Source organism: Oryctolagus cuniculus, chromosome 18 (genome assembly GCF_964237555.1).
Source record: "Oryctolagus cuniculus chromosome 18, mOryCun1.1, whole genome shotgun sequence".
Taxonomy (NCBI): domain Eukaryota; kingdom Metazoa; phylum Chordata; class Mammalia; order Lagomorpha; family Leporidae; genus Oryctolagus; species Oryctolagus cuniculus.
The window spans coordinates 49,979,066-50,047,576 of NC_091449.1; the positions used below are offsets into that span (position 1 = coordinate 49,979,066).

Here is a 68,511-nt window from a genome sequence, read left to right on the forward strand (position 1 = left end):
CAAGGCGGGACCCGGGCACAGGGCTCAGGGCTGGGGCGTCCCCACTGCTGCTACAATGTGGCCCCTCATGACCTATGTTGTGCCACGAATCAGATTTGAAAAGGTCGAGATGTTCTATGGTGAGGACTCAGCACCACATGCTGGTCTTCCCTAAACAAGAAAAAACAGCAGCGGAACCCTAAGAGCTGAACCTGATGGAGCCTCTAGGTACAATTCCTGTGTACACAGGGTGAGGGGACAGAAGAAGTGCCAGAAGGCACCACAGGGACGGTGCCTCCCCCTCCAGAGAGAGCCAGGGGTACACCGGTTTCTCAACACAGGAATCAGGAGGAAGAGCACAGCGAGGCAGAGGGGGAGCTGAAGCGTGAGGGAGACTCAGCACACAGGGCAACCACACAGGGGTGCAGAGCGCGGGCGCGGGGGTGGGGAGGGGACCTCTGTGCATCGCTGGGGTAGGGAAACGGGACACCTGCTCTGGGAACCTGACGGGCAGTCCTGCAACACTTAACCTGGAGCTCCACCGCCCTGCAGGTCCCACCCTCGGTAGAAGCCCAAGGGAAGTGCCAACTGTTGGGCAGACACTTGGAGCAGCAGTAGCAAGGCCGCTGGGATGCTCCCCTCCTAACACAGCGGGCGTCTGAGGGAGACCGTGGAGGGGAGAGCTCTTCCTCACTCTGTCTCTCCCTCTTTCCCTGTGTCTCTGCCTTCAAACCAGCAGAAATCAATCATCCCCAGCCCATGGAAGCTGACTCCTCCTCGGGAGGAACCTCCCATGTCACAGTAGGCGATGCCCGGCCACAAGGGTGCTCTGGGCCCCTGGGTCAGGGAGAGGAGAGCCTGGCCCCGGAGCGGGTGAGTAAATAGCGCCTCTGTCCTGAGCTGGTCCCGACCTTGTCCTTGTCGTTCCCCCCAACCATGGAGGACAGTGCTGCCTGCAGCGGCAGTTCCGGCTGTGAGGCTGACAGTGAGCTGAGCTCAGCAGAGTCCACGGAGGACAGGGGCGGCTTCCGTGCAGACGCTGCCGCGGTTCCTGCCCCGGACACGCACAGCGACTCCCAGGGTCCTTGGGGAACAACTGCTCCCTCTCTGAGTGGGGACCCAGCCCCAGATATTACTTTATTAGGAACCACAGTGATGTGGGGGAGACGATCTGCCTGGAAGGTCCTGGTCGCCGGGAGAGTCTGTGCATTGCAGGGCAGGCGGGGAGCCCGTGGGTGAGCATGGAGGAGGAGGAGTGGGGCCTGTGCTGGGGATTAGATAGGGAGAGGGTGGGGTTAGAGACCTGGCTTTTTGAATGAGGAGACAAAGGATCAAGCACTCACGCCCTGAGTAATACCCACACGGGCTGATTCACGATAAAACAAATGCCAGGTTCTAGGGTGGAGTCACCTTCCCCCTGGCACCTTAGCATGCAAACATCTGCCAGGTGCACGGGGTCAGAGGAGACCCTGGGTTACAGATGGGCTTCTGGATTGGCATCAGGGGCTTTGAATTTTCAGGTCCAGTTACCTCGACTGTGGCCACCTGGTTGGGCAGGGAGCTGCTCTGCCAAGGGTCTACAGCCCTGGAGACAAATGGTGCCAGGGCAGGTTGCTCACTGTCGTGGTCACTTGCTCCAGCAGCCTGGAGCCCAGGGAACCTCCCCAGCTCCCACACCGCCCCCTGCCTCCCGGCCTCCGAATAAGAGCTGTGCTGCTCAGAGCCCTTATGTTGGGCTCAGTCCTCTGTGTTTGTATCCTCGTGCAGCCCCGACCCTCCCCAGCCTCAGGTGCCAGCCCTGTCACTTCCACTGGCTTCAACCACCCAGGTGTTGTTTTCCTGCAGCCACAGGCTCTAATTGCGGGATTGGGCAGATCCGACCCTGGTTCCTGTTACTGCCCGCGGGATCCTCACTGGGTACCGGGATGAGGAGGAGCAGCAGGAGCCTGCAGGTCACGGCGCCCTAAGCCTGTCGCTGTGTCCACATGGTCTGAAGCAGGTCCACAGGTGGGGCTCTGTGCCCAGAGGCTGCCTGGATTGCTCCAGGGGCGGATCCTGGCCCAGCCCAGGACAGGCAGGAAACAGGCGGGGCGCCCCGGGGGCGGGGCTTGGGGGCCTTACAGGAGAGCAGGACTGAGAGGACTGGGCCTGGCGGGGCAGCCTCCATGGCTCCTGGCTCCTCTCCTGGCTCCTGCCTCGCTGGCTCCTGGCTCCTCTGGGTGTCCAATCCCTCTCCTCAGTCCTGGAGTCACCAAGTTTACTGTCCTCGCCGGCTGACTCCAGGATAGTGTAGGGATGGACAGCAAGCAGCACTGGGCTGTGACTGGACACCCTGGAGGCCTTCTCTGAGAATCTATTTTTTAAAAAGATGTATTTATTTATTTGAAAGGCAGAGTTATAGAGAGTCAAAGAGATAAAGTAGTGATTTTTTTTTTAAGATTTGCTTATTTTACTTGAAAGTCACAGATACATAGAGAGAGAGGGAAAAGCAGAGAGTTAGAGAGAGAGAGAGAGAGACACAGAGAGAGAGAGAGAGAGGTCTTCTTTCTGGTGGTTCACTCCCCACATGGCTACAACGGCCAGGCTGCGCCGATCTGAAGCCTGGAGCCAAGAGCTTCCTCCAGGTCTCATATGCGGGTGCAGTGGCCGAAGGACCTGGGCCATCCTCCACTGCTTTCCCATGCTACAGCAAAGAGCTAAATCTCAAATGGAGCAGTCAGGTCTTGAACCGGTGCCCATAGGGGGTGCTGGCACTGCAGGCAGTGACCCTACCCACTATGTCACAGCTCTGGCTTCAAGGGAGACATCTTGTATCATCTGGTTCACTCCCCAAACTGCTGGGGCTGGACCAGGCCAAAGCCAGGAGCCAGGAGCTTCTTCTGCTTCTCCCAGGTGAGTGCAGGGGCCCAAGAACGTGGGCCTTCTGCTGCCTTCCTAGGCACATTAGCAGAAAGCTGGATAGGAAGTGAAGCCGCCGGGCTTGGGTCTGTGCCTACATGGGATGAAGGCACTGCAGATGGTGGCTTACTGCTCTGTGCCACAGCACCTGCCCCAGGGGTCACCTGAGCCAAGGCTGGCAGGTGTCAGTGCCCCGGATCCTGGAAGCTCCTCCTTGGTTTCCAGGCTGGGTGCCCACTGGGTCCAGGCCCCTCCTCCATCCTTTCCCGACTCTTCCCATCCCCTCCCTGCTCACTCAGGGTCCAGGTTTTGAGAGGCAGTGACCATGGCACTAACTAAGGGCTGAACCCAATGTGTGCTGTGTCCCCAGCTTCTTCTGAGACACATTCTGTCCTCTCCTTGACAGTGAAAACCTGCTGGTCCTGATACCTGGCAACCAGGCAGGAAGAACAATGCCATTGGCTCACCCTCCAATGGCCGCCACGGCCAGTGCACTGCGGCCGGCGCATCGTGCTTATCGGATGCCAGGAGCCAGGTGCTTCTCCTGCTTTCCCATGCAGGTGCAGGGCCGAAGGACTTGGGCCATCCTCCTCTGCACTCCTGGGCCACAGCAGAGAGCTGGACTGGAAGAGGAGCAAATGCTACAGAAGCCAGCGCTGCGACTGGAACTAGAACCCGGTGTGCTGGAGCCAAAGGCGGAGGATTAGCCTATTGAGCCGCGGCTCTGGCCTGCTTGTAAATCTTTTACACCACTTTCCGAGGATGCACCTGTGTCTCAGCTGGGACCAGGAAGGAAAAGCCATGATGGAAACAGGGAAGTGAAATTCTGGATGGAGGGGCCATGGCAATCCCTTCAATATTCCCACAGGTGAGATCCCACCCCACTGGGTTATGCATTTAGGGCACCGCCCCCTGGGAAGAGAAAGGGGAGGGCCCTCTCTGCCCCTGGCTGTGCTTGGGAATCCTCCTTGGGCTGCCTCTTCCTCTCTTCCTCCTGGCAACCCTGGCCCATTCCTGCTGAGTGTCTCTCCGTGGGTGGCGCCCTCAGTAGGCGTGCAGGTGTGGTCACGCTCTCTCTCCTTGAAATCAAAGCTGCTTTTGTGCACTGCCTGTGGCTGCTGCTGCTGTGAATCCTCATGTCCATGGGGACAAGAACCTTGAGTAAAATGTAAGACCCAGGGCCCACACCTTCCCCACCGGGCACCCAGCAGGGTACGTGTGGTCCTGTGACAGCAGTGGGGGTCCAGGAGTCAGCCTGAGTGTAGGAAACATCAGGCTCCCTGCAGGAAGGAGGAGCAGCCTGGGCACGGGAGCCCCCAGGGGAAGTGGACCCTGGCTCATGAAGGCTGACGTTTTGGCTCCATAGAACTGGCCTTGACCTCTGCTCAGCCCAGGGCTCTTCAGCCAGTATGGCCAGGGCTAGCCCAGGGCAAAGTCCAGAGGGAGAAACATTATCTGTGTACCCCACGTGGGTGGCAGGGGCCCAAGCACTTCGGTTATCCTCTGCTGCTTTCCCAGGTGCCTTAGCAGAGATCTGGATCAGGAGTGGAGCAGCTGGGACCTCAACTGTCCTCATATGAGATGCCAGCTACATGGTTAGAGGCTTAACCCCTTGTGCAAAGCAACAGCCCTATACTCCAGGTTTACTGCATTAATGATTCATGGTACCCAGCTATGCAGTTAACCAGGTGTCTCTTGAGAGCTGAGGGTCTAAGAAAATGTGTCAGGTTCACTCAGGTGGACGTGACTCAGCCGTGAAAGGACTGGAACCCTTTATTTGTGCTGCATGGATGGGATTGAGGGCACCACTCATGGCAGCCTGCAGGGATGAAGCCACGGTGACTCCCGGTGTCTGGGTCTTCTGTGGCCTCTAAGAGATGTGAGATCACAGGCATACCGGGAGGAGGAGGATTGGTCTTAAGGCACCCAGGGGTGGGCAACAATGCCCAATGCAGCTCCCTCCTTGTGGGGAGGGCCTGGAGCTGGCTGAGAAGAGAGGGAGGGTGTGGAGAAGGTGGAGGGGGCAAGAAGCATGAGGGCCCAGGGTCCAGTGGGTGTTGAGAAAGCAGGGCTGGCACTGGTGTTGCCCACCAGAGCTCCATGGCGGGTGCACTGGGTGTGTCTCACACGAGGGGCCCCAGGGCAGGCTTGGCAATGAACCTCAAACTGTGAGTTCTCCACAACGGTCTACTGAGTGGATGGAGGCCAAGAGGCCTGAGTGGCCGTGTGAGAGTGCTGAATGCGTGGCTGCTCCAGGGATGTGTGTGAGTGCATCGGGCCCCACCTGCACTGGAGCCCGTGTCCTCCACCCCGACACTGGCAGCTACAGCTCTGTGTGCTTCTGCTCAGCGCCCCTTAGCTCCTGGACCCTCTGGGGCAGGGTGTGGGTCCAGAACTGGAGCCTGCGGGCCTTCAGGGCCTGGCCCACTGCAGGCTGCACGTTCAGCTGCAGGTATCGCTCGTCCTGGTCGAACACGGGCCAGTGCGGCAGGCCCTCGCCGTTCGGGTTCCCGCAGACAAGACATCAGGAAGGGGGGGACCGCGGTCACTCTGAGCCCTGCCCAGCCCAGCCATGGGCACCTATCTGGGGTCCGGCCAAGCCACCTTGCAGGCAGGAGGGGTGAGGAATGGGTTTCCAGAAGCAGCAGCAGTACGACCTACCCTGGTGTCAGCCCCACGTGGGGACCCAGCATCCTGACCTGGCCTGTCCCTCCCCGACAGGGATCCTCTGGGCAGAGCAGCTCATGGCCACCCCAGGTCACTGGGAGATGGGAAGAGTGCGCCTGGTCCCAGGGCCCCTGTGAGTGCCAGTGTGTCCTGCAGCTGGGGGGGCGCTGTCACCTAACTTAGGTCCCTGGATGTTGGTGAGGTCCCCCCAGAGGAGGGAGGGCAGAGGGTCCCAGGTCCCTGGGGATTTGGGGGGGGGTCGTCTCACCCATTGCGAGCAAAGTTGGCCCAGTACTTCATCACCCTCCTGCTCAGCAGCTCCTCCTCCTCAGTGAGGGGCACTGCATGAGGGAGGGGCAGGGTCAGCTCGGCCACCCCAGTCCTGCTGCCCATCATGTACCACGCTCACCAGCTCAGGTGGAGCAGACCCTCGGCTACCCGCCAACCTCTGTCGTCATCCCCTCACCAGCTGTACCCAGCCTTATCAAGCCCCACGTCCCCAGTCAGCCCCTAAGTCCTTGACACTGCCACCTTCCTTGCCTAGATATTTTCTTCCCTCTGACCTGGGACATGTTCAGGAAACAGACATGACTTGAACCCTTGCACCCAAGATGGACACTCATGCCTGGGGGGACAGAGGAGGAGCGGGTACAGGCTGCACCCTGAGCGGTTCAGATTCCATCCCTGGCTCTGCTCCCTGAATGTACACTGGATCCCATCTGAGCCTCCTGCTTTCATCCATACGTTGGGCCAAGAGCCCTATCCGGGAGAGACTGGAGCTCATTCCATCCTGGCGAAGGGCCCTGCACCACATGGGAGACCAAGAGAAGCACCTGGCTCCTGGCTTCAGATCAGTGCAGTGCGCCGGCCGCAGCGCACCGGCCACAGCGGCCATTGTGGGGTGAACCAACAGTAAAGGAAGACCTTTCTCTCTGTCTCTCTCTCTCACTGTCCACTCTGCATCTCAAAAAAAAAAAAAAAAAAAAAAAAAAAAAAAAAAAAAAAAGAAAGTCAGGAGATCCAGCAGCTCCTCAGGGTTCTGGGCAGGAAGACTCCGTCTATCACCCCTGCGAACACCTTGAAGACCTGATGTCACACAGGGTCAGGGAGAAAGCTTGAGTTTGCTCTGTGTACATCCCCCATGCCGGGCGCAGCTCTGGGTGCTCACTCCCACCTGGGAGTTCCCAAGCCTGGCATACAAGACTGGGTCCCTGTTCCATCCAGGGCTAAGATGTCAGGAGGGCATGGATGGGAGGTAGCAGCCCCAGGGACTATGAGGTGCACACAAGCCCATCACCCCCTCACCCACGTGCACGGGGCCCGACCTGGGTGATGGCCAGCATCTCCTCTTCACTCTTGGCCCGCAAGCAGCACACCAGTGTCTCAGAATCCACCTGGCCGCAGTCAGACAGGTTGGCCACCACCTGTAATGGGACCACACAGGGGCTGGCACAGCCATGCGGGAGACACGGGGTTTCCCATGGCCCCACTGGAGGCAGGTGTACCCAATCTAGCTCAGGGTGTGGTGTGGACATGGTTGCAGTTGGAAGCTGATTATTCCTTCTTCCCCATGACTTGGTACCGCCCAGACACAACGGCAGCACCTGGCTGCTACAACCTGGGGTCAAGGTGGGCAGCTTGGTGGAGCCGAGAACCAGTTCTTCCTCTGCTGTGGCTCAGGTGTGTGGATTCTGACCACGGAGAGCTCAGCAGTCACCAGTAGACAGCAAAGCCCACACTCCCAATGGTCCACGCTGTGCTCATTTCCCTGAGACTGTAATAGAGGCAGGAGCAGCAGTGCTGGCTGGGCAGTGAGGACACTCACTGTGGAGACCACCTCAGACGAGCTGGTGATGAGGCTGGGCAGCAGGACCACCCCACTCTCCATGATGGCTCCGTGGAAGAGACCTTGGGACATCGGTGAGAGCACATGTGCAGAAACACTTATGGCACCCGCAGACTCGCCGAAAATGGTGACCCGGCCAGGGTTGCCTCCAAAGTGGGCGATATTCTGCTGGACCCAGCGCAGCGCAGCCACTTGGTCCAGGTAGCCCCAGTTGCCGGCGGCGTGCTGGTCTCCAGTGCTAAGAAGTGGCAGAGACAGGGGTCACTGGGCTGTCCTGGTGCCACTCTTCCTGCAGGGCCCACCCCAGCCCCGGTCTCACCTGAAGAAGCCCAGGACTCCTAGGCGGTACTGGATGGTGACCACCACCACGTCCTCAAATGCCGCCAGCACAGAACCGTCATACATGGAAGCCATGCCCATAGTGAGCCCACCACCATGGATCCACACCATCACCTGGGGAGTCAAGGATGGACCTTGTGGCTCCCCCCAGCGTAAAGCCTGCTCATCCCCCTCTTGGTCTAACCAGGGCCTGGGGACTGTGCAGGTGCCCAGCACACTGAACTCTACCCAGACAGCAGGATCTGGGCATTGAGCCAGGGACCCAGTGCCAGCAGGAAGGCCAGGCTTCCCATCCTTGGAGTTCCAGCCCTTGTTTCAGAGCTTGGTTGCATCAATTCCAGAACCTGCAGTGAGGTGGAAAGCTAAGGGCTGAGTCTTGGTCCTTCCACATGGATGTCATTCAAAGTGCCCTCCCTCCCCAGGGGCTGCCCAAGCGTCCATGGCTGATGTCCTGTGTGACCTCCAAGGTCAGCCCTCACCACACAGCTGAGTGAGTCTCCTGGGCAAGAGGATGATGGCAATGTCCTGGGGCCATCCAGGACCCACTCATTCTGACCTCTGACAGCAGCCAGGCCCCGGGACCTCCTGCTCAGGCCTCAGCTGCCCATTGAGGGGGAGCAGCACTTCTTGGCTCCGATAATGAGAGGCTTCTGGACAGGGTGTGCTCACAGGAGGGCCCGTGCAGGGCTTCTCCTTTCTCATCTTCTAGCAGAAGGCAATGCCCTCCCACCCTGGCCGACCCTGCCCCACACTCACAGGCAGGTCAGAGCCCTCACGGGCACGTGCAGGCGAGTAGATATTGAGGTACAGGCAGTCCTCGGACATGGGGATCGACGGTGGGGTGAGGTTCAGCTGCAGAACACCTTGACCCATCATAGCCAAGTTCTGCAGACACCTGGAGCCACCCAAGGCAGCCATTGGTCTAGAGCCTGGGTCTAGTGCGCCCGACACTCCCCGGGCCTCCTCCTACAGCCTTGCTCACTCATGGGCCTCCATAAGACACTTCCCACCAGGCTCCAGGTCCTGGACTCTGGGTGAGCTGGGATTGTGGGAGCAACTCGGACTAGACTAAGTTACTGGAATTAAGACGTATTCTATGCTCTGCTCTCCAACAATATGGCGCTGGGAGAGGAGTAAACAACTTTTACACAGCTGCCTCCAGTTCGACCAATAACCTGCAGGAGCTGATCCTGCTCCTGATTGGAGGAGAGCAGCATACTCGGCGTGTGGGTAGCAGAGTTGGGATTGGTGGAAGAGGACTGTAAAGGAGGAGAGAGACACCATGCACCAGGAACATCTAAGGGGAACATCCGGATAACATCTGAGCAGCCCCCGAGAGAGCCGGCCAGCGGTGTGCCGCTCCCCCGCGGAAGTGGGGAAAGTGGCAGGGGGAGCCGCCCTTCCACAGAGGTGGAAGGATCGGCAGCCAACCTGGGAATAACCAGCAGCAAACCCGGGAAGGGCCGAGCAGACAAAAGAACAACGCAGGGTCCAGTGTCGTTCCTCCGCGAAGAGGGGGAGCGACATGGGATGGTCCAACATCAGGGAACCTCAGGTGTCTGAGAGTCTGGGGACCACTCTTGACTGACAGGGGACTCTGTGGGAAGTCGTGACTACAGGAGGGGACACTCAGTGCTGGATGCCCAGACCCAGCCACGCCGGAGCAGGCCAGCCTGCCGCACACGAGCCTGGAAGGACGGATGGCGTTTCCCCAGGAAGGGCAGTGGACGACCCTCACCTTCACTCTAGACTCAGGAACCTCCCCGTTCCCACAGTCTCCAGTCCTAAGGGCATACACGGGTCCCTGGCCAATGTCCTTGTCCTGTCGTTGGCTCAGTGACCAGGACGACCCCCTCTGGTGCCCATCTCAGGGAGCTGCAGGATCTGCTGATGGAGTCGGGGCCTCCTACAAGCATGTGGAGCCAGGTGAACCTCACTCAGACACAGCGCCCCCTGCAGGCAGAGAGCCTGTGGCCTCTCCTGGACACGGGGAGAGCGTCTCTGCTTTTCTCTCTGTACCTGGATTTAATGTGCTCTGAGTGCCACGTTCTGGCCCCAAAGCATTTCATGGTCACTGAATCCAGAAAGCCTAAGCAGACTCACTGAATAACGCACGAGGGAGCCATCACCCACAGGGAAAGCTGGTTATGGGAGCTCTGTCCCAGACAGCTGGCAGACACTTGGAGCAGCAGTAGCAAGGCCGCTGGGATGCTCCCCTCCTAACACAGAGGGCGTCTGAGGGTGACCATCGAGGGGAGAGCTCTGTCCTGGTGCTGCAGACTCTAAGTGTGTGATTGGGCAGATCTGACCCGGGTCCCTGTCGCTGCCTGCGGGATCCTCATGCATCCCTATGATGCGTCCCCATGGTCTGGGGCAGGTCCCCGTGTGTGGCTCTGAGCCCAGAGGCTGACCAGGCGTTCCAGGGGCAGTCGCTGGCCCAGCCCGTAACCTGAAGGGAACAGGTGGGGCGAGCCCCGGGGGCAGGGCTTGGGGGCCTTACAGGAGAGCAGGACTGAGAGGACAGGGCCTGGTGGGCTGCCTCCCCTGGCTCCTGGCTCCTCTCGGGGCTCCTGCCTCCCTGGCTCCTGGCTCCTCTGGGTGTCCAATCCTGTTGTGCTTCCATGAGACATGGCGTCCATGCATTGATGCAGCACTCGGGACTGACTACTGCCCTCTTCGGGGCCTGAATGGGTCCTAGGATATAGTAGAGAATGCCAGCACCTGTTCTAATGCTTCCCTAAGAGTCAAGATTTCCTGTTCAGGGAAGAAGTGGTACCCAAGCCCTCAAAACCCTTGAGGCCTCCCTGGAAATCCAGATCCATCGCAGGTTCCCCAGAGTCTGAGGCCAGTACCATGATGGGGACATCGCTGAAGGTCATGTCCGAGCAAGGTATAAGGAGGGCAGGGGGATTGAGGGTGGCGAGGAGCAGATTGGGACCCCTGGGCTCACTGCCTGCCCTCGGGTGGTCACAGGTGCCTGCAGGATGTTGAGGTAATGGATCCACGGTTTCTGAAACTGAACCTCACCATGCCTTCAATGACCGTGTCCGAGGACTGCCTGTACCTCAACATCTACTCGCCTGCACATGCCCGTGAGGGCTCTGACCTGCCTGTGAGTGTGGGGCAGGGTCGGCCGGGGTGGGAGGGCATTGTCTTCTGCTAGAAGATGAGAAAGGAGAAGCTGAGCACGGGCCCTCCTGTGAGCACACCCTGTCCAGAAGCCTCTCACTAGGGGAGCCGAGAAGTGTTGCTCCCCCACCGTGGGCAGCTGAGGCCTGGGCACGGGGCCCCAGGGACTGAGCTGTTAGAGGTCCGACTCTATTGGCCTCAAAAGGACCTGGGACACCTGCAGCATCCTCTTGCCCAGGAGGCACACTCGGGTGACCTCTGGCTACACTTGAAGGTCACCACAGCTCCCAGCCATAGGTTATCACCTGGACACCTTTGATTAACATCCATGTGGAATGACAAGGAATACAGCCTTTTCCTTCCCATCTCAAGGGGTTCTGGAAGCAATGGACCCAGGCTTTGATACCCGGGGTAGAACTCCAAGTATGAGAGCTCTGTTCTTCCTGCTAACAGGGCCCAGGTCTTGAGTCTGCTGGAGCTCTGTCTCCATGAGGAGGTGCAGAGCCAAGCACTGGTTAGTCCAGGTGGCAGCCAGGTGGGGTTTAGGCTGGGTGGAGCCTCACAGTATCAGTCTTAACTCCCTAGGTGATGGTGTGGATCCACGGTGGTTGGCTGGTTATGGGCATGGCTTCCATGTGTGATGGTTCTGCGCTGGCGGCATTTGAGGACGTGGTGGTGGTCACCATCCAGTACCGCCTGGGAGTCCTGGGCTTCTTCAGGTGAGACCGGGGCTGGGGTGGGCACTGCGGGAAGAGTGGCACCAGGACAGCCCTGTGACCCCTGTCCCTGCCACTTCTCAGCACTGGAGACCAGCACGCTGCCGGCAACTGGGGCTACCTGGACCAAGTGGCTGCGCTGCGCTGGGTCCAGCAGAATATCGCCCACTTTGGAGGCAACCCTGGCCGGGTCACCATTTTTGGAGCATCTGCGGGTGGCACAAGTGTGTCATCCCATGTGGTGTCGCCCATGTCCCGAGGACTCTTCCACGGAGCCATCATGCAGAGTGGGGTGGCCCTGCTGCCCAAGCTTATTTCCAGATCATCAGATGTGGTCTCCACAGTGAGTGGCCTACACTGCAGAAGCCCAGAGCTGCTGCCTCCCCTCTTACCTCTCAAGACCTCTGTTACTCTGTTCAACGGATGTAACAAGGACCATTAGGATGGCTGGGGAACTGCCACCAACCTGGGGATGCCTGAGGGGCCCATCAGTCAGAATCCACACAGCTTTGCCATGATGGGGGCTATGACGGTTCTGTGTCCTTAGAGCTGCTGCCCTGGACGCCATCACAGAGGAAGAATTGTCTGAGCAGTTCTGGGGGTCACTCTAGGGTAGTTGGAATAGTTTCAAAGCTACAGCGATCTGCACACAGTACCTTGAGAGATAGGGGCACTCTCCTCCCAGCTGAGGCTTTGGGCAAATCCCTCACCCTGCCAGGGCAGATGTGCCAGCCCCTGCTTGGTCCCTGTACAGATGGTGGCCAACCTGTCTGCCTGTGACCACGAGAACTCCAAGGCCTTCGTGGACTGCCTGCGGGGCAAGAGTGAAGAGGAGATGCTGGCCATCACCAAGGTCAGGCTGAATTCACCAGGGTGTGGGGAGCAGAGAGCTGTGGGCCTGGGTGCCCTTCCTGCTACCAGACCAGTTACTTCATCTCCACGCTTTGGTGTCCTTGTAGCCCTAAACGGGCAATGGAGGCCTGGTCACAAAAAGTCAAATGTGGGAACCCCGGGTGTAGGGGTGCGAATGAGCCAGGGAGGCGTGGAAGGTTCTCAGGGGGCATCCGAGTATGTCCAGGATGTGACGTTTCTCCATGGATCTATGTGCTCATTCAGATCTTCCCCATGACCCCTGGTGTGGTGGACGGAGTCTTTCTGCCCAGACACCCCGAGGAGCTGCTGGCCTCGGCTGACTTTCAACCCGTCCCTAGCATCATTGGTGTCAACAACGATGAGTATGGCTGGCTCTTTCCCATGGTGAGCCCCAGCCCGAGTTCCTGAGTGCCCAGGGAAGCTCATCCACTGGGGATCTCAGGGCTTTTTTAGCTCCAGGCTCATCCACTTCCTTCTGGAAACTCTCTGCTCCCCAATCAGGCAGTTGACTCTGGTTATAACCAGAAGGACATGGACAGCAAGGCCATCCAGGATCTATTGAAGAAAACCGTCAAGGAGATGGTGAGGCTCCTGGGGCCCTGGCAGAGGGAGAGAGAAGCTGCAGGCACCTGCCCACACAAGGACCCCGCGAGCTAAGTCTGGGCTGCATTTGTGTTTATAGATGGGGACACCACAGAGCTGGGCCGTCCCACACCCCCTGGCCCATCCCAGTACCCATCTCCACCACCCCAAGGCTGCTGCCTCTCTGCCCAGAGTCTACCTAACCTGCTTCTAGATGCTGCCTCCTGGTTTTGGGGACATGCTGATGGAAGTGTACCTGGGGGAGAGTGAGGACCCCCAGACCCTCAAGGCCCAGTTCCAGGAGATGATGGCAGATGGCCTCTTTGTGATGCCTGCGCTCCAAGTGGCCCATTTTCAGCGTGAGTTCATCTATGACTGAGGCCTGAACAGCCAGCAGGCTGCTCAGAGCTGTGGGTCCTGGGCGTGGTCTGTCCTGTCCAGGTCCCTACCTGTGTCCCTTTGGGCCCCTGGGCACCAGGCACTCAGTGTCTGTCGTCTCAGGAATTCCTCATGGTGCTTTAGGAGACAGACATCTCCACTCGACTCAGACGAGGACACTGAGGTGACCGAGCCGCAATGCCTTACCTGAGACCACTCAGCCAGAGAGTTCAAAGTCATGAATAAGCCAGGCCTTCCCACTGCCCCTGATGCAGCCTGGGCCGTGCATAGCCCACTGTCCCTATTCCAGGCAGCCACGGGTAGCCAGCTTGTCGTCCTGGGGGAAGCATGTGAGCTTCAGGTACCTGGCCTCCTGGCCACACCCGTCCTTGCCTCCAGGTCGCCACGCCCCCGTGTACTTCTATGAGTTCCAGCAGCGACCCAGGAGCACCTCAAGCCGCCCCACGTGAAGGCCGACCACAGCGATGAGTTTCTCTTTGTCTTCAGATCGTTTTTCTGGGGCAACCAAGGTGAGGCTTCCTACTTGTTCGGGTTGGGGAACGGGGTCTTCACTCTCCCTGTGGTGAGAGCGCCCTACCGTGCAGATGTGGGAATCGAGGTTCACACAGGGCACCGGTTCAGGTGTCCTATAGCTCATCGCTCAACACACCTGGCCACAATTAGAACCTGAGAGCCTTCAGACAACGACTTCTGCCTCCGCCTCCACCCGCCCTGGGGGTCCCGATGAGGGCAGATGGTGGTGTTTCACGGGCGTGTTTGTTTCCTAAATGAGTCCCCAGAGTCAGAAGAAGGAAGCTCTGGCCCAGAAGTGAGCTGTATGCAGTGAGCTGTAGGCCGCATGAGCAAAGGGAGGTGCCAAGGGGAGGGCCTGGCTCTGGGAATGGTAGGGGTGGGGCAGAGAACCAGGCCTGGGGCCCCAGGGTCACAGTGCCCCTGGGCTGGGCAGCAGAGCTGGGGGGCTGAGCAGGGACCTTGTCTTCCTTCCCTCTGCAGTGCCCCTCACTGAGGAGGAGGAGCAGCTGAGCAGGAGGGTGATGAAGTACTGGGCCAACTTTGCTCGCAACGGGTGAGACGACCCCCCCCCCAAATCCCCAGGGACCTGGGACCCTCTGCCCTCCCTCCTCTGTGGGGACCTCACCAGCATGCATCTGTTCTGTCTCACCTGATAGTCCCTCAACCCTAGCACACACACGGGCCCTGGGCATGTGTGACACATGGAGGGTAGTCATACATGATACATTATCCTCAGAGCTTCCCTGTGACAGTGACGGACAAGACAGCCCAAGTTGCCCTGTCCCCACGTGGGGCTGACGCTAGGGGGAAGTCATTGAGTCTCCTGCTTCTGGAAACCCATTTCCCACCCCTCCTGGCCTGCAAGGTGGCCTGGCAGGACCCCAGATAGGTGCTCAGCGCTGGACAGACAGGGCTCAGAGTGACCACGGTCCCCCCTTCCTGATGTCTTGTTGCAGGAACCCCAACGGCGAGGGCCTGCCACACTGGCCCGTGTTTGACCAGGACGAGCGATACCTGCAGCTGAACGTGCAGCCTGCAGTGGGCCAGGCCCTGAAGGCCCGCAGGCTCCAGCTCTGGATAAAGACCCTGCCCCAGAGGGTCCGGGAGCTAAGAGAGGCTCAGCAGGAGCAGGCAGAGCTGTAGTTCCCTGTGTCAGGGTGGCCAGGGGATCCAGAGCAGGCGGGGGCCTCCTGATGTGCCCACCCACAGCCACAAAGGAGCCATTCATTCAGCAATTCACGTGGCCAGGCACTCATCTGCCCTGTCCATTCAGTGAGCTTTGATTTACCTACCACATGAGGTCCGTTGCCAAGCCTGCCCAGAGTCCTCTCTTGTGAGACACACTCAGTACACCCCCCAAAGCTGTACTAGGCAAAGCCAGTGGAAGCCCACCCTCCTCAACACCCCACCCTCCCCCTCCCCTCCACTGCTCTCCTCCAAAGGCCTTCCCCACGTGGAGGGAGGTGCACCTACCCCTGAGTGCCGAAACCCTCCTCCTCCCAGCATGCCCTGTGACCTCACATCTGTAAGTCGTCAGCAGAGGACCCAGCCACCAGGAGACTCTGTGGCTTCGTCCCTGCAGGGGCTGCCATGAGTGATGTCCTCCAATCCCATCCATGCAGCCACAACTGAAAGGTTGAATTCCTTTCTATGGCCAAGTAATACTCCTTTGGGTATATGTAACATATTTTCTTTGTGTAGTCACCTGTCAACAGATACCCAGCAATATGGTTCCTTCCACTTGGACACAGCGACTATCTGCTTCAATAAACATGGAAGTGTAGGTGTATCTTTGCTATACTACTTCCAATTCCTTTGGATACACATGCAGCCATAGCACTTGTAGAGTGGGTAGTAGTTCTATGGTGAGGTATTTGGGACACTCCTACAGTTCTCCACGAGTCTCCTTTTTTTTTTTTTTTTAAGATTTTTATTTATTTATTTGAAAGTCAGAATTACACAGAGAGAGGGGAGGCAGAGAGAGAGAGGTCTTCCATCCAATGGTTCACTTCCCAATTGGCCACAACGGCCAGAGCTGCACCCATCCGAAGCCAGGAGCCAGGAACTTCTTGCGGGTCTACCATGTGGGTGAGGGGCCCAAGGACTTGGGCTATCTTCTACTGCTTTCCCAGGCCACAGCAGAGAGCTGGATTGGAAGAGGAGCAGCTGGGACTAGAACTGCTGCCCATGTGGGATGCCGGCACTTCAGGCCAGGGCGTTTAACCCACTGCGCCACAGCGCCGGCCCTCCACGAGTCTCCCACGAACATGCAGAAGAGCTCCCTCCCTCCAGATCCTCGCCAGCACGTGAAACTTTCTGTCTGTCTCATAATAGTTATTCTCTTATGAGGTCTCCTTGTGGCTTCATTTCACACTTTCCAGGTAATCAGAAATGCGGAGCTCTTTTGTCATATGCCTGTTGGCTTTTTTATACTGTTTTACGAGTAACATCTTTTCAGAATGTTTGTCCACTGAAACACTATTTTTTTTTTAATTTGCCAAGTATGCCACAGAAAGAGAGAGAGCAAGCTTCCACAGGCTGAGTCCCTTCCCAAATGTCTGCAGTTTGCCTGAAAGTCAAAGGTGGGAGCCAGGACTATCCAGCTGTCCCACGAGGGAAGCAAGGATCCAATACTTGAAAGTCAGTACTGCTGCCTCCAGGGTCTGTATTACTGGGAAGCTGGAGTCAGGGTTGGAGCTGGGTATCACATCCAGGCACTGCTGACGGGATGAGGCCGTCCTCACTGGCATCTCAGCTACCAGGCCGAGTGACTGCCCTGACGGCCATTTCTTGAATCAGTTGAGTTGGCTTCTTGTTGCTGAGGTTCTGGATTTGTCTATTAATGCTTTTGTTGCCTGTTCTTTTGTGGTCTTACCCAAAAAACCCTTTCCCTAACCGATATCACAAAGGGTTTCTCCATTCATTATGTTTTCTTTAGTAGTTTCATAGTTTATGGGCTTACATTACTCAGATCAATTTTTTGAGTTGATTTATATTATATATATATGTCCAGTTTCATTCTTCTGTATCCAGTTTTCTTAATTATTTATTGGAGAACCTGTCATTTTCCAATGTCCAGTTCTTCCCCCAAGATAATCTTCTCTTGGACAAAGGGTTTGCAGGATACGAAATAGGTACAATTCCTCCCGAGGTTGTGCTGTTGATGTACCCAGACAAGCTCAAACAGAGGAGTGCCTCACATTGATAGAATCTGACGGTCCTTTATTGCCTGTGGTTGAGAGCAGGCTCATGCCCTAAAAAACTCTCAACCCCGAAGCTCAAAGCTTTGGTAAAGGCAAGAACCACAAGGAGGGGAGGGGAATACATGGGTGCTAGGGCCAAGCTGACCTGAATCATACATGGGACTTCTACCAGCTACAAGCGTGACATTAGGGTCCAGGTGTTTGCACGTGAGCAATCAAGCTAGGGGATTTCTATGTTCTGCCAAGCATAATGTGGTGTACTGCTATTGTCTCAGTTATAGACCATAGTCTCACGCTGGGGGGTGCTTTTCTTTTCTTTTTTTCTCATCTGTCAATGAAATGGAGTCCCTGCTGTCAGGGTGTCACTTCATTCTGAGAGCAGGTGGCCCACTTGGCGCCAGGCAGAGAGGATTCTCCTGGGGTGCGTTCCTTACGGGGTTGGGGGGAGGCCGAGAGCCCCTATGAAGTTCCTGGAGTGTGGGCCGGGCTGTGTGGTGCAGACGCTGGGCTGCTTGCCGGGCATGCTGCCCAGGCTGCTGCGGTCCTCCGGCAGGTGCTCTGTGTGCCCGGGGCCCCCCCACACAAGTAGGCTGATTCCTGTCTTCCTGCCTAGCAGTCAGACTAGCAGGCTCTCATGGTTTGTCAAGAGGAGAAAAGCCCCAGACGTCAGCAGGAGGTAGAACACAGAGAACTGGGGTGTGTGTGTGGAGGGGGGGGATGGAGGTGTCCTTAAGTGCCCCAGTCACCTGGGAGTTTGGAAAGCAAGTCTGTGACTGAGTAGGGAGGGGGCCCACAGAGACCTCAGAGCACGGACTCTAAGGAAAGAGGGGCCATGGGACCCAGTAACCTACCAGTCCTAGAGCCCGGGAGGAGGTCCCAGGACTGGGAGACAAGCTGCACCTGCCAGGCTTTTCTCAAGGGCTGTCCTTCACCCCACCTGAAGATCATCCCAGTTCTCTGTGGGAGCCTGACCAAGCACCGCCTACCAGAAGCCCTCCAGGTTGTTCCAATAACAGCTCCTCGGCAGCCCCGCCCCCAACACCCTCCTGGGCCAGTGAACTTCGTGACTCCAGGATTGCAGAGAGGGTCCCAGGTACCACGCAGTGGCGGGGACTTGGTGGAGGCCGCCATGCCCCCACCTGCTGGTCCCAGAACCGCAGGCGACCTCTGCCTGCTCAGTCCCACTCTCCCGCCGGGCCCCCGAGCCCCGCCTACGCGGCGCGCCCCGCCTGCTCCCCGCCCAGGCCAGACTCGGGCCTGAGTGAAGCCGGGGTCCGCTCCTGGAGCGCCCGGGGCAGCCTCTGGGGCGCAGGAGCACACACGCGGACCTGCCTTGGACCATGGGGCCGCACCGACCGGGCGCGCAGCTCGGCGCCGTGGCCTGCGGGCTCCTGCTGCTCCTCCTTGTCCCAGCCCACGGTGAGGCTCCCGCGGGCGAAGACAGGGACCCGGGTCGGATCTGCCCAATCCCGCAGTTGGAGCCTGCGGCCGCGGGAGGGCAACGTCTGGGCTGGTGGAGCGGGCGGAGGTGACAGCGCGGGACCCGCGCGCCCAGGGTGGGCCCCTGAGGCTTGGAGAGCATCGGGGCTGCCCGAGGCCCCAGACACCAAGGAGTGCGCCCAGCAGGAGGGCTCTGAGTAGCGCTGGTCTGGGTCAGCAGCCCTGGGCCAGGCGGAGGCGTGGGAACTGGGGCCGTTTTCTTCCAGGGCTTGGGTCTGGAGCTGGCAGAAGGAGTCACAACCGCGATAAACCTTCCTGGTGCTGCTGGCTCTGAGAGTCAACCCCTTGGCCTGATGTGCCTCTTGGCCCCCTCCAGCGAGGGCCCCAGGCGAGGTTACTGCCAGTCTGGGGATTTGGAAGCCCCCAGCTCCACAAAGCAAAGCTGATCTGATGGCCACCAGGTCCTTCTCAGTCCCTGCACCTGACCTGGGGCCAAGGTTCACCTTGACCTCCAGGGCTATGCAAGCATGGTAGCGTTTGGTACAGATTTTTATCAGATTCCAGTATCTCTCCCTTGCCCTGCAGTTTAGTTGTCCCTCACCTATAGCTAACATCTCAGTGCTCGCCTCCAAGCAGCACCCAGATTGCAAGGTGGGGATTCATTTTTCCCTCTTACAGCTGACAGAGCTGAGGTCCAGGTGTTAGACTTCAGCTGAGATGTTTGTCAGGAAGTCACCAGCCCTGATCAAACACAGAACCCATCTATCCCTGGGCCCAGATGGACAGGAGCCCACCTCTGCCATTCCAAAGGGAACATGCTCACCACCTTCACTGGCCAATCAAAGGAAGGGGGCCAGCCAGGTGCCCCTGCAAGCTGAGCTGGCACTGCTCCTCGCCGGCTTTGAACTTGAAGATTGCCGGCCTTGCCGCCCTTGGAGAGACCAGGAGTTAAGTGCTAGCCCTGTGGCTCCTTGCTCTGCACTTGGCAGTAAATACCCATGTGTCTTTCCCACCACCCTGGTGTTAGTGGTTGGCTTACTGTGCACAGGCAAGGGACCCCAGTGTTGGGGTTCTATGGTGACTCCTCCAAGCAGCTTCGGGACTATTCTACAGCAGCTGTGTGGGCAGAGTCCCCAGCCCTTGATCCTGTCACACAAAATGCCATACTTGTAGGACCTGACTCTCTCCAGCTACCCTTTCCCAATCTATTCTTCCCAGGAAAGAATCAACCTTTATCCACCCCTTCCAGGCTCTCAGAGGTGACAAGGATATTTTAGGAAGAAGGATCTGCATGTTTAAAATAGTGGTTTGGCTTGGACCCATGTCCATAAAGAATCATTGACAGATCACAGGGACTCGCTCTTCCTACTGTCCCAGCTGGTTCTGGCTCCTCTGCTGAGACCATTAAGGCCCCAGAACCGTAGACATAATGCCTCAGAGTGTCCTCAGGAGTCGATATGCACTCACAGTCGTGGGTACAGGCAACCCCTCTCCGTGAGGAAAGAAGGGGAGCTGCCCCCCCGAAGTTGAGGTCATCCCTCACCGCCACCACCACCACACTGGGGACCATGCCCCCAGCGCAGGAACTCTGGGGGCCACACCCATAGCTAACCTGGAGCATTGTGCCCCGACCCCCATGAGTCTTTCTTACAATGGAGAAATTGTTCATCTCATGCCAATAGTCTGCAAGGGTTTATCCCAGTCCACAATGACTCAGAAGTCCAAGGTCCCAAGTCCCATCTGAGGCCCAAGGCCAACTTCTGATAGCTGTGAACCGTGAAGCAAACAACTTGTGTGCTTCCAAGCAATAGGGGTGCAACAGGCAGCAGCGGTGATCGTCCTTATGCCAAGGGGAAAACACAGGCAAGAAGAAAGGGCTCACAGGTCCCGAATCCAGACCCAGCAGTGCAATCGCTAAATCTTTGTCCAGAACCTCATGTACACTACAGTAGGGGCGGTGTGAGCCCCCAGGGCTTTGGCTTTGCTGGCCACAGGTATGAAGCTGCTCCTGGTGCAGGGGGGAAGTGAGAGAGAGAGAGAGGGAGAGAGAGGTCATCTCACACTAGACTTGTTTCAGGCTCTTGCTTCCACATGTGAAAGAATTCCAGGAGACGTAGATAAAGGGGAGCAGGAATATAAGGTTTATTTGAAGACAAAGGGAAAGTACACCCTCAGGAATGTGGACAATCTCAGGAGAAAATGAGTGTTGCAATTTGCAAGATTCGGTGTTGTCCTTTTACAGGATGGTGGTGCCCAAGGCAGAGCCTAATTGAATATTTAATGAAAGCAGAGGTTTGGGCAGGGCTGCAGCGCACGTAGTTCTCTCTAGGAGCTGCACCATGTCTGGTGCACATGTGGCTTCAGAGCATGTGGTGGAATCTAGGAAGCAGCGTAGGGTCTGGTGCATGATGGGACGCGAACTCAGGTGCATGATGGGCAGTGGCTGTGCTGAACCTGCAGCCATGTCGGATCAGCACGGAAGGGGCTAGGGTCTGGGCGGTATAGCCCTCAGCTCCTTCTGGCTACCTCCCTGCCTACATCACTCTTTCAGGTGGTGTGCTGGTGCCCTCAGCTTTCCCAACCTGGCACTGCACAGTGTGTGGGGGTCAGAGGAACAGGGCTACACAATTCCAGGGTCTAAGAAGAACAGTCCTATGCCATAGCTTCCTGTGCATTCTAGTGGGAAATGTTTGCTGTGGCTTCTCCCCTGGAGGAGGACTCAGCCTGGCTCCCCAACTTTTCTTTGAAATCTCAGTGGAAGCCACCAAGACCCCCACTGCCACCATAAGACGTGAATTGCGCACCTCTGCAAATGTAGCACCCGAGAGATGCCACCAAGGTCTGTGGGTCGCTCCCTTTGGGTATTCATTAACACGGCTGGAATAGCCACAGAGCACTTCAATGGGAAGCAAAGCAGTGACCATGGCCATTCTCTGGAACCACTCTGCCCTGCCAGCCTCCTGTGCCTGTGCTAAGCGGGATGGCCCCGGAGGCTGCAGAATGCCCTGTTGTCTCGATGCATAGCGCCTGGCTTCCTTCTGCAGGAATCTCTTTGGCAAGTGGTTCCTTGGCCACACCATGGTTATTCTTTCCCAAACTCCTTTGCTCTTGAGTGAGCAGGCTGTGAATTTCCCACATTTTTAAACCGATTCCCTTTGCTGAGCCTCATGGTAAATCTCACTGAAAGTAACTACCAATACCCATGCAGCTCCTCCTTCTTCTTCTTTTTAAATACACTTTATTCTTCGTGAACCTTTCAAATAGCTGCACTCTTTTTTTTTAGATTTATTTATTTGCTTGAAAGACAGAGTTACAGAGAGGCAGAGGCAGAGGCAGAGAGAGAGAGGTCTTCCATCCACTGGTTCACTCACCAGATGGTCCCAATGGCTAGAGCTGTGCTGATCCAAAGCCAGCAGCCAGGAGCTTCTTCCGGGTCTCCAGTGTGGGTACAGGGCCCAAAAACTTGGGCCAACCTCTACTGCTTTCCAGGTCATAGCAGAGAGCTGGATTGGAAGTGGAGCATCCGGGACTCAAACTGCGCCCAAATGGGATGCTGGCACAGCAGGCAGTGGCTTTACCTGCTACGCTACAGCTCCAGTCCCTCGGCTCCTTCTATATATTTTGCTTAGAAATTTCTTTCAACAGCTATCCTAAGTCATCTCTCTCAAATTCCTCCTCCTTCCATGAATCACTCAGGGCATGGACACAACTGTGTGACAAAGGTGGTCTTGACTCCAGTTTCCAATAAGGTAGCTCTCGACAACATGGCTCGTGGCCTTACTGTCCACGTTTCCATCAGGATGCTGGGCAGGGCCACCTAACCAGTCTCTGGATTTTCTAGCCCCTTCCTAGTCTCTTTGTATCTGAGCACTTGCCTGCAGCAGCCTTAGCCCAGCACTTCCAGGGATGCAGGCTTCTCTAGCTTGTTCCTCTTGCAGCCTCTGCCCATGGCCAGTTCCGTAGCTGCACCCTCGTTTTCAGGTTTTGCTGCTCAGTTACGGTTTCAGGATCCTCAGAGGCCGCCGCATGCACTCACCTTCCCTCCACAACACCCGCCAACCTCATTCCTAGAGCCCAGCCATCTGCTCTCTGCCTCTGCCGTTTACTAATTCTGGATATTTCTTCTGAATGGGTCATGAGTCAGCGGAGAGGTGAGGGGAGAGCATTTCAGGCAGGAAGCTGCTAAAGCCAGTGTTTGTAGGTCCGAGGCCTTGGCAAGGCCGAGGTGCTGATGCCAAGGAGAGGCCACAGCAGCAGTGTGGGCGGGCAGCTCATGGGGAGCCCCGACCTGACACCTCTCTGCCCACAGGCCAGGACTCTGCCAGCCCCATCCGGAACACGCACACGGGGCAGGTGCGCGGGAGCCTGGTCCACGTGGAAGGCACTGATGCGGGCGTCCACACCTTCCTGGGAATTCCCTTTGCCAAGCCACCTGTGGGGCCGCTGCGCTTTGCACCTCCTGAACCTGCTGAAGCTTGGAGTGGAGTGAGCGATGGGACCTCCCACCCAGCCATGTAAGCGCTCCCAGGGCACAGGGGAGCTCCGGCCCTGGGGTGGGGTCAGGGGTTTCTAGACCCTGGGCACGGCACAGTTGTCTGTTCACCCACACCCCAGTCTGTTTTCCCTCCGTGTTCAGCAGATTCCCATGAGCCTTTTTCCCATGAATCATCTATGGCTCCGGGGGGAGGTGCAGTGGCTTTGCCAGGCTCCTGGCTCTGGCTTGGCATTCAGAGGGCCTCGGCTCCAGGGACTGAAGAACGAGCAGAGACTCTTCAGTCGGGGCGCTGTCCCCAGGACGGGTTCAGGGGGCTCCGCGAGGCAGGCAGCAGCCCCTGACTCCAGCAGCAGATCCTGCAGGTCCCTGAGGAGGGCAGCGGTGGTGGCTGCCTGGGGACAATGTCCAGAGTCACTGAGCCAGGTGCCTGTGGCCAAGGGATTTGTTTTTTTAAAGATTTATTTATTTATTTGAAAGTCAGAGTTACACACAGAGAGGAGAGGGAGAGGGAGAAGAAGGGGGGGGGGGAGAGAGGAAGAGGTCTTCCATCCACTGGTTCACTCCCCAATTGGCTGCAACTGCCGTATCTGCGCTGATCCGAGCCAGGAGCCAGGAGCTTCTAAAGGGGCTCCCAAATGGGAAAAGAGGCCCTCATGCTTGGGCCATCTTCTACTGCTTTCCCAGGCCAAAGCAGAGAGCTGGATTGGAAGAGGAGCAGCTGGGTCTCGAACCGGCGCCCATATAGGATGCCAGCACTGCAGGCGGCAGCTTTATCTGCTCAGTGCTGGCCCCGGGATTTGTTTTCTCCTTAGGACTGGACCTGTGTTGAAGTGAGGAGGCTCCCTGAGAGTGTGTGTGTAGGATGGGGAACGTCCCACTGCCCTTCCAGGAGCAGTTCCATGTTCCGTTCCTGCAACCCCTGTGTGTGGGCTGTGCCCTGTTCCAGGCCTGAGTGGGGACCGGGCTACAGCAGTGAATGTCATCACACTTCGTCAGCGGGTTTCCCCAGAGTCCCCTAAAATCAAGGCTTCCCAGCTCCGAGGCAGTGGGCTCCAGAGCCCTCGACAACACTGAGACCTCCCCAGAAACCCACAGCAGCTTCCCAGAGCCTGTGGCCTACAACTTGATGGGAAGAGACATGGAGAAAGGTTGTGTGTGAGCAGGGCATCGGGGAGGGAGGACCGAGGTTGCAGGGAGAAAGTCCAGACCCAGGTCCGGTTTGGCCCCGGCCGGCCCCTGGACTGACTTTCTCACGTGGGCGGTCATCAGGTGTCTGCAGGACATTGCTGCCATGAATACACAGGCTCTGAAACTGGTGAATCTGACCCTGCCGTCCATCCCCGTGTCCGAGGACTGCCTGTACCTCAACATCTACTCGCCTGCCCGTGCCCGTGAGGGCTCTGACCTGCCTGTGAGTGCGGGGCAGGGTCGGCCGGGGTGGGGGGCATTGCCTTCTGCTAGAAGATGAGAAAGCATAGGATGGGAGGGGCCACACGGCATGTGATCTGCTGAGGAGCCTCTCAACATCAGCCAAGAAATGCTTCTTACCCAGGTGGGCACCTGACCCTGAGAGAACGAGTCTCAGAGCCTAGGGGCTCCCGGAAGTCAGAGGCTGTGGCCCTGGGACAGACCTAGGACCCACCCAGCCGGCTTGTGCCCAGGAAGACCACTCAGGGGCCCAAGGCCTGCACTTGGAGGTCATCAAAACCCAGCCATGGACTATCTGAGGGTCAGTGCTAATAGTAAAGTAATTGAATCCAAGTGCACTCACGGGACACTTTTGATTAATGTCATGTGGGACAACCAGGGGAACACCCGTTTCCTTGACACCTCACAAGGAGTTCTGGGAGTAATGGAACCAGGCTTTAATGCACAAAGTGGAGGAAAAACTATGGAAGGCCAGCTCCTCCTGCTGAAACAGGGCCCAGGTCCTGCCCCCTGCTGGAGCTCTGTCTCCATGAGCAGGTGCACAGAGCCAAGTGCTGGGTAGTCCGGGTGGCAGCCCAGGTGAGGTTTAGGCTGGGTGGGAACCTTGTGGTATTGGCCTTGACTTTCCCCAGGTGATGGTGTGGATCCATGGGGGTTCACTGGTTATAGGCTTGGCTTCCATGTATGACGGTTCTGCGCTGGCGGCATTTGAGGACGTGGTGGTGGTCACCATCCAGTACCGCCTGGGAGTCCTGGGCTTCTTCAGGTGAGACCGGGGCTGGGGTGGGCACTGCGGGAAGAGTGGCACCAGGACAGCCCTGTGACCCCTGTCCCTGCCACTTCTCAGCACTGGAGACCAGCACGCCGCTGGCAACTGGGGCTACCTGGACCAAGTGGCTGCGCTGTGCTGGGTCCAGCAGAATATCGCCCACTTTGGAGGCAACCCTGGCCGGGTCACCATTTTCGGCGAGTCTGTGGGTGCCATAAGTGTTTCCGCACATGTGCTGTCACCCATGTCCAAGGACTCTTCCACGGAGCCATCCTGCAGAGTGGGGTGGTCCTGCTCCCCCGCTTCATCATGAACTCGTCTGATGTGATCTCCACAGTGAGTCCCCTGCACTGCAGAAGCCCCAGCAGCTTCTCCAGGACCTGTGGCCTGTGACTTGATGGGAGAGACATGGGAGAAAGGTCGTGTGTGAGCAGGGCATCGGGGAGGGAGGACTGAGGTTGGCAGGGAGAACCTGGAGAACCGACCTGCTGCCTCACCTCATGTCTCTTAGCGCCTCTCTTACTCTGTCTATTCACTGAGCCTAGCAAGGACCACTGGGAGCCTCAGAGCTGGCGCCTGCCCAGAATTGTGAAGGGTGGTGGTGGGGGGTCAGCATTCACACAGCTCTGCAACTGCGGTGATGGAGTTTGCTTGTGCCCTGCCACGCTGTCACCCTGGGGACATCCAGGGTGGGCACAACCATCTAAGCAGCTGTGCTGGTCACCCTGACTGGTACCTGCGAATTCAGGGGAAGTTGGGGCAACATCAAAACTGCACAATCAGGGCCAGCGCTGGGGCTCAGTGGGTTGAAGCTGTGTCCTGCAGCCTCAGCTCCAATATGGGTGCAGGTTTGAGTCCTGGCTGCTCCACTTCCTATCCAGCTCCCTGCTAATACGGCTGGAAAGCAGCAAGGGCCCAAGTCCTAGGGCCCCTCCATCCATGTAGGAGACCCAGAAGAAGCTCCTGGCCCAGTCCTGGCTTTTAGAGTCGTTTGTGCAATAAACCAGCAGATGGACGATCTCTCTCTCTCATTCTTTCTCTTGCATGTGTGTGTGTGTTGTGTGTGTCCTCTCTCTCTAACTCTGCCTTTCAAATAAATAAATAAATACTTATAAAACATTCATGGAATTATATGATATGTTTATTTTTTAAAAACTACACAAATAGCATACAATTTCCTGTGATATCTGGGGTGCACCTGTGCGTCCCCTCCAGGGCCTTGGGTAAATTCCACTCCCTCCCTGCAAGGATGAGTTAGCCCCTGCTTGGTCCCTGTACAGATGGTGGCCAACCTGTCTGCCTGTGACCACGAGAACTCCAAGGCCTTCGTGGACTGCCTGAGGGGCAAGAGTGCAGAGGAGATGCTGGCCATCACCAAGGTCAGGCTGAGTTCACAGGGGATGGCGGGAAGGGGGGCAGAGGGCCCGAGTGCCCATCATCCTCCCTGGGCCACGCACCTCATTTCCATGCCTCACTGTCCTCATGGTCCTGGGTGGGAAGTGGAGGTGAGGACATCCCAGCCTCTTGAGGGTGGGTGTGAGCGCACTGGGCTGAGCCAGGGAGGGGTGGAAGGCATCAGAGAAGGTCTGGGACCTGACCCTGTGCCCTGACTTGAGTGTCCCCTCAGGCCCTCAAGATCATCCCTGCTGTGGTGGACGGGGCCTTCCTGCCCAGGCACCCCCAGGAGCTGCTGTCCTCAGCCGACTTCCGACCCGTCCCCTGCATCATTGGTGTCAACAACGATGAGTACGGCTGGATCATCCCCTCGGTGAGGCCCGATTCCAGGCCACTGTGTGTCCAGCATGGATGGGGGGGCCACTCAGCTCCAGAACCATCCAACCCAACCTGAGACTCTCCTCTCACTCCCAGAGCATGGGCATCTATGACCAACAGAATGCAATAGACAGAGGGACAATGCAAGCTGTTGTACAGAGATCTTCGAAGCCGATGGTGGGGCTCCTGGCTTCCTGCTCCAAAGGAGAGGGCAGCTCCAAGATACTGCCCGTGCAACGACCCCATGAGCTAAGGCTGGGCTTGTGGGGGGTCACCGTGGCCCTTTCCCCCTTTTCTTTCCCATCCCACGACCTGACTCCTCCACCCTGAACCTGTCGCCCCTCTGCCCCAGAGTCTAACCTGCATGTTCTCCATCACCTGCGCCAGATGCTGCCTCCTGAGTTTGGGGACCTGTTGATGGAGGAGTATCTGGGGAGCAGTGAGGACCCCCAGACCCTCAAGACCCGGTTCCTGGAGATGATGGGGGACTTGATCTTCGCGCTGCCTGCCCTCCAAGTGGCACATTTTCGGCGTGAGTTCATCTGTGACCAAGGTCAATCTGGCAAGAAAGCAGCTCAGAACTATGGGTCCCTGGTGAGGTCTGTGCTGTCCTGGTCCCTGTCCACGTCCTTATTGTGCCCCCGAGTTCAGCTTATTGATGCCCCTCCTCTCAGTTCCTCCTCATGGCTACTCCAGGAGGCAGAAAACCCCCGTTCACAGATGAGGAAGCTGAGGGGAGGTGAACAGGCTTCAGGGACGTTCCCGTGACCACAGAGCTAGGAAGTCCAAGGCCGTGAATCCACCTAGGCTGGTCCCACTGCTCCTGCTCCACTTTGTGCTGTTCCATCACTTAGTCCACCGGGAACAAGATAGCCCGTCATCAAGGGTGAGGCAGGAAAGCTTCAGGTAACTGGTCTGCAGACAGTGGTTTGTCCACCCTGCCACCCCGATGCCCCAGGTTGCCACGCCCCTGTCTACTTCTATGAGTTCCAGCATCGGCCCAGCTTCTTCAAGGACACCAAGCCGCCACATGTGAAGGCTGACCATGGTGACGAGGTTCTGCTTCTCTTCAGATCCTTCTTCGGGGGCACTCAATGTGAGTTTCCTCCTTCCTCTGGAGATGGGGCACAAGCATGGCCTGGTCCCTACAGTGGCATCGCCTGTGCTATACAGATGGAGAAGAGAGGCTCTGACAGAGGGCGGGCTCAGGTGTACAACATCTCACAGCTCAGAAGGCTGACCAGGGTTGGAATCCCAGAGCCCTCCGTCGGCAACCTGGGCCCGACCTCCTCTGCCCACCCTCGGGGTCCAGCGGGGGAGCAGAGGCAGGTATTTTGAAAGCGTATTTGTCTCCTAAATGAGTTCCCCGAGTCAGAAGAAGAAAGGAATTTTCTGGACCAGGAATGAGCAGCTGTCCAGTGACCTAGAGGCTGAGCTAAGGAAGAGAGTGTTGGGCATTCCCAGGCCCCCAGGGAATGAAGGAAGGAGGCAGACAGCCAGTCCTGGGACACTCAGAGTCAAGTTCCACCTAGGCTGGGAGCGTGGTGCATGATGGGGCAGCAGGACTGGGGTGGCCGAGCTGACCCTGCCCCTCCCCCATGCAGTGCCCCTCACTGAGGAGGAGGAGCTGCTGAGCAGGAGGGTGATGAAGTACTGGGCCAACTTTGCTCGCAACGGGTGAGACGACCCCCCCAAATCCCCAGGGACCTGGGACCCTCTGCCCTCCCTCCTCTGTGGGGACCTCACAAGCATCCAGGGTCCTAAGTCATGTGAAATTGCCCTCGGCAGCTGCAGGACCCACTGGCACTCACAGGGGCCCTGGCCCCAGGCATACTCATGCCATCTCGCAGTGACCTGGGGTGGCCATGAGCTGCTCTGCCTAGAGACTCCCTGTGAGGGAGGGACAGGCCAGCTCAGGACACTGGGTCCACACGTGGGCCTGACACTAGGGGGAGGTGTTGCTCTCCTGCTTCTGGAAACCCATTCCCCACCCCTCCTGGCCTAAAAGTGGCCTGGCCAGACCCCAGATCGGTGCTCAGGGCTGGGCTGGGCAGGGCTCAGAGTGACCGTGGTGCACCCTTCCTGACGTCTTGTCTGCAGGAACCCCAACGGCGAGGGCCTGCCGCACTGGCCCGTGTTCGACCAGGACGAGCGATACCTGCAGCTGAACGTGCAGCCTGCAGTGGCCCAGGCCCTGAAGGCCCACAGGCGCAAATTCTGGACCAAATATCTGCCCCAGAGGGTCCAGGAGCTGATGGGGCCTGAGCAGAAGCACAAAGAACTGTAGCCGCCTGTGTTAGGCAGGAGGAAGGGCTCAGGACAAAGTGCCCGCACCACCCGCAGTGACTGCAGGCTGAATCCTCCATCCACTGCCATCCACTCAGCGGGCCCATTCAGCATTCATGCCGCAAACGTGCATGCAGCTACAAAGGTCAATCAGATACTTAGCACTCTTTGTTTTAAGGATCCTTGAACTCTAGTTCTGTTGACTTACACGATAAGGAATAAACTTCAGTCACCCTACCGTGACCTAGAGCTCTACAACCTCTTGCTTCCAGCTGTATTCTGGTAACTGTTACCCGACCTCTGCAGAGGCTTCTCCTCCTGCCTCTCCTACCCGCTGGTGACCACTGTTGTTCTCTCTACTGCTACGGGGTCAACTTGTGTAGCTTCTACAAGTGAGTGCAGGGGCCAGTGCTGTGGCACAACCAGTTATGCCACAACCTGGGATGCTGGAATCCCATATGGGTGCAGGTTTGAGTCCTGGCTGCTCCATTTCCAATCGACTTCCTGCTAATGGCCTGGGAAGCCAGTGGAGGATGGTCCAGTACCTGGGCCCCTGCACCTGCATGGGAGACCTGGAGGAAGCTCCTGGCTCCTGGCTTTGGATCAGCTCAGCTCTGGCCGCTGCAGGCATTTGGGGAGTGAACCAGTGGATGGAAGACCTTTCTCTCTCTTGGGCACTATCTCTCTCTGTAACTCTTTCAAATAAATAAACATAAGTATTAAAAAAAAAAAGTGAGTGTGAGCATGGTGCTTGTCTCTCTGCGGCTGGCTATTTCACTTAACACAGTGTCCTCCGTGCAAACACATTGCACAAGTGAGAGGATTTCACTCTCCTTTATGGGTGAGTCACACCGCATTGTGTATGTACCACAGCTTTACATCTTCATCTGCCCATCAACACGCAGTGCTTCCACAGCTCGGCTATTGCCCACAGTACCGCAGCGAACCCCGGAGCGCAGGTGTCTCCTTGACATGCTGCTTTCACTTCCTTCGGATATTGGCCCAGGATCAGGAATTCATCTGGTAGGTGTGTGTCTAGCTTTTTGAAGACCTCCCTAGATTCCAGCTAACCGTGTAGAGGAGTTCCCCCTCCTCCTCCTCGTCACCAGCATTTATCATTTTTGTCCTTTTGATGGTAGCCCTTCTAAGCAGGGTGAGATGGTGTCTCGTTGTGGTTTTGACTTGTATTTCCTTGATAACTAGTGATGTTGGCTGCTTTCAGAGTTTTTAGATTTTGTGTAGCATCTTTAGGAAACTTACACATTCAGACCATTTGCCTTTCTAAAAGGCAAATGTTTGAGTTCCTTATATATTCTGGACATCAATCCCTTGTCAGATGAATCATTTGAAACTGTTTCCTCCCCTTCTGCTGGTGTTTCTTCACTCTGTTGATGGATTCCTGTGACCGCAGGGGCAGGGGCAGCACTCAGAAGCCATGGCTGATTCTCAGCGGGTACCAAAGGCCACTCGAGGCTGTTCCCGACACTATTTCTCCCAGTGCTGAGGCTGGATCCTGTGCCACGCTGGCTTCCCTGTAGCCTGGAGGGACACAGGCTTTGGAAGCTGCCACTGAAGTGTGTGCCTCTCCAGGGGCTCAGGAGTGCCTCGCTGGGTTCAGATCCACAGGTTCCTATGAAATGTGCAGAACACACCTCTCTGGGGGGAGCTGGGGACATGGAAAGTCACAAGTGATCAGGGGGATAGACCTTAAGAAGTGCCACCGACAGAGGGAGCCTTGGCCTAGCCGTTAAGACACCATGTGGGACACCCACAATGATATATTGAAGCACCTGCCTTTGAGTCCCAGATCTGCTCTTTTTTTTTTTAAGCTTTATTCATGTATTTGAAAGGCAGAGGTGGGGGGGGGGGGCTTATATCGACTGCCTCTATTTCCAGATGGCTGCCATGGCCAGATCTGGGACAATCTGAAGCCAGGAGCCTCTTCTGGGTCTCCCATGTGAATTCAGGGGCCCAAGGACTTGAGCCATCTTCTTCTGCTTTCCCAGGTGCAATAGCAGGGAGCTGGATTGGAACCAACGTCCATATGGGAAGCGGGTTCCACAAGGGATACCCCCCGCCTCCGGATTTGTTCTTGATTCCAGCATCCCAGGCACACACACCAAGGCCGGCAGCAGGTGAGAGCTCACCTACTTGGATCCCTGACACCATGCAAGAGACCGGCACTGAGTTCCTGACTCCTGGATTTGGCCTGGCACAGGCCCAACCACCGCAGGCCTTTGGGGGAATATCTCTCCCTCCAGACACTAAGTAAGTCAATGATTAAACAAAGGGAAAAAAAGGACCAGGGTCATGTGTGTCTTTCAAAAGGGCCATGACTGAGTAGGGAGGGGCTTGTGGAGACAGCTGAACAGGTAAACTGAGTCCTGACCCGGGGAGGAGCTGGCAGCGCTGGGGGCAGTCACCAGGCAGTGCAGGCGCCAGGCCAGTCCCGCGTCCCCGCAGGTTATCCCACTTCTCTCTAGGAGGGGTCCTGATCTTGCCCCAGACTCTCCCAGTGTTCGCAGTCATAACCCATTGCTCCCTGCTCTCCACCTCCTGGGCCACAGCTGCCAGAACAGTGAGCACAGGAACCCCAGGACAGAGGGGAGGGTCCGGGCACACTGACAGGGGCCTGATAGAGGGGAGGAGGCCATTCCTTTTCTGTGTGTTGGCTTCTGCCTGCTCAGTCCCACTCTAGCCTGGCCACCAAGCCCCGCCCCCGGGCTCGCCCCACCTGCTCCCCGCCCAGGCCAAACTCCCCTTTGGACAGGTTGGATGAGGCCCTGATCCACCCCTGGAGCGCCCAGCACAGCCTGGGGGGAAACAGCAGTGCACTCCTGGACCTGCCTCGGACCATGGGGACGCACCGAAGGGACGTGCGGCTCAGCGCCTTGGTCTGCGGGCTCCTGCTGCTCCTCCTTGTCCCGGCCCACGGTGAGGCTCCCGTGGTGGGCGACAAGGACCCGGGTCAGATCTGCCCAATCCCACAGTTAGAGCCTGCGGCCCTGGGAGGACAACACCAGGGCTGATGGAGCAGGCAGAGGTGACAGCACGGGGACTCGCGCACCCAGGGTGGGCCCCTGAGGCTTGGAGAGGGTCAGGGCTGCCCGAGGCCCCAGACACCTAGGAGTGCGCCTAACAGGAGGGGATCTAAGAGGGCAGCTTGCGTTGAGGGGTCCGGGCGTTCCCTTCCTGTGTGTGTGGCGCCGCCGCCCGCAGTCCTGAGAACAGTTAGCGACATCTTCCTGTTGCCAGGGACTCTCTGGGGTGCTCTTGGCCAGAGGCACCTGGTCCCCTCTGAAGGTTAATAGCAGGGAGCATGGGGGCCCGGGTTGATCTCAGAAGCCACAGGGCCCCTCAGCCTACGCAGCTGCCCTGGGGCCAGAGGCTTCGGTTTGAAGGCAAAGACCAGGGGCTCAGTGCCTGCCCGGGCCCTCCCTGACCTTCCCAGAGCTCACCCAGGTGAGATGGGACCTGGGTGTCCAACCCTGGATGCTCTAGGTTGACAGGTCTTCTCCCCCACCCTGTCCCTATCTACTCTGCCCAGGGGATCCACACTCACCCTCCCCTGTGCCCAGCCCAGCTGGAATTCCACCATTCCCCGCCCTTTGCCCAGACTCTCAAGGATGTCTGAGCCTGGCAGGAAGCTCAGCCTAGTCATGAAGTTGCCATTTTTATTCATTTATCGATTTTTAAATATTTACTTATTTGAAAATTGACTGAGAGAGGGAGACCAGAGAGCGAGTGTGCTTCCATCTGCCGGTTCACTCCCTAGATGGCTGCAACACTTGGGGATGGGCCCTGTGGGAACCAGGAATCAGGCCCGAGGACCTGGCCAGCTTCCACTGCCTTCTCAGGCTCATGAGCAGGGAGCTGGATCAGAAGCAGAACAGCTGGGATCCAACAGGCACTCTGATGCGGGATGCTGGTGTGACCGGCGGCAGGTTAGCTGCGGGGCCGGAACTCCAGCCCCAGTGGCTCAAACAGTATTTCCTGTTGCTCTCATGCTCGGAAAGAATCCAGTTGTCTCTTGGTGTTGTCACAGAGTCTCCCAAAGATAAAAAAAAAAAAGGCCCAGTTTCTCCCTGGAGGAGCCCCATGTCCACTCCCCCGCCAATAACACAAAAATAAATCCCTTGGCCGTATTCTAATGAGTAAGTTGTTTTTTATTCCTGCAAAAGTCTTATTCCTTAAAGAAAGAATCGAGGGGGCAGCGTGGAAGCCCAGAGGGTTAAGCTGCCACCTGCGAAGCTGGCATCCCACGTGAGCGCAGGTTTGAGTCCTGACTGTTCCACTTCTGATCCTGCTCCCTGCTGACGCCCCTGGGAAAGCTGAGGGACATGGTCCAAGTGCTTGGGAGACCTGGATGGAGTTGCAGGCTCCTGGCTTTGGTCTGGCCCAGCCCCAGCCATTGTGGCCCTTTGGGGAGTAAACCTGTGGGTGCAAGATCTCTGTCTCTCTCTTCCTTCCTCCCTCTCTCTGTAAGTAACTCTGCCTTTCACACAAACAAATAAATAAATCTTAGGGCAAACAATGTAGATGACCACTCAGAACGGAACAGTCACCAGGTTGACACTGAAAGGACACAGGGTGTGTGCATGTCTGAAATCCAGGTACAAATCTGCCCATAGAGAGCCACAGCTCAGGGAGATGAATGCTAAGGACACTACCTAGAGCTCAGACTCCCCCCTCCCCAACATTTCCCAGCTTATGCTCTGTGTGTGTGTATAAAAGCCCCTTCCGTGAGCCAGAGGAAGGGGAGTTTGAAGCGAAGACTCTAAACTCCCTGGCCCAACCACACCAATAATAAAGTCTGATTTGGCCACAGGTGGGTGTGTCTGAGATCGGCCACAGCGCGCATCAGATGAGGGGTGCGTTCTGCTGGTCCTCCAGCAGGCTGCAGGCCATTCCTAAACTGGGAGTCTATTCTTAAAATGGGAGTCTATTCCTGAACTGGGAGTCTATTCCTGAACTGGGAGTCTATTCCTAAACTGGGAGTCTGTTCCTAAACTGGGAGTCTATTCCTAAACTGGGAGTCTATTCCTAAACTGGGAGTCTATTCCTGAACTGGGAGTCTATTCCTGAACTGGGAGTCTATTCCTGAACTGGGAGTCTATTCCTAAATTCCAGAGCGCCTATTCCAAAACTGGGACGCTCGAGTTCTTTACAGAAAGCCGCATCGTGTTTGCGTGTATGTGCCACAGTTCTCTGGCACACGTTAAATCATCCCCAGATGAGTTCTACCACACAATGCAAGTGCTGGGTAAGTAACTGTTCTATCAGTGTCAGGAAGAGTGAGAGAAAAGTCTGTAATACTGAGCACAGACACACAATATATTTTCCTGAATATTTTCGGTCTGAAAAGTTCGTTGCTTCTATGGTTCCTGAGCCCACATAGAGGAAGAATGTAATTAAAAACCATGAGTGGGAAAAGGTGACTGGTATCGTGGGCTTCTGTCCAACCAGCCTGGGGCCTCCTGCTCAGGAGCCAGCAAGGTTCCCAGCGCCTTGCACAATGTCCACTGTGCACTTCCATGGCTGTTTATTCCATTCACAGAGATCACTCTGTCAGTTCTTCCACTCGGCCTCAGCATCAGAAACACACTGCTCTGCTTCCTATCACTATGGAAACGCTATTTCTGGCTGCTCATTTGAGTGGAATCATAAGGCACTTGCAGGAAATCTGTTTGTAGGTCCGAATCCTTGGCAAGTCCGAGGTGTCGATGCCAAGGAGAGGCCACAGCAGCAGTGTGGGAGGGCAGCTCATGGGGAGCCCCACCTGATACGCCTTTCTGCCCACAGGCCAGGACTCTGCCAGCCCCATCCGGAACACGCACACGGGGCAGGTGCGCGGGAGCCTGATCCACGTGGAAGGCACCGATGCGGGCGTCCACACCTTCCTGGGAATTCCCTTTGCCAAGCCACCTCTGGGGCCGCTGCGCTTTGCACCTCCTGAACCTGCTGAAGCTTGGAGTGGAGTGAGGGACCGGACCTCCCACCCAGCCATGTAAGCCCTCCCAGGGCACAGGGAAGCTCTGGACCTGGGGTTGGGGGAGGAGATCCTTTGAGCAGTGGGCCAGGCCCAGCTGTCCTTTAACTCACACCTGAAAGCCACGATCCTCCTGTGTGCAGGATTGCCATGTGCAAGCTTCCAGCAAGCCTGCGAAGGCTCAGGAGGCTCCTGGCTGCTGCCAGGCTCCTGCCCAGTACTTGACACTCAGAGGGCGTGAGCTCCAGGTGCTGCAGAGAGAAGCAGAGACCCACCTCCCCTCGTTCACTTTCGCCACAGGTTCTGTGCAGCCAGGGGCGCTGGCTCTGGGTGAGGGCCAGCTTGGCTCCATGACATCTGTAGGAGTCCCTGCTCTCCCTGACTTCCAGCAGCAAACCCTGCAGGTCCCTGAGAAGGGAACATTGGTGGCTGCCATGGTCACTGAGCCAAAGGATATTAGCCAAGGGACATTTCTCTGTCCTTATGACTGAGAGTGTGGTAGCGATGAGGTTCCCAGAGAGTCTAGAATTAAGGCCACAGAAGCCCACCTGGCCTTCCTGGAGAAACGCCATCCGTCCAACCAGGCGGCGTGTGGGAGGCTGGCCTGCTCCGGGCATGGCTGGGTCTGGGCATCCAGCACTGATGTCACCTCCACTGAGTGTCACTGCAGTCCCGACCTCTCACAAGTCTCCTGAGAGTCAGGAAGTGGTGCCCAATCCCTCACACACCTGAGGCTCCCTGGATGTCGGCGCCATCCCGACTTGTCCAGAGTCTAAGAGGTGTATCATGGTGGGAAGGGCGTAGAGTAGGACCATGAGTGAGCAGCGTTGCAGGAGGCAGGGGATGGGGAGGGTCTGGTGTGGGCCACTGCAGAGCCCTGGACTAACATCTTGCCTTGTGTGGCTCCAGGTGTCTGCAGAACTTGGCTATGATGGGTCAAGATGTTCTGCAGGTGAACATCACCCCACCTTCCATCCCCATGTCCGAGGACTGCCTGTACCTCAACATCTACTCGCCTGCACATGCCCGTGAGGGCTCTGACCTGCCTGTGAGTGTGGGGCAGGGTCGGCCAGGGTGGGAGGGCATTGCCTTCTGCTAGAAGAAGAGAAAGGAGAAGCTGAGCATGGGACTTCTTGTGAGCACACCCTGTCCATATCCTCTCACTCTCAGAGCCAAAAAGTGCTGCTCCCCCACGGTAGGCAGCTGAGGCCTGGGTGTGGGGTCCCAGCGGCCTGGCTGCTGTCAGAGGTCAGAATGAGTGGGTCCTGGATGGCCCCAAAACACTGCCATCATCCTGAAACCCAGGAGACTCACTCTGCTGTGTGGTGAGGGCTGACCTTGGAGGTCACACAGGAAATCAGCCATGGACGCTTGGGCAGCCCCTGGGGAGGGAGGGCACTTTGAATGACATCCATGTGGAAGGACCAAGACTCAGCCCTTAGCTTTCCACCTCACTGCAGGTTCTGGAATTGATGCAGCCAAGCTCTGAAACAAGGGCTAGAACTCCAAGGATGGGAGGCCTGGCCTTCCTGCTGGCACTGGGACCCTGGATCATGGCCCAGATCCTGCTGTCTGGGTGGAGTTAGTGTGCTGGGCACCTGAAGAGACAACAGGCACTGGTTAGACCAAGAAGGGGATAAGCAGGCTTTACGCTGGGGGGAGCCACAAGGTCCATCCTTGACCCCCAGGTGATGGTGTGGATCCATGGTGGTGGGCTCACTATGGGCATGGCTTCCATGTATGACGGTTCTGCCCTGGCGGCATTTGAGGACGTGGTGGTGGTCACCATCCAGTACCGCCTGGGAGTCCTGGGCTTCTTCAGGTAAAACCGGGGCTGGGGTGGGCCCTGCGGGAAGAGTGGTACCAGGACAGCCCTGTGATCCCTGTCCCTGCCACTTCTCAGCACTGGAGACCAGCATGCCACCGGCAACTGGGGCTACCTGGACCAAGTGGCCGCGCTGCGCTGGGTCCAGCAGAATATCGCCCACTTTGGAGGCAACTCTGGCCAGGTCACCATTTTCGGCGAGTCTGCAGGTGGCATAAGTGTGTCCTCCCATGTGCTATCACCCATGTCCCAAGGTCTCTTCCATGGAGCCATCATGGAGAGTGGGGTGGCCCTGATGCCCGGCCTCATCACCAGCTCATCTGAGGTGGTCTCCACAGTGAGTGTCCTCCCTGCCCAGCCAGCACTGCTGCTCCTGCCTCTCTTAGTCTTGCTGAAGTGGTCACTATGAGGACCACTGGGTACACAGGCACTGAGCCTATCTGCGAACTGCTGAGGAGTTCTGGGGTCAGAATGTGCCATCTGAGCCCCAGTGGTAACAGAGGTGATTCTTGGCTCTTCCACTCTACCCGCCTGAGCCCCAGGTTGTCAGCAACCAGCTCAGCAGGTGCTGCCCACTGTGGCTGGGCGGTGCCAAGTCATGGGGAAGGAGCAACAATCAGCTTCCACTGCAGCCGTGCACACACCACACCCTGTGTGATTTGGGGTACATCTGCCTTCAGTGGGGCCGTGGGCAACCCCCAGTCTCCAGCATGGCTGTGCCAGCACCTGTGTGGTCCCGTTACAGGTGGTGGCCAACCTGTCTGGCTGTGGCCAGGTGGACTCTGAGACCCTGGTGCGCTGCTTGCGGGCCAAGAGTGAAGAGGAGATGCTGGCCATCACCCAGGTCGGGCCCCGTGCACGTGGGTGAGGGGGTGATGGGCTTGTGTGCACCTCATAGTCCCTGGGGCTGCTACCTCCCATCCATGCCTCCTGACATCCCAGCCCTGGATGGGAACAGGAGGTGCAGTCCTGGATGCCAGGCTGGGGACCCCATGGTGGGAGGCAGCAACCTGGGCTCAGCCTGGGCTGAGCCAAAATTGGGGGATTTACAAGGAGGGCAGCATAAAATACCTGCAACAAAACTTTCTCCCTGACCCGTGTGACCCCACAGCCCTTCATGCTCATCCCAGGGGTGGTGGACGGAGTCTTCCTGCCCAGACACCCCGAGGAGCTGCTGGCCTCGGCTGACTTTCAACCCGTCCCCAGCATCATTGGTGTCAACAATGATGAGTACGGCTGGGTCATCCCCAAGGTGAGTGCCCACATTGCCCATGTGGTGGGCAGGTTTCTGGGCTTCAAAACTCTAGGCACAGCCATGCCAACATGGGACTCTCGCCTCTCCATCAGCTCCTACTTGCCATTGACCCTCAAGAGGAGAGAGACAGACAGGCGATGCGGGAGATTACGCATCAAGCAACAAAACACCTGGTGAGGCCCCCAGGTTCCTGCCACAAAAGAGCGCATCCCAGACACCTGCCCACACAGGGACTCTGGGAACCAAGGCTCTGCTCTGTGTTTGGGTGGGGTCTCCCGGAGCCTGGTTCTTCCCCCAGTTTCTGACTATGCAGGACCTCCGTCCCCCAGCCTGAGCCTGCTGCCTCCCTCCCAGGAGCTGCTCCCCTCACTCCTCCCCCTTCCCCTGGGCCAGATGCTGCCTCCCGCTTTGGGGGACCTGTTGATGGACGAGTACATGGGGAGCAATGAGGACCCCAAGACCCTCATGGCCCAGTTCCAGGAGATGATGGCAGACGCCATGTTCGTGATGCCTGCACTCCGAGTAGCACATTCCCAGCGTGAGTTCATCTGGGACTGAGGCCTCACTCGCTAGGGGGCAGCTCAGAGCTGGGTCCTTTCCTGAGGGTGACGCCTGTCCTGTCCAGGTCCTGATCCATGTCTTAAGTGGGCCCCAGAGTGCCGGGGACTTGGTGTCACTCCTCTCACTAAACCCCCATGACTGAACCTGGAGATGGATATGTCCTCTATTGAACTAGGAGGTTATGGCTGAGTGAGCTCCACTCACTATTCCCAAACCTCATAGCCACAAAGCCAAGGCCAGATCTAATCCAGGTCATGCCCACTGCAGCTGCTCCACCCAGGATTCTGCTATACTGCCAGGACCCAGCCTAGTGTGGCAGTGATGTGTGGTCCCCATGGTCACACATCTCCTTGTTCATCCCCAGGTTCCCACACCCCTGTCTACTTCTACGAGTTCCAGCATCGACCCAGCTTCACAAAGGACCTCAGGCCGCCCCACGTGAGGGCCGACCACGGCGATGAGCTGCTCTTTGTGTTCAGATCACATTTCTTTGGCAGCAAAGGTGAATCTTCCTCCATTACCAGGATGGAATGAGGTCCAGGCTCTCTGAGGGGCTCTGCACCTACCATTGGGATGAAAGCAGGAGGCTCAGATGGGATCCAGGGTCCAAAGTCTTACAGCTCAGAGGGCAGAGCCAGGTTTGGGTCTGAGAGTCCTGAGGGTGCAGCCTCTGCTCCCTCCTCCTCTGTCCTCCCAGGAATGAGTGTCCAGCCTGGGTGTACAGCAGGTTCAAAGTCAGGTCTGATTCCTGACAAATGTCCCAGGGACACAGGAAAGTAACCATCTAGTCCAGGAAGAAGCCAGTGTCAATGACTTAGGGGATGACTGGGGACTCGGAGTGTGACAAAGCAGGTCCCACTGGTGAGGGAAAGACATAGAGGTTGGCGGGTAGCCGAGGGTCACCTCCACCTGGTCAAGGAGCGTGGTGCATGATGGGCAGCAGGACTGGGGTGCTCTGAGCTGACCCTGCCCCTCCCCTCTGCAGTGCCCCTCACTGAGGAGGAGGAGCTGCTGAGCAGGAGGGTGATGAAGTACTGGGCCAACTTTGCTCGCAACGGGTGAGACGAACCCAGAAATCCCAGGGACCTGGGACCCTCTGCCCTCCCTCCTCTGTGGGGACCTCACAAGCATCCAGGGTCCTAAGTCATGTGAAATTGCCCTCGGCAGCTGCAGGACCCACTGGCACTCACAGGGGCCCTGGGACCAGGCACATCTTCCCATCTCCCAGTGACCTTAGGGTGGGCCACGAGCTGCTCACGTCTGCTTCCTGACTTCTTGTCTGCAGGAACCCCAACAGCGAGGGCCTGCCACACTGGCCCGTGTTCGACCAGGACGAGCGATACCTGCAGCTGAACGTGCAGCCTGCAGTGGGCCAGGCCCTGAAGGCCCGCAGGCTCCAGTTCTGGACCCACACCCTGCCCCAGAGGGTCCAGGAGCTAAGGGGCACTGAGCAGAAGCACACAGAACTATAGTGGGGGTGGAGGACAGGGGCTCCAGTGCAGGTGGGGCCCCGATGCACTCACACACTACCCTGGAGCAGCCACGCATTCAGCACTCTCACACGGCCACTCAGTCCTCTTGGCCTCCATCCACTCAGTAGACTGTCGTGGAGAACTCACGGTTTGAGGTTCATTGCCAAGACTGTCCTGGGGCCCCTCGTGTGAGACACACCCAGTGCACCCGCCATGGAGCTCTGTTGGGCAACACCAGTGCCCGCCCAGCTTTCTCAACACCCACTGGGCCCTGGGCCCCTCATGCTTCTTGCCCCCTCCACCTTTTCCACACCCTCCCTCTCTCTCCTCCCAGCCCCAGGCCCTCCCCAGGTGGAGGGAGTTGGGTTGGGCATTGTTGTCCACCCTGGGTGCCTTAAGCCCTCCCCCTCCTCCTCCTCCCAGCATGCCTGTGATCTCACATCTCTTAGAGGCCACAGAAGACCCAGACACCGGGAGTCACCGTGGCTTTGTCCCTTACGCTGCCATGAGTGGTGCCCTCAATCCCATCCATGCAGCACAAATAAAGGGTTCCAGTCCTTTCACGTATGAGTCACATTCACCTGAGTGAACCTGCCACGTTTTCTTAGACCCTCAGCTCTCAAGAGACACCTGGTTAACTGCATAGCTGGGATACCATGAATCATTAATGCAGTAACCTGGAGTATAGGGCTGTTGCTTTGCACAAGGGGTTAAGCCTCTACCAATTTGCTGGCATCTCATATGAGGACAGTTGAGGTCCCAGCTGCTCCACTCCTGATCCACATCTCTGCTAAGGCACCTGGGAAAGCAGCAGAGGATGGCCCAAGGGCTTGTGCCACTGAAGCCTTCATGGAGTACACAGATAATGTTTCTCCCTCTGGACTTTGCCCTGGGATAGCCCTGGCCATAGTGGCTAAGAGAGCCCTGGGCTGAGCAGAGGTCAAGGCCAGTACTCAGGAGCCACAAAGTCAGCCTTCATGAGCCAGGGTCCACTTCCCCTGGGGGCTCCTGTGCACAGGCTGCTCCTCCTTCCTGCAGGGAGCCTGATGTTTCCTACACTCAGGCTGACTCCCGGACCCCCACTGCTGTCACAGGACCACACGTACCCTGCTGGGTGCCCGGTGGGGAAGGTGTGGGCCCTGGGTCTTACATTTTACTCAAGCTTCTTGTCCCCATGGAGATGAGGATTCACAGCAGCAGCAGCCACAGGCAGTGCACAAAAGCAGCTTTGATTTCAAGGACAGAGAGCGTGACCACACCTGCACGCCTACTGAGGGCCGCCACACACGGAGAGACCCTCAGCAGGAATGGGCCAGGGTTGCCAGGAGGATGAGAGAAGAGGCAGCCCAAGGAGGATTCCCAAGCACAGCCAGGGGCAGAGAGGGCCCTCCCCTTTCTCATCCCAGGGGGCGGTGCCCTAAATGCATAACCCAGTGGGGTGGGATCTCACCTGTGGGAATACTGAAGGGATTATTATGGCCCCTCCATCCAGAATTTCACTTCCCTGTTTCCATCATGGCTTTTCCTTCCTGGTCCCAGCTGAGACACGGGTGCATCCTGGGAAAGTGGTGTAAAAGATTTACAAGCAGGCCAGAGCCCCGGCTCAATAGGCTAATCCTCCGCCTTTGGCTCCAGCACACCGGGTTCTAGTTCCAGTCGCAGCGCTGGCTTCTGTAGCATTTGCTCCTCTTCCAGTCCAGCTCTCTGCTGTGGCCCAGGAGTGCAGAGGAGGATGGCCCAAGTCCTTCGGCCCTGCACCTGCATGGGAAAGCAGGAGAAGCACCTGGCTCCTGGCATCCGATAAGCACGATGCGCCGGCCGCAGTGCACTGGCCGTGGCGGCCATTGGAGGGTGAGCCAATGGCGTTGTTCTTCCTGCCTGGTTGCCAGGTATCAGGACCAGCAGGTTTTCACTGTCAAGGAGAGGACAGAACTGTGTCTCAGAAGAAGCTGGGGACACAGCACACATTGGGTTCAGCCCTTAGTTAGTGCCATGGTCACTGCCTCTCAAAACCTGGACCCTGAGTGAGCAGGGAGGGGATGGGCAGAGTCGGGAAAGGATGGAGGAGGGGCCTGGACCCAGTGGGCACCCAGCCTGGAAACCAAGGAGGAGCTTCCAGGATCCGGGGCAGTGACACCTGCCAGCCTTGGCTCAGGTGACCCCTGGGGCAGGGGCTGTGGCACAGAGCAGTAAGCCACCATCTGCAGTGCCTTCATCCCATGTAGGCACAGACCCAAGCCCAGCGGCTTCACTTCCTATCCAGCTTTCTGCTAACGTGCCTAGGAAAGCAGCAGAAGGCCCACATGCTTGGGCCCCTGCACTCACCTGGGAGATGCAGAAGAAGCTCCTGGCTCCTGGCTTTGGCCTGGTCCAGCCCCAGCAGTTTGGGGAGTGAACCAGATGATACAAGATCTCTCCCTTGGAGCCAGAGCTGTGACATAGTGGGTAAGGTCGCTGCCTGCAGTGCCACCATCCCCTATGGGCACCGGTTCAAGACCTGACTGCTCCATTTCAGATTTAGCTCTTTGCTGTAGCATGGGAAAGCAGTGGAGGATGGCCCAGGTCCTTGGGCCCCTGCACCCGCATATGAGACCTGGAGGAAGCTCTTGGCTCCAGGCTTCAGATCGGCGCAGCCTGGCCGTTGTAGTCATGTGGGGAGTGAACCACCAGAAAGAAGACCTCTCTGTCTCTCTCTCTGTGTCTCTCTCTCTCTCTCTCTGCTTTTCCCTCTCTCTGTGTGTATCTGTGACTTTCAAGTAAAATAAGCAAATCTTAAAAAAAAAATCACTTCCTTATCTCTTTGACTCTCTGTAACTTGCCTTTCAAATAAATAAATACATCTTTTTAAAAAATAGATTCTCAGAGAAGGCCTCCAGGGTGTCCAGTCACAGCCCAGTGCTGCTTGCTGTCCATCCCTACACTATCCTGGAGTCAGCCGGCAAGGACAGTAAACTTGGTGACTCCAGGACTGAGGAGAGGGATTGGACACCCAGAGGAGCCAGGAGCCAGCGAGGCAGGAGCCAGGAGAGGAGCCAGGAGCCAGGGAGGCAGCCCCGCCGGGGACCCCACCAGGTCCTGTCCTCTCAGTCCTGCTCTCCTGCAAGGCCCCCAAGCCCCGCCCCCGGGACACCCTGCCTGTTCCCTGCCTGTCCTGGGCTGGGCCAGGATCCGCCCCTGGAGCAATCCAGACAGCCTCTGGGCACAGAGCCCCACCTGCAGACCTGCGTCAGACCATGTGGACGCAGCAACAGGCTTAGGGCGCCGTGACCTGCAGGCTCCTGCTGCTCCTCCTCATCCCGGTACCCAGTGAGGATCCCGCGGGCAGTAACAGGAACCAGGGTCAGATCTGCCCAATCCCGCAATTAGAGCCTGCGGCTGCAGGAAACAACACCTGGGTGGTTGAAGCCAGTGGAAGTGACAGGGCTGGCACCTGAAGCTGGGGAGGGTCGGGGCTGCCCGAGGATACAAACACAGAGGACTGAGCCCACAATAAGGGCTCTGAGCAGCGCAGCTCTTAGTCGGCAGCCCGGGAGGCAGGGGCGGTGTGGGAGCTGGGGAGGTTCCCTGGGATCCAGGCTGCTGGAGCAAGTGACTCCGACAGTGAGGAACCGGCCCTGGGACCATTTGTCTCCAGGGCTGCAGACCCTTGGCAGAGCGGCTTCCTGCCCAACCAGGTGGCCCCAGTCGTGGTAACTGGACCTGAAAATTCAAAGCCCCTGATGCCAATCCAGAAGCCCATCTGTAACCCAGGGTCTCCTCTGACCCCATGCACCTGGCAGAAGTTTGCATGATAAGGTGCCAGGGCGAAGGTGACTCCACCCTAGAACCTGGCATGTGTTTTTTCATGAATCAGCCCGCGTGGGTATTACCAATGGGGTGTGTGCTTAATCCTTTGTCTCCTCATTCAAAAAGCCAGGTCTCTAACCCCACCCTCTCCCTATCTAATCCCCAGCACAGGCCCCACTCCTCCTCCTCCATGCTCACCCACGGGCTCCCCACCTGTCCTGCAATGCACAGACTCTCCCGGCGACCAGGACCTTCCAGGCAGATCGTCTCCCCCACATCACTGTGGTTCCTAATAAAGTAATATCTGGGGCTGGGTCCCCACTCAGAGAGGGAGCAGTTGTTCCCCAAGGTCCCTGGGAGTCGCTGTGCGGGTCCGGGGCAGGAACCGCGGCAGCTTCTGCACGGAAGCCGCCCCTGTCCTCCGTGGACTCTGCTGAGCTCAGCTCACTGTCAGCCTCACAGCCGGAACTGCTGCTGCAGGCAGCGCTGTCCTCCATGGTTGGGGCGAACGACAAGGACAAGGTCGGGACCAGCTCAGGACAGAGGCGCTGTTTACTCACCCGCTCCGGGGCCAGGCTCTCCTCTCCCTGACCCAGGGGCCCAGAGCACCCTTGTAGCCGGGCATCGCCTACTGTGACATGGGAGGTTCCTCCCGAGGAGGAGTCAGCTTCCATGGGCTGGGGATGATTGATTTCTGCTGCTTTGAAGGCAGAGACACAGGGAAAGAGGGAGAGACAGAGTGAGAAAGAGCTCTCCCCTCCACGGTCTCCCTCAGACGCCCGCTCTGTTAGGAGGGGAGCATCCCAGCGGCCTTGCTACTGCTGCTCCAAGTGTCTGCCCAACAGTTGGCACTTCCATTGGGCTTCTACCGAGGGTGGGACCTGCAGGGCGGGTGGAGCTCCAGGTTAAGTGTTGCAGGACTGCCCGTCGGGTTCCCAGAGCACGTGTCCCGTTTCCCTACCCCAGCAATGCACAGAGGTCCCCTCCCCACCCCCGCGCCCGCGCTCTGCACCCCTGTGCGGTTGCCCTGTGTTGCTGAGTCTCCCTCACGCTTCAGCTCCCCCTCTGCCTCGCTGTGCTCTTCCTCCTGATTCCTGTGTTGAGAAACCGGTGTACCCCTGGCTCTCTCTGGAGGGGGAGGCCCCGTCCCTGTGGTGCTTCTGGCTGTTCCTCTGTCCCCTCACCCTGTGTACACAGGAATTGTAGCCTAGAGGCTCCGTCGGGTTCAGCTGTTAGGGTTCCGCTGCTGTTTTTTCTTGTTTAGGGAAGACCAGCATGTGGTGCTGAGTCCTCACCATAGAACATCTCGACCTTTTCATATCTGATTCGTGGCACAACGTAGGTCATGAGGGGCCGCATTGGGAGCAGAAGTGGAGCCACCTCTGGGGACGCCCCAGCCCTGAGCCCTGTGCCCGGGTCCCGCCTCGGCACCTCCTGATTCCAGCTTCCTGCTAAGGTGCAGGCTGAGAGGCAGCAGAGGGGCTCCGGTACTGATCCCTGCCTCCCACTGGGAGACCCAGATTGAGTTCAGGGCTCCTGGCCTATCAGGGCCCCGTCCCAGCTGTGGTGGGCATTTGGAGAGGGAACCAGCACCAGGACATCTCTGTCTCTCTGTGTGTGTCTCTGTCTCTGTTTCAAATGAATAAAAAAAAATTAACAAGGTGTCTGGTCCCACTTGCTTCCTCATCACTTGTGTGAGATCCTTGTCTGTGGGCACATCCTTACAGCTTCCTGCTGATGCGTGCCTGGATCGTGCTGATTCATTGGTAGAAACTCTTTACTGATCCATGGCCTTTCCCCATTCGGTGACTTCGTCACCTCCTCCCTGGCTGGTCCCCAAGTCAGGCTGTGCTTTTCCCGTCCTGGGCACAGTCTCCTCCCTCCTGCATTCATGGCATCAATGCCATCTCTTTTAGAGAGCATGCTTTGTTTTGCTTTTTAAAAAAATGTTTTATATTAGACAATTATGTGAAAATGTTTTGTATTGTCTTTAAGATTTCTTATTTATCGGAAATGCTGAGTTCCAGAGAGAAAGGGAAAACAGATCTTCCACCCTCTGATCCCCTCCACATGTGTGCATAACAGTCAGGGCTGGGCCAGTCCAAACCAGGAGCCATCCAGGGCCTCCAGGAGGGTCCAGGGCCCAGGCGCTGGGGAAGTCTACTACGTCCCCAACCCATTAGCAGGGAGCTGGATCCAGGTGAAGCAGCCAGGATGGAACTGTGTAGGGGATGCTGGCCATGCAGGCTGTGGGTGCACCCGAGCGCCACTACACCGCCCCCTAGAGGACGCTTCCTTTCTTCCCTTCTTGTGGCCTGGAGCATGAGCCTCCTAGCAGGGGAGCCTGGTCAGTCTGGTGCTCACAGCTCTACCTCCTGTGACTGAGGGCAGTCAGCAGAAAGGACGCTCTCCTCGCCCCCAGGGCTGTCACCTGCGCTGACTCCTAGTGCTCAGGGAGGGTGCTAGGGCCCAGGAGCCTCGGGAGCTGTGGGATGTCCTGGGCTGGGCAGGGACAGCACTGCTGGCTGGGAGATGGGGAGAGTTTCTCATGCAGGACGTTGGTCAGGTCAGTGTTTGTAGGTCTGAGGCCTTGGCAAGGCTGAGGTGCCGATGCCAAGGAGAGGCCACAGCAGCAGTGTGGGCGGGCAGCTCATGGGGAGCCCCCACCTGAAGCACCTCTCTGCCCACAGGCCAGGACTCTGCCAGCCCCATCCGGAACACGCACACGGGGCAGGTGCGCAGGAGCCTGGTCCACGTGGAAGGCACCGATGCGGGCGTCCACACCTTCCTGGGAATTCCCTTTGCCAAGCCACCTCTGGGGCCGCTGCGGTTTCTACCTCCTGAACTTTCTGAAGCTTGGAGTGGAGTGAGGGACGGGACCTCCCACCCAGCCATGTAAGCGCTCCCAGGGCACAGGGAAGCTCCTGCCCTGGGGTGGGGTCGGGGGCCCTCTAGACCCTGGGTCAGGCACAGTTGTCTGTTCACCCACATCCCAGTCTGTTTTCCCTCCGTGTTCAGCAGATTCCCATGAGCCTTTTTTCCATGAGTCATCTATGGCTCCGGGGCGGTGTGGGGTGGGAGGGGTTGCAGTGGCTTTGCCAGGCTCCCGGCTCTGGCTTGGCATTCAGAGGGCCTCGGCTCCAGGGACTGAAGAACGAGCAGAGACTTTCTGTTGGGGCACTGTCCCCAGGACGGGTTCAGGTGGCTCCGCGAGGCAGGCAGTGGCCCCCGACTCCAACAGCAGATCCTGCAGGTCCCTGAGGAGGGCAGCGGTGGTGGCTGCCTGGGGACAATGTCCAGAGTCACTGAGCCAGGTGCCTGTGGCCAAGGGATTTGTTTATTTATTTGAAGATTTATTTATTTATTTGAAAGGCTGAGTTACACACAGAGAGGAGAGGGAGGGAGAGAGAGAGAGAGAGAGAGAGAGAGAAAGAGAAAGAGAGACGTCTTCCAATCTTTGGTTCACTCCTCAATTAGCCGCAACTGCCAGAGCTGCACTGTTCCAAAGCCTGGAGCCAGGAGCTCTTCAGGGGTTCCCACATGGGCACAAGGGCCCTCATGCTTGGGCCATCTTCTACTGCTTTCCCAGGCCATAGCAGAGAGCTGGATTGGAGGGGGAGCAGCTGAGTCTCGAACCGGCGCCCATATAGGACGCCAGCTCTGCAGGCGGCAGCTTTATCTGCTCATGCCACAGTGCTGGACCCGGGATTGGTTTTCTCCTTAGGACTGGAGCCTGTGTTGGGGTGAGGAGGCTCCCGAGAGTGTGTGTGTAGGATGGGGAACGTCCCACTGCCCTTCCAGGAGCAGTTCCATGTTCCGTTCCTGCAGCCCCTGTGTGTGGGCGGTGCCCTGTTCCAGGCCTGAGTGGGGACCGGGCTACAGCAGTGAATGTCATCACACGTCGTCAGCGGGTTTCCCCAGAGTCCCCTAAAATCAAGGCTTCCCAGCTCCGAGGCAGTGGGCTCCAGAGCCCTCAACAACACTGAGACCTCCCCAGAAACCCACAGCTGCTTCCCAGATCCTGTGGCCTACAACTTGATGGGAAGAGACATGGAGAAAGGTTGTGTGTGAGCAGGGCATCGGGAAGGGAGGACCGAGGTTGCAGGGAGAAAGTCCAGACCCAGGTCCGGTTTGGCCCCGGCCGGCCCCTGGACTGACTTTCTCACGTGGGCGGTCACCAGGTGTCTGCAGGACATTGCTGCCATGAATACACAGGCTCTGAAACTGGTGAATCTGACCCTGCCGTCCATCCCCGTGTCCGAGGACTGCCTGTACCTCAACATCTACTCGCCTGCCCGTGCCCGTGAGGGCTCTGACCTGCCTGTGAGTGCGGGGCAGGGTCGGCCGGGGTGGGGGGCATTGCCTTCTGCTAGAAGATGAGAAAGCATAGGATGGGAGGGGCCACACGGCATGTGATCTGCTGAGGAGCCTCTCAACATCAGCCAAGAAATGCTTCTTACCCAGGTGGGCACCTGACCCTGAGAGAACGAGTCTCAGAGCCTAGGGGCTCCCGGAAGTCAGAGGCTGTGGCCCTGGGCAGACCTAGGACCCACCCAGCTGGCTTGTGCCCAGGAAGACCACTCAGGGGCCCAAGGCCTGCACTTGGAGGTCATCAAAGACCCAGCCATGGACTATCTGAGGGTCAATGCTAATAGTAAAGTAATTGAATCCAAGTGCACTCATGGGACACTTTTGATTAATGTCATGTGGGACAACCAGGGGGACACCCATTTCCTTGACACCTCACAAGGAGTTCTGGGAGTAATGGAACCAGGCTTTAATGCACAAGGTAGAACAAAAGTATGGAAGGCCAGCTCCTCCTGCTGAAACAGGGCCCAGGTCCTGCTCCCTGCTGGAGCTCTGTCTCCATGAGCAGGTGCACAGAGCCCAGTGCTTGGTAGTCCAGGTGGCAGCCCAGGTGAGGTTTAGGCTCGGTGGGAACCTTGTGGTATTGGCCTTGACTTTCCCTAGGTGATGGTGTGGTTCCATGGGGGTTCACTGGTTATAGGCTTGGCTTCCATGTATGACGGTTCTGCGCTGGTGGCATTTGAGGACTTGGTGGTGGTCACCATCCAGTACCGCCTGAGAGTCCTGGGCTTCTTCAGGTGAGACCAGGGCTGGGGTGGGCCCTGCGGGAAGAGTGGCACCAGGACAGCCCTGTGACCCCTGTCCCTGCCACTTCTCAGCACTGGAGACCAGCACGCCGCTGGCAACTGGGGCTACCTGGACCAAGTGGCTGCGCTGCGCTGGGTCCAGCAGAATATCGCCCACTTTGGAGGCAACCCTGGCCGGGTCACCATTTTTGGCGAGTCTGTGGGTGGCCTGAGTGTTCCATGCATGTGCTGTCACCCATGTCCCAAGGACTCTTTTACGGAGCCATCCTGCAGAGTGGGGTGGTCCTGCTCCCCCGCTTCATCACGAACTCGTCTGATGTGATCTCCACAGTGAGTCCCCTGCACTGCAGAAGCCCCAGCAGCTTCTCCAGGACCTGTGGCCTGTGACTTGATGGGAAGAGACATGGGAGAAAGGTCGTGTGTGAGCAGGGCATCGGGGAGGGAGGACTGAGGTTGGCAGGGAGAACCTGGAGAACCGACCTGCTGCCTCACCTCTTGTCTCTTAGCGCCTCTCTTACTCTGTCTATTCAGTGATCCTAGCAAGGACCACAGGGGAGCCTCAGAGCTGGCGCCTGCCCAGAATTGTGAAGGGTAGGGGGGTCGGTATTCACACGGCTCTGCAATTGCAGTGATGGAGTTTGCTTGTGCCCTGCCACGCTGTCACCCTGGGGACCTCCAGGGTGGGCACAACCATCTAAGCAGCTGTGCTGGTCACCCTGACTGGTACCTGTGAATTTAGGGGAGTTGGGGCAACATCAAAACTGCACAATCAGGGCCAGCGCTGGGGCTCAGTGGGTTGAAGCTGTGTCTTGCAGCCTCAGCTCCAATATGGGTGCAGTTTCGAGTCCTGGCTGCTCCACTTCCTATCCAGCTCCCTGCTAATACGCCTGGAAAGCAGCAAGGGCCCAAGTCCTAGGGCCCCTCCATCCATGTAGGAGACCCAGAAGAAGCTCCTGGCCCAGTCCTGGCTTTTGCAGCCATTTGTGTAATAAACCAGGGGATGACAATCTCTCTCTCTCTCTCTCTCTCTCTCTCTCTCTCTCGTGTGTGTGTGTCCTCTCTCTCTAACTCTGCCTTTCAAATAAATGAGTAAGTCTTTATAAAAAACATTCATGGAATTAAAACATATTAGTTATTTTTTTAAAAAAACTGCACAAGTTCTTACAATATCCTGTGATATCCTGGACCAAGTATCCCCCCAGAGAGTCCAGGAGCTGATGGGGGCTGAGCAGAGCAGAAAGAGCTGTAGCTGCCTGTGTTAGGCAGGAGGAAGGGCTCAGGAGAAAGTGCCCGCACCACCCGCAGGGACTGCCGGCTGAATCCTCCATCCACGGCCATCCACTCAGCCGGCCCATTCAGCATTCATGCCGCAAACGTGCATGCAGCTACAAAGGTCAAATCAGATACTTAGCGCTCTTTGCTTTAAGGATCCTTGAACTCTGTCTTCTAGTTCTGTTGACATACACGATAAGGAGTAAACTTCAGTCACCCTACCGTGACCTAGAGCTCTACAACCTCTTGCTTCCAGCTGTATTCTGGTAACTGTTACCCAACCTCTGCAGAGGCTTCCCCTCCTGCCTCTCCTACCCGCTGGTGACCACTGTTGTTCTCTCTACTGCTATGGGGTCAACTTGTGTAGCTTCTACAAGTGAGTGCAGGGGCCAGAGCTGTGGCACAACCAGTTATGCCACAACCTGGGATGCCCGAATCCTATATGGGTACAGGTTTGAGTCCTGGCTGCTCTATTTCCAATCGAGCTCCCTGCTAAAGGCCTGGGAAGCCAGTGGAGGATGGTCCAGTACCTGGGCCCCTGCACCTGCATGGGAGACCTGGAGGAAGCTCCTGGCTCCTGGCTTTGGATCAGCTCAGCTCTGGTCGCTGCAGGCATTTGGGGAGTGAACCAGTGGATGGAAGACCTTTCTCTTTCTCGGGTACTACCTCTCTCTGTAACTCTTTCAAATAAATAAATATAAGTATTAAAAAAAGTGAGTGTAAGCATGGTGCTTGTCCTGCAACAGTCCTGCAACACTTAACCTGGAGCTCCACCCACCCTGCAGGTCCCACCCTCGGTAGAAGCCCAAGGGAAGTGCCAACTGTTGGGCAGACACTTGGAGCAGCAGTAGCAAGGCCGCTGGGATGCTCCCCTCCTAACACAGCGGGCGTCTGAGGGAGACCGTGGAGGGGAGAGCTCTTTCTCACTCTGTCTCTCCCTCTTTCCCTGTCTCTCTGCCTTCAAATCAGTAGAAACTGGGGCCAGCACTGTGACGCAGCAGGTTAATGTCCTCTCCTAACTCGATATCCCCCGCCCCCGCATCTCCTCTCTCTGTGTAACTCTGTCTTGCAAATAAACAAATAAATCTTTTTAAAAAATCAGTAGAAATCAATCATCCCCAGCACCATGAAAGCTGACTCATCCTCAGAGAGAACCCTCCCATGTCACAGTAGGCGATGCCCGGCCACAAGGGTGCTCTGGGCCCCTGGGTCAGGGAGAGGAGAGCCTGGCCCCGGAGTGGGTGAGTAAACAGTGCCCCTGTCCTGAACTGGTTCTAGTGTGGGGTCACGTTCACCCTGGAACCTTAGCCTGCAAACGTCTCTGCCAGGTGCACGGGGTCAGAGGAGACCCTGGGTTAGGGATGGGCTTCTGGATTGGCATCAGGGGCTTTGTAGTTTGCAGGTCCAGTTATCATGACTGGGGCCACCTGGTGGGGCAGGGAGCCGCTCTGCCAAGGGTCTGCAGCCCTGGAGACAAATGGTCCCAGGGAAGATTCCTCACTGTCAGGATCACTTGCTCCAGGAGCCTGGAGCCCAGGGATAGTCCCCAGTTCCCACGCCGCTGCCTGTCTTCCGGGCTGCCGACCAAGAGCTGCGCTGCTCAGAGCTCTTATGCTGGGTTCAGTCCTCTTCGTCCGGTTCCTTGGGCAGCCCCGACCCTCCCAGGCCTCAGGGGCCAACACTGTCACTTCTACCTGCTACAGCCGCCAGGTGTTGTCTTCCCGCAGCCGCAGGCACTAATTGCGGGACTGGGCAGATCTGACCCAGGTCCCTGTTGCCGCCTGCAGTATCCTCACCGTGTGCTGTGATGAGGAGGAGCAGCAGGAGCCCGCAGGCCATGGTGCGGAGTCACGCGCCCTGCTTTTGCGTCCCCATGGTCCGAGGCAGGTGTCCGTGTGCATTCTGTGCCCCAAAGGCTGCCTGTGGCACTCTAGGGGTGGACCCAGGCCCAGCCCAGGACCTGCAGGGAACAGGAGGTGCGAGCCCCAGGGGCGGGGCTTGGGGGCCTTGCAGGAGAGCAGGACTGAGAGGACAAGGCCTGGTGGGTGCCTCCCCTGGCTCTTGGCTCCTCCCCTGGCTCCTGCCTCCCCTGGCTCCTGGCTCCTCTGGGTGTCCAATCCCTCTCCTCAGTCCTGGAGTCACCAAGTTTACTGTCCTCGCCGGCTGACTCCAGGATAGTGTAGGGATGGACAGCAAGCAGCAATGGGCTGTGACTGGACACCCAGGAGGCCTTCTCTGAGAATATGTTAAAAAAATTATTTATTTAAAAGGCAGAGTTACAGAGAGTCAAGGAGACATAAGGCAGTGATTTTTTTTGTTGTTGCTTTAAGATTTGCTTATTTTACTTGAAAGTCACAGATACACAGAGAGAGAGGGAGAAGAAGAGAGAGAGAGGCCTTCCTTCTGCTGGTTCACTTCCCACATGACTGCAATGGCCAGGCTGCACTGATCTGAAGCCAGGAGCCAGGAGCTTCCTCCAGGTCTCCCATGCGAGTACTGGGGCCCAAGGACCTGGGCCATCCTCCACTGCTTTCCCAGGCCACAGCAGAGAGCTGGATCAGGAGTGGAGCAGTCAGGTCTTGAACCGGCGCCCACAGTGGATGCTGGCACTGCAGGCAGTGACCTTACCCACTGTGCCAAGCTCTGGCCCCAGGGGAGAGATCTTGCTGACTTTGTGGCTCCGGAGAGCTGGCCTTGACCTCTGCTCAGCCCAGGGCTCTCTCAGCCACTATGACCTGGACTAGCCCAGGCCATGTCCAGAGGGAGAAACATTATCTTGAGAGACCTGAGCCTGGATCAAGGTGTCACTATTTTAAAAGTGGCCTCCATCTTGTAACTTGGGCCTGAGCAGGCCCTGAACCCTGAGCCAGAAGCTCCTAAAAGCAAATAAATGAACTCCCCTTGCAATCAGCTCTCCTAGCAACAGCCAATTAGCAGATAAAAGAGAAATACTAGAGTTCCTGGTGTCTTCTCAAGGCAATGAAGGTGATGGTTAACTTCCCAAGACCCTGCAGTTTGGCACTACACCCCAGCAGCTCAGACCCTATACTTTAGCCAATCAATTTAATAGGCATCAACCCCAAAGCCATCTAACCACCTTCACTAGGTCCGTTCCCGCCACTGGATGCACCAATCAATTCTAAGGGATGTCCTTTGCATTTCCCGCGGGATGAGATGATTTGCTAAATGGTACCATAATGTGTAGAATGTCTCTGAAAACCCTATAAAAACCCTGTTAACTGAAGAGTCAGGGCTCTCAATTCAAATCCGCTGCATCGGTCATAGTTGAGAGCCCAGGCCTGGACCTGCAATAAAACTCTCATGTGTTTTACAGCGGTATCGGCTCCTTGGTGGTCTTTGAGGACAATCAAAGTGGGCATAACATCCTCAATCCCCAGGGACCTGGGACCCTCTGCCCTCCCTCCTCTGTGGGGACCTCACCAGCATGCATGTGTTCTGTCTTATGTGATAGTCCCTCAACCCTGGCACAAAGGGGGAACCTGAGCATGTGAGACACATGGAGGGTGGTCACACATGATACATTACCCTCAGAGCTTCCCCGTGACAGCGACGGAGAACAGTCCAGGATGCCCTGTCCCCACGTGGGCCTGACACTAGGGGGAGATGTTGCTCTCCTGCTTCTGGAAACCCATTCCCCACCCCTCCTGGCCTGCAAGGTGGCCTGGCCAGACCCCAGATAGGTGCTCAGGGCTGGGCTGACAGGGCTCAGAGTGACCGCGGTCCCCCCCTTCCTGATGTCTTGTTGCAGGAACCCCAACGGCGAGGGCCTGCCGCACTGGCCCTTGTTCGACCAGGACGAGCGATACCTGCAGCTGAACGTGCAGCCTGCAGTGGGCCAGGCCCTGAAGGCCCGCAGGCTCCAGCTCTGGATAAAGACCCTGCCCCAGAGGATCCAGGAGCTAAGAGAGGCTCAGCAGGAGCAGGCAGAGCTGTAGTTCCCTGTGTCAGGGTGGCCAGGGGATCCAGAGCAGGCGGGGGCCTCCTGATGTGCCCACCCACAGCCACAAAGGAGCCATTCATTCAGCAATTCACGTGGCCAGGCACTCATCTGCCCTGTCCATTCAGTGAGCTTTGATTTACCTACCACATGAGGTCCGTTGCCAAGCCTGCCCAGAGTCCTCTCTTGTGAGACACACTCAGTACACCCCCCCCCCAGCTGTACTAGGCAAAGCAGTGGAAGCCCACCCTCCTCAACACCCAACCCTCTCCTCCCCTCCACTGCTCTCCTCCAAAGGCCTTCCCCACGTGGAGGGAGGTGCACCTACCCCTGAGTGCCAGAAACCCTCCTCCTCCCAGCATGCCCTGTGACCTCACATCTGTAAGTGGTCAGCAGAGGACCCAGCCACCAGGAGCCTCCGTGGCTTCGTCCCTGCAGGGGCTGCCATGAGTGATGTCCTCCAATCCCATCCATGCAGCCACAACTGAAAGGTTGAATTCCTTTCTATGGCCAAGTAATACTCCTTTGGGTATATGTAACATATTTTCTTTGTGTAGTCACCTGTCAACAGATACCCGGCAACATGGTTCCTTCCACTTGGACACAGCGACTATCTGCTTCAATAAACATGGAAGTGTAGGTGTATCTTTGCTATACTACTTCCAATTCCTTTGGATACACATGCAGCCATAGCACTTGTAGAATGGGTAGTAGATCTATGGTGAGGTATTTGGGAAACTCCTACAGTTCTCCACGAGTCTCCTTTTTTTTTTTTTAAGATTTTTATTTATTTATTTGAAAGTCAGAGTTACACAGAGAGAGGAGAGGCAGAGAGAGAGAGAGGTCTTCCATCCAATGGCTCACTCCCCAATTGGCCACAACGGCCGGAGCTGTACCCATCCGAAGCCAGGAGCCAGGAACTTCTTGCGGGTCTACCATGTGGGTGAGGGGCCCAAGGACTTGGGCTATCTTCTACTGCTTTCCCAGGCCACAGCAGAGAGCTGGATTGGAAGAGGAGCAGCCGGGACTAGAACTGCTGCCCATGTGGGATGCCGGCACTTCAGGCCAGGGCGTTTAACCCACTGCGCCACAGCGCCGGCCCTCCACGAGTCTCCTAATTCACATTCCCACGAACATGCAGAAGAGCTCCCTCCCTCCATATCCTCGCCAGCACGTGAAACTTTCTGTCTGTCTCATAATAGTTATTCTCTTATGAGGTCTCCTTGTGGCTTCATTTCACACTTTCCAGGTAATCAGAAATGCGGAGCTCTTTTGTCATATGCCTGTTGGCTTTTTTATACTGTTTTACGAGTAACATCTTTTCAGAATGTTGGTCCATTAAAACACTATTTTTTTTTTAACTTGCCAAGTATGCCACAGAAAGAGAGAGAGCAAGCTTCCACAGGCTGAGTCACTTCCCAAATGTCTGCAGTTTGCCTGAAAGTCAAAGGTGGGAGCCAGGACCATCCAGCTGTCCCACGTGGGAAGCAAGGATCCAATACTTGAAAGTCAGTACTGCTGCCTCCAGGGTCTGTATTACTGGGAAGCTGGAGTCAGGGTTGGAGCTGGGCATCACATGCAGGCACTGCTGACGGGATGAGGCCGTCCTCACTGGCATCTCAGCTGCCAGGCCGAGTGACTGCCCTGACGGCCATTGCTTGAATCAGTTGAGTTGGCTTCTTGTTGCTGAGGTTCTGGATATGAGTTCATCTCTTCTCAGGTGCACAGTCTGGTCTATTTTCCCCATTCTGCTGGTTGTTGCTCCTCTCTGTTGAATCTTTGGGATACAGAGGCTTCCTTGTTTGATAGAATCCCACTTGTCTATTAATGCTTTTGTTGCCTGTGCTTTTGGGGTCTTACCCAAAAAACCCTTTCCCTAACCGATATCACAAAGGGTTTCTCCATTCATTATGTTTTCTTTAGTAGTTTCATAGTTTTTGGGCTTACATCACTCAGATCAATTTTTTGAGTTGATTTATATATATATATATGTCCAGTTTCATTCTTCTGTGTCCAGTTTTCTTAATTATTTATTGGAGAACCTGTCATTTTCCAATGTCCAGTTCTTCCCCCAAGGTAATCTTCTCTTGGACAAAGGGTTTGCAGGATACGAAATAGGTACAATTCCTCCCGAGGCTGTGCTATTGTTGTACCCAGACAAGCTCAAACATAGGAGTGCCTCACATTGATAGAATCTGACGGTCCTTTATTGCCTGTGGTTGAGAGCAGGCTCATGCCCTAAAAAACTCTCAACCCCGAAGCTCAAAGCTTTGGTAAAGGCAAGAACCACAAGGAGGGGAGGGGAATACATGGGTGCTAGGGCCAAGCTGACCTGAATCATACATGGGACTTCTACCAGCTACAAGCGTGACATTAGGGTCCAGGTGTTTGCGCGTGAGCAATCAAGCTAGGGGATTTCTATGTTCTGCCAAGCATAATGTGGTGTACTGCTATTGTCTCAGTTATAGACCATAGTCTCACGCTGGGGGGTGCTTTTCTTTTCTTTTTTTCTCATCTGTCAATGAAATGGAGTCCCTGCTGTCAGGGTGTCACTTCATTCTGAGAGCAGGTGGCCCACTTGGCGCCAGGCAGAGAGGATTCTCCTGGGGTGCGTTCCTTACGGGGTTGGGGGGAGGCCGAGAGCCCCTATGAAGTTCCTGGAGTGTGGGCCGGGCTGTGTGGTGCAGACGCTGGGCTGCTTGCCGGGCATGCTGCCCAGGCTGCTGCGGTCCTCCGGCAGGTGCTCTGTGTGCCCGCCCTCCTCCCCCCCCCCCCCCCCCACATAGGCTGCAGGCTGATTCCTGTCTTCCTGCCTAGCAGTCAGACTAGCAGGCTCTCATGGTTTGTCAAGTGGAGAAAAGCCCCAGACGTCAGCAGGAGGTAGAACACAGAGAACTGGGGTGTGTGTGGGGGGGGGGGGTGGAGGTGTCCTTAAGTGCCCCAGTCACCTGGGAGTTTGGAAAGCAAGTCTGTGACTCAGTAGGGAGGGGGCCCACAGAGACCTCAGAGCACGGACTCTAAGGAAAGAGGGGCCATGGGACCCAGTAACCTACCAGTCCTAGAGCCAGGGAGGAGGTCCCAGGACTGGGGGACAAGCCACACATGCCAGGCTTTTCTCAAGGGCTGTCCTTCACCCCACCTGAAGATCATCCCAGTTCTCTGTGGGAGCCTGACCAAGCACCGCCTACCAGAAGCCCTCCAGGTTGTTCCAATAACAGCTCCTCGGCAGCCCCGCCCCCAACACCCTCCTGGGCCAGTGAACTTCGTGACTCCAGGATTGCAGAGAGGGTCCCAGGTACCGCGCAGTGGCAGGGACTCGGTGGAGGCCGCCGTGCCCCCACCTGCTGGTCCCAGAGCCGCAGGCGACCTCTGCCCACTCAGTCCCCCTCTCCCGCCAGGCCCCGAGCCCCGCCCCCGCGGCGCCCCGCCTGCTCCCCGCCCAGGCCAGACTCTGGCCTGGGACAGCCTCTGGGGCACAGGAGCACACTCGCGGACCTGCCTTGGACCACGGGGCCGCACCGACCGGGCGCGCAGCTCGGCGCCGTGGCCTGCGGGCTCCTGCTGCTCCTCCTTGTCCCAGCCCACGGTGAGGCTCCCGCGGGCGAAGACAGGGACCCGGGTCGGATCTGCCCAATCCCGCAGTTGGAGCCTGCGGCCGCGGGAGGGCAACGTCTGGGCTGGTGGAGCGGGCGGAGGTGACAGCGCGGGACCCGCGCGCCCAGGGTGGGCCCCTGAGGCTTGGAGAGCGTGGGGGCTGCCCGAGGCCCCAGACACCGAGGAGTGCGCCCAGCACAATGGCTCTGAGTAGCGCTGGTCTGGGTCAGCAGCCCTGGGCCAGGCGGAGGCGTGGGAACTGGGGCCGTTTTCTTCCAGGGCTTGGGTCTGGAGCTGGCAGAAGGAGTCACAACCGCGATAAACCTTCCTGGTGCTGCTGGCTCTGAGAGTCAACCCCTTGGCCTGATGTGCCTCCTGGCCCCCTCCAGCGAGGGCCCCAGGCGAGGTTACTGACAGTCTGGGGATTTGGAAGCCCCCAGCTCCACAAAGCAAAGCTGATCCGATGGCCACCAGGTCCTTCTCAGTCCCTGCACCTGACCTGGGGCTAAGGTTCACCTTGACCTCCAGGGCTATGCAACCATGGTAGCGTTTGGTGCAGATTTTTATCAGATTCCAGTATCTCTCCCTTGCCCTGCAGTTTAGTTGTCCCTCACCTATAGCTAACATCTCAGTGCTCGCCTCCAAGCAGCACCCAGATTGCAAGGTGGGGATTCATTTTTCCCTCTTACAGCTGACAGAGCTGAGGTCCAGGTGTTAGACTTCAGCTGAGATGTTTGTCAGGAAGTCACCAGCCCTGATCAAACACAGAACCCATCTATCCCTGGGCCCAGATGGACAGGAGCCCACCTCTGCCATTCCAGAGGGAACATGCTCACCACCTTCACTGGCCAATCAAAGGAAGGGGGCCAGCCAGGTGCCCCTGCGAGCTGAGTTGGCACTGCTCCTCGCCGGCTTTGAACTTGAAGATTGCCGGCCTTGCCGCCCTTGGAGAGACCAGGAGTTAAGTGCTAGCCCTGTGGCTCCTTGCTCTGTACTTGGCAGTAAATACCCATGTGTCTTTCCCACCACCCTGGTGTTAGTGGTTGGCTTACTGTGCACAGGCAAGGGACCCCAGTGTTGGGGTTCTATGGTGACTCCTCCAAGCAGCTTCGGGACTATTCTACAGCAGCTGTGTGGGCAGAGTCCCCAGCCCTTGATCCTGTCACACAAAATGCCATACTTGTAGGACCTGACTCTCTCCAGCTACCCTTTCCCAATCTATTCTTCCCAGGAAAGAATCAACCTTTATCCACCCCTTCCAGGCTCTCAGAGGTGACAAGGATATTTTAGGAACAAGGATCTGCATGTTTAAAATAGTGGTTTGGCTTGGACCCATGTCCATAAAGAATCATTGACAGGTCACAGGGACTCGCTCTTCCTTCTGTCCCAGCTGGTTCTGGCTCTTCTGCTGGGACCATTAAGTCCCAGAACCGTAGACATAATGCCTCAGAGTGTCCTCAGGAGTCAATATGCACTCACAGTCGTGGGTACAGGCAAACTCTCTCCGTGAGGAAAGAAGGGGAGCTGCCCCCCCCGAAGTTGAGGTCATCCCTCACTGCCACCACCACCACACTGGGGACCATGCCCCCGGCGCAGGAACTCTGGGGGCCACACCCATAGCTAACCTGGAGCATTGTGCCCCGACCCCCATGAGTCTTTCTTACAATGGAGAAAGCGTTCATCTCATGCCAATAGTCTGCAAGGGTTTATCTCAGTCCACAATGACTCAGAAGTCCAAGGTCCCAAGTCCCATCTGAGACCCAAGGCCAACTTCTGATAGCTGTGAACCATGAAGCAAACAACTCGTGTGCTTCCAAGCAATAGGGGTGCAACAGGCACCAGCGGTGATCGTCCTTATGCCAAGGGGAAAACACAGGCAAGAAGAAAGGGCTCACAGGTCCCGAATCCAGACCCAGCAGTGCAATCGCTAAATCTTTGAAACTCCAAGTCCAGAACCTCATGTACACTACAGTAGGGGCGGTGTGAGCCCCCAGGGCTTTGGCTTTGCTGGCCACAGGTGTGAAGCTGCTCCTGGTGCAGGGGGGAAGTGAGAGAGAGAGAGAGGGGGAGAGAGAGGTCATCTCACACTAGACTTGTTTCAGGCTCTTGCTTCCACATGTGAAAGAATTCCAGGAGACGTAGATAAAGGGGAGCAGGAATATAAGGTTTATTTGAAGACAAAGGGAAAGTACACCCTCAGGAATGTGGGCAATCTCAGGAGAAAATGAGTGTTGCAATTTGCAAGATTCGGTGTTGTCCTTTTACAGGATGGTAGTGCCCAAGGCAGAGCCTAATTGAATATTTAATGAAAGCAGAGGTTTGGGCAGGGCTGCAGCGCACGTAGTTCTCTCTAGGAGCTGCACCATGTCTGGTGCACATGTGGCTTCAGAGCATGTGGTGGAATCTAGGAAGCAGCGTAGGGTCTGGTGCATGATGGGACGCGAACTCAGGTGCATGATGGGCAGTGGCTGTGCTGAACCTGCAGCCATGTCGGATCAGCACGGAAGGGGCTAGGGTCTGGGCGGTATAGCCCTCAGCTCCTTCTGGCTACCTCCCTGCCTACATCACTCTTTCAGGTGGTGTGCTGGTGCCCTCAGCTTTCCCAACCTGGCACTGCACAGTGTGTGGGGGTCAGAGGAACAGGGCTACACAATTCCAGGGTCTAAGAAGAATAGTCCTGTGCCATAGCTTCCTGTGCATTCTAGTGGGAAATGTTTGCTGTGGCTTCTCCCCTGGAGGAGGACTCAGCCTGGCTCCCCAACTTTTCTTTGAAATCTCAGTGGAAGCCACCAAGACCCCCACTGCCACCATAAGACGTGAATTGCGCACCTCTGCAAATGTAGCACCCGAGAGATGCCACCAAGGTCTGTGGGTCGCTCCCTTTGGGTATTCATTAACACGGCTGGAATAGCCACAGAGCACTTCAATGGGAAGCAAAGCAGTGACCATGGCCATTCTCTGGAACCACTCTGCCCTGCCAGCCTCCTGTGCCTGTGTTAAGCGGGATGGCCCCGGAGGCTGCAGAATGCCCTGTTGTCTCGATGCATAGCGCCTGGCTTCCTTCTGCAGGAATCTCTTTGGCAAGTGGTTCCTTGGCCACACCATGGATATTCTTTCCCAAACTCCTTTGCTGTTGAGTGAGCAGGCTGTGAATTTCCCACATTTTTAAACCGATTCCCTTTGCTGAGCCTCATGGTAAATCTCACTGAAAGTAACTACCAATACCCATGCAGCTCCTCCTTCTTCTTCTTTTTAAATACACTTTATTCTTCGTGAACCTTTCAAATAGCTGCACTCTTTTTTTTTAGATTTATTTATTTGCTTGAAAGACAGAGTTACAGAGAGGCAGAGGCAGAGGCAGAGAGAGAGAGGTCTTCCATCCACTGGTTCACTCACCAGATGGTCCCAATGGCTAGAGCTGTGCTGATCCAAAGCCAGCAGCCAGGAGCTTCTTCCGGGTCTCCAGTGTGGGTACAGGGCCCAAAAACTTGGGCCAACCTCTACTGCTTTCCAGGTCATAGCAGAGAGCTGGATTGGAAGTGGAGCATCCGGGACTCAAACTGCGCCCAAATGGGATGCTGGCACAGCAGGCAGTGGCTTTACCTGCTACGCTACAGCTCCAGTCCCTCGGCTCCTTCTATATATTTTGCTTAGAAATTTCTTTCAACAGCTATCCTAAGTCATCTCTCTCAAATTCCTCCTCCTTCCATGAATCACTCAGGGCATGGACACAACTGTGTGACAAAGGTGGTCTTGACTCCAGTTTCCAATAAGGTAGCTCTCGACAACATGGCTCGTGGCCTTACTGTCCACGTTTCCATCAGGATGCTGGGCAGGGCCACCTAACCAGTCTCTGGATTTTCTAGCCCCTTCCTAGTCTCTTTGTATCTGAGCACTTGCCTGCAGCAGCCTTAGCCCAGCACTTCCAGGGATGCAGGCTTCTCTAGCTTGTTCCTCTTCCAGCCTCTGCCCATGGCCAGTTCCGTAGCTGCACCCTCGTTTTCAGGTTTTGCTGCTCAGTTACGGTTTCAGGATCCTCAGAGGCCGCCGCATGCACTCACCTTCCCTCCACAACACCCGCCAACCTCATTCCTAGAGCCCAGCCATCTGCTCTCTGCCTCTGCCGTTTACTAATTCTGGATATTTCTTCTGAATGGGTCATGAGTCAGCGGAGAGGTGAGGGGAGAGCATTTCAGGCAGGAAGCTGCTAAAGCCAGTGTTTGTAGGTCCGAGGCCTTGGCAAGGCCGAGGTGCTGATGCCAAGGAGAGGCCACAGCAGCAGTGTGGGCGGGCAGCTCATGGGGAGCCCCGACCTGACACCTCTCTGCCCACAGGCCAGGACTCTGCCAGCCCCATCCGGAACACGCACACGGGGCAGGTGCGCGGGAGCCTGGTCCACGTGGAAGGCACTGATGCGGGCGTCCACACCTTCCTGGGAATTCCCTTTGCCAAGCCACCTGTGGGGCCGCTGCGCTTTGCACCTCCTGAACCTGCTGAAGCTTGGAGTGGAGTGAGGGACGGGACCTCCCACCCAGCCATGTAAGTCCTCCCAGGGCACAGGGGAGCTCCGGCCCTGGGGTGGGGTCAGGGGTTTCTAGACCCTGGGCACGGCACAGTTGTCTGTTCACCCACACCCCAGTCTGTTTTCCCTCCGTGTTCAGCAGATTCCCATGAGCCTTTTTCCCATGAATCATCTATGGCTCCGGGGGGAGGTGCAGTGGCTTTGCCAGGTTCCTGGCTCTGGCTTGGCATTCAGAGGGCCTCGGCTCCAGGGACTGAAGAACAAGCAGAGACTCTTCAGTCGGGGCGCTGTCCCCAGGACGGGTTCAGGGGGCTCCGCGAGGCAGGCAGCAGCCCCTGACTCCAGCAGCAGATCCTGCAGGTCCCTGAGGAGGGCAGCGGTGGTGGCTGCCTGGGGACAATGTCCAGAGTCACTGAGCCAGGTGCCTGTGGCCAAGGGATTTGTTTTTTTAAAGATTTATTTATTTATTTGAAAGTCAGAGTTACACACAGAGAGGAGAGGGAGAGGGAGAAGAAGGGGGGGGGAGAGAGGAAGAGGTCTTCCATCCACTGGTTCACTCCCCAATTGGCTGCAACTGCCGTATCTGCGCTGATCCGAGCCAGGAGCCAGGAGCTTCTAAAGGGGCTCCCAAATGGGAAAAGAGGCCCACATGCTTGGGCCATCTTCTACTGCTTTCCCAGGCCAAAGCAGAGAGCTGGATTGGAAGAGGAGCAGCTGGGTCTCGAACCGGCGCCCATATAGGATGCCAGCACTGCAGGCGGCAGCTTTATCTGCTCAGTGCTGGCCCCGGGATTTGTTTTCTCCTTAGGACTGGACCTGTGTTGAAGTGAGGAGGCTCCCTGAGAGTGTGTGTGTAGGATGGGGAACGTCCCACTGCCCTTCCAGGAGCAGTTCCATGTTCCGTTCCTGCAACCCCTGTGTGTGGGCGGTGCCCTGTTCCAGGCCTGAGTGGGGACCGGGCTACAGCAGTGAATGTCATCACACTTCATCAGCGGGTTTCCCCAGAGTCCCCTAAAATCAAGGCTTCCCAGCTCCGAGGCAGTGGGCTCCAGAGCCCTCGACAACACTGAGACCTCCCCAGAAACCCACAGCAGCTTCCCAGAGCCTGTGGCCTACAACTTGATGGGAAGAGACATGGAGAAAGGTTGTGTGTGAGCAGGGCATCGGGGAGGGAGGACCGAGGTTGCAGGGAGAAAGTCCAGACCCAGGTCCGGTTTGGCCCCGGCCGGCCCCTGGACTGACTTTCTCACGTGGGCGGTCATCAGGTGTCTGCAGGACATTGCTGCCATGAATACACAGGCTCTGAAACTGGTGAATCTGACCCTGCCGTCCATCCCCGTGTCCGAGGACTGCCTGTACCTCAACATCTACTCGCCTGCCCGTGCCCGTGAGGGCTCTGACCTGCCTGTGAGTGCGGGGCAGGGTCGGCCGGGGTGGGGGGCATTGCCTTCTGCTACAAGATGAGAAAGCATAGGATGGGAGGGGCCACACGGCATGTGATCTGCTGAGGAGCCTCTCAACATCAGCCAAGAAATGCTTCTTACCCAGGTGGGCACCTGACCCTGAGAGAACGAGTCTCAGAGCCTAGGGGCTCCCGGAAGTCAGAGGCTGTGGCCCTGGGACAGACCTAGGACCCACCCAGCTGGCTTGTGCCCAGGAAGACCACTCAGGGGCCCAAGGCCTGCACTTAGAGGTCATCAAAACCCAGCCATGGACTATCTGAGGGTCAGTGCTAATAGTAAAGTAATTGAATCCAAGTGCACTCACGGGACACTTTTGATTAATGTCATGTGGGACAACCAGGGGAACACCCGTTTCCTTGACACCTCACAAGGAGTTCTGGGAGTAATGGAACCAGGCTTTAATGCACAAAGTGGAGGAAAAACTATGGAAGGCCAGCTCCTCCTGCTGAAACAGGGCCCAGGTCCTGCCCCGTGCTGGAGCTCTGTCTCCATGAGCAGGTGCACCGAGCCAAGTGCTGGGTAGTCCGGGTGGCAGCCCAGGTGAGGTTTAGGCTGGGTGGGAACCTTGTGGTATTGGCCTTGACTTTCCCCAGGTGATGGTGTGGATCCATGGGGGTTCACTGGTTATAGGCTTGGCTTCCATGTATGACGGTTCTGCGCTGGTGGCATTTGAGGACGTGGTGGTGGTCACCATCCAGTACCGCCTGGGAGTCCTGGGCTTCTTCAGGTGAGACCGGGGCTGGGGTGGGCACTGCGGGAAGAGTGGCACCAGGACAGCCCTGTGACCCCTGTCCCTGCCACTTCTCAGCACTGGAGACCAGCACGCCGCTGGCAACTGGGGCTACCTGGACCAAGTGGCTGCGCTGTGCTGGGTCCAGCAGAATATCGCCCACTTTGGTGGCAACCCTGGCCGGGTCACCATTTTCGGCGAGTCTGTGGGTGCCATAAGTGTTTCTGCACATGTGCTGTCACCCATGTCCCAAGGACTCTTCCACGGAGCCATCCTGCAGAGTGGGGTGGTCCTGCTCCCCCGCTTCATCATGAACTCGTCTGATGTGATCTCCACAGTGAGTCCCCTGCACTGCAGAAGCCCCAGCAGCTTCTCCAGGACCTGTGGCCTGTGACTTGATGGGAGAGACATGGGAGAAAGGTCGTGTGTGAGCAGGGCATCGGGGAGGGAGGACTGAGGTTGGCAGGGAGAACCTGGAGAACCGACCTGCTGCCTCACCTCATGTCTCTTAGCGCCTCTCTTACTCTGTCTATTCACTGAGCCTAGCAAGGACCACTGGGAGCCTCAGAGCTGGCGCCTGCCCAGAATTGTGAAGGGTGGTGGTGGGGGGTCAGCATTCACACAGCTCTGCAACTGCGGTGATGGAGTTTGCTTGTGCCCTGCCACGCTGTCACCCTGGGGACCTCCAGGGTGGGCACAACCATCTAAGCAGCTGTGCTGGTCACCCTGACTGGTACCTGCGAATTTAGGGGAAGTTGGGGCAACATCAAAACTGCACAATCAGGGCCAGCGCTGGGGCTCAGTGGGTTGAAGCTGTGTCCTGCAGCCTCAGCTCCAATATGGGTGCAGGTTTGAGTCCTGGCTGCTCCACTTCCTATCCAGCTCCCTGCTAATACGGCTGGAAAGCAGCAAGGGCCCAAGTCCTTGGGTCCCTGCATCCATGTAGGAGACCCAGAAGAAGCTCCTGGCCAGTCCTGGCTTTTAGAGTCGTTTGTGCAATAAACCAGCAGATGGACGATCTCTCTCTCTCATTCTTTCTCTCGCATGTGTGTGTGTGTTGTGTGTGTCCTCTCTCTCTAACTCTGCCTTTCAAATAAATAAATAAATACTTATAAAACATTCATGGAATTATATGATATGTTTATTTTTTAAAAACTACACAAATAGCATACAATTTCCTGTGACATCTGGGGTGCACCTGTGCGTCCCCTCCAGGGCCTTGGGTAAATTCCACTCCCTCCCTGCAAGGATGAGTTAGCCCCTGCTTGGTCCCTGTACAGATGGTGGCCAACCTGTCTGCCTGTGACCACAAGAACTCCAAGGCCTTCGTGGACTGCCTGCGGGGCAAGAGTGCAGAGGAGATGCTGGCCATCACCAAGGTCAGGCTGAGTTCACAGGGGATGGCGGGAAGGGGGGCAGAGGGTCCGAGTGCCCATCATACTTCCTGGGCCAGGCACCTCATTTCCATGCCTCACTGTCCTCATGGTCCTGGGTGGGAAGTGGAGGTGAGGACATCCCAGCCTCTTGAGGGTGGGTGTGAGCGCACTGGGCTGAGCCAGGGAGGGGTGGAAGGCATCAGAGAAGGTCTGGGACCTGACCCTGTGCCCTGACTTGAGTGTCCCCTCAGGCCCTCAAGATCATCCCTGCTGTGGTGGACGGGGCCTTCCTGCCCAGGCACCCCCAGGAGCTGCTGTCCTCAGCCGACTTCCGACCCGTCCCCTGCATCATTGGTGTCAACAACGATGAGTACGGCTGGATCATCCCCTCGGTGAGGCCCGATTCCAGGCCACTGTGTGTCCAGCATGGATGGGGGGGCCACTCAGCTCCAGAACCATCCAACCCAACCTGAGACTCTCCTCTCACTCCCAGAGCATGGGCATCTATGACCAACAGAATGCAATAGACAGAGGGACCATGCAAGCTGTTGTACAGAGATCTTCGAAACCGAAGGTGGGGCTCCTGGCTTCCTGCTCCAAAGGAGAGGGCAGCTCCAAGATACTGCCCGTGCAACGACCCCATGAGCTAAGGCTGGGCTTGTGGGGGGTCACCGTGGCCCTTTCCCCCTTTTCTTTCCCATCCCACGACCTGACTCCTCCACCCTGAACCTGTCGCCCCTCTGCCCCAGAGTCTAACCCGCATGTTCTCCATCACCTGCGCCAGATGCTGCCTCCTGAGTTTGGGGACCTGTTGATGGAGGAGTATCTGGGGAGCAGTGAGGACCCCCAGACCCTCAAGACCCGGTTCCTGGAGATGATGGGGGACTTGATCTTCGCGATGCCTGCCCTCCAAGTGGCACATTTTCGGCGTGAGTTCATCTGTGACCAAGGCCAATCTGGCAAGAAAGCAGCTCAGAACTATGGGTCCCTGGTGAGGTCTGTGCTGTCCTGGTCCCTGTCCACGTCCTTATTGTGCCCCCGAGTTCAGCTTCTTGATGCCCCTCATCTCAGTTCCTCCTCATGGCTACTCCAGGAGGCAGAAAACCCCCGTTCACAGATGAGGAAGCTGAGGGGAGGTGAACAGGCTTCAGGGACGTTCCCGTGACCACAGAGCTAGGAAGTCCAAGGCCGTGAATCCACCTAGGCTGGTCCCACTGCTCCTGCTCCACTTTGTGCTGTTCCATCACTTAGTCCACCGGGAACAAGATAGCCCGTCATCAAGGGTGAGGCAGGAAAGCTTCAGGTAACTGGTCTGCAGACAGTGGTTTGTCCACCCTGCCACCCCGATGCCCCAGGTTGCCACGCCCCTGTCTACTTCTATGAGTTCCAGCATCGGCCCAGCTTCTTCAAGGACACCAAGCCGCCACATGTGAAGGCTGACCATGGTGACGAGGTTCTGCTTCTCTTCAGATCCTTCTTTGGGGGCACTCAAGGTGAGTCTTCCTCCTTCCTCTGGAGATGGGGCACAAGCATGGCCTGGTCCCTACAGCGGCATCGCCTGTGCTATACAGATGGAGAAGAGAGGCTCTGACAGAGGGCGGGCTCAGGTGCACAACATCTCACAGCTCAGAAGGCTGACCAGGGTTGGAATCCCAGAGCCCTCCATCGGCAACCTGGGCCCGACCTCCTCTGCCCACCCTCGGGGTCCAGCGGGGGAGCAGAGGCAGGTATTTTGAAAGCGTATTTGTCTCCTAAATGAGTTCCCTGAGTCAGAAGAAGAAAGGAATTTTCTGGACCAGGAATGAGCAGGTGTCCAGTGACCTAGAGGCTGAGCTGAGGAAGAGAGTGTTGGGCATTCCCAGCCCCCCAGGGAATGAAGGAAGGAGGCAGACAGCCAGTCCTGGGACACTCAGAGTCAAGTTCCACCTGGGCTGGGAGCGTGGTGCATGATGGGGCAGCAGGACTGGGGTGGCCGAGCTGACCCTGCCCCTCCCCCATGCAGTGCTACTCACTGAGGAGGAGGAGCTGCTGAGCAGGAGGGTGATGAAGTACTGGGCCAACTTTGCTCGGAACAGGTGAGAGGACCACCCCCCTCAACTCCCCAGGGACCTGGGACCCTCTGCCCTCCCTCCTCTGTGGGGACCTCACCAGCATCCAGGGTCCTAAGTCACGTGATATCGCCCTCGGCAGCTGCAGGACCCACTGGCACTAACAGGGGCCCTGGCCCCAGGCACACTCTTCCCATCTCCCAGTGACCTG

General features: G+C 57.1%; 3 protein-coding genes and 2 pseudogenes across 3 annotated transcripts in view; 4 read left to right on the forward strand and 1 right to left on the reverse strand.

The window, feature by feature from the left end:
* Positions 1-6,973: 6,973 nt before the first annotated feature.
* LOC103345033 (cocaine esterase-like) lies at positions 6,974-7,837 on the reverse strand. The gene is made up of 2 exons (XM_051830115.2): positions 7,710-7,837; positions 6,974-7,628 (listed from the first exon to the last, which is right to left on the reverse strand). Exons 1-2 carry the CDS (start codon positions 7,808-7,810, stop codon positions 7,169-7,171), a joined length of 561 nt encoding a protein of 186 aa, XP_051686075.2. The 5' UTR covers positions 7,811-7,837; the 3' UTR covers positions 6,974-7,168.
* A 5,062-nt stretch (positions 7,838-12,899) lies between these two features.
* Positions 12,900-15,704, forward strand: LOC138846550 (cocaine esterase-like; annotated as a pseudogene).
* A 2,545-nt stretch (positions 15,705-18,249) lies between these two features.
* Positions 18,250-30,036, forward strand: LOC127486291 (cocaine esterase-like; annotated as a pseudogene).
* A 2,057-nt stretch (positions 30,037-32,093) lies between these two features.
* LOC100343045 (cocaine esterase-like) lies at positions 32,094-41,000 on the forward strand. Its single transcript, XM_051830126.2, has 12 exons — positions 32,094-32,269; positions 35,138-35,342; positions 36,234-36,372; positions 37,013-37,146; positions 37,228-37,486; positions 37,895-37,993; positions 38,261-38,401; positions 38,497-38,577; positions 38,798-38,942; positions 39,330-39,467; positions 39,951-40,023; positions 40,251-41,000. The coding sequence occupies exons 1-12, from the start codon at positions 32,191-32,193 to the stop codon at positions 40,435-40,437; spliced, it is 1,680 nt and encodes a 559-aa protein (XP_051686086.1). The 5' UTR covers positions 32,094-32,190; the 3' UTR covers positions 40,438-41,000.
* A 21,574-nt stretch (positions 41,001-62,574) lies between these two features.
* Positions 62,575-68,511, forward strand: part of LOC138843114 (cocaine esterase-like) — a 7,074-nt gene continuing 1,137 nt past the window's right edge. Inside the window, exons 1-10 of the mRNA XM_070062580.1 lie at positions 62,575-62,700; positions 63,949-64,090; positions 64,740-64,873; positions 64,955-65,213; positions 66,157-66,255; positions 66,504-66,644; positions 66,746-66,826; positions 67,037-67,181; positions 67,608-67,745; positions 68,255-68,327. Of these exons, the coding sequence (XP_069918681.1) occupies positions 62,699-62,700; positions 63,949-64,090; positions 64,740-64,873; positions 64,955-65,213; positions 66,157-66,255; positions 66,504-66,644; positions 66,746-66,826; positions 67,037-67,181; positions 67,608-67,745; positions 68,255-68,327 (1,214 nt within the window). The 5' untranslated portion in view covers positions 62,575-62,698. The remainder of the gene's footprint in view (positions 62,701-63,948; positions 64,091-64,739; positions 64,874-64,954; positions 65,214-66,156; positions 66,256-66,503; positions 66,645-66,745; positions 66,827-67,036; positions 67,182-67,607; positions 67,746-68,254; positions 68,328-68,511) is intronic.

Excerpts from the sequence above, each read along its gene's own strand:
- LOC103345033 (XM_051830115.2), bottom strand. The coding sequence starts at position 7,810 with ATGGGCATGGCTTCCATGTATGACGGTTCTGTGCTGGCGGCATTTGAG. Across the intron at positions 7,629-7,709 it reads GGAGTCCTGGGCTTCTTCAG|CACTGGAGACCAGCACGCCG; the intron begins GTGAGACCGGGG and ends GCCACTTCTTAG.
- LOC100343045 (XM_051830126.2), top strand. The coding sequence starts at position 32,191 with ATGGGGACGCACCGAAGGGACGTGCGGCTCAGCGCCTTGGTCTGCGGG. Across the intron at positions 36,373-37,012 it reads GTGAGGGCTCTGACCTGCCT|GTGATGGTGTGGATCCATGG; the intron begins GTGAGTGTGGGG and ends CTTGACCCCCAG. Across the intron at positions 39,468-39,950 it reads ACATTTCTTTGGCAGCAAAG|TGCCCCTCACTGAGGAGGAG; the intron begins GTGAATCTTCCT and ends TCCCCTCTGCAG.